The following is a 72,089-nucleotide window of genomic DNA, read 5'->3' on the forward strand; positions in this document are numbered from 1 at the left end:
CGCCAGGAGTGTGGCTGCATGATGCCTAATCACTCTGTTATGGGGAAACTTCGGCAGTGGGATTGGCTAGGGAGGGGCATTCAAAACATCCCAGCTACAGATCTGTTTTCTCCCTTGTACAGAGTAGAGTGGCCATGTGTCCAACTTTACAGAGGACAGTCCTCTATTTGAAGGCATCCTCCACTATTTGAAGGGCTGTCCAGGGCAACTCTGGTTTAAACCTAAAGAACTGTGAGAAGAGAGAGCCAACAGGGACCTTGAAAGTTGCCCATCAACACAACAGACTGAGCACGCACACAGGTCATCTGATCCAGTCTTCCCCACTATGGTGAGATGGATTGTATTTTTATTTGAATTATAGTCATTCTTTCTAAATTTGCATCTATACATATAAATTAGCATATGCTAGTTCTGTTCTCTCTCTGTCTCTCTCTCTCTCTCTCTCTCTCTCTCTCTCTCTCTGATTTCTTCTTTTTCCGAGATGCATAAGGGGCTACCCCATTGCAGAGTGATGCAGCCATGCACAAGATTACAAAACTGAATTGATATATTTGTTAAGAAGGGAAATCTGTCTTAGGTTAAATTCCCTGCCTGCTGGAAAACAAGTACCTCAGGGAGAAAGCTAGTCTAGAACTCTTCTGCTGATACTCTGGCTTCCACAAGGAGGGGCATTCTTGGGAAATTAAGAAGCCCAGCACTTCTCTTTAGAGTGCTGAGTGCTAAAAAAAAAAAAAAAATTAAAACAAAAGCAAATGGTGGCCAGCATCAGCAGCAGTGGGCTCTCTGAGACCTATACGGTCCATTTCCCCAAGGTCCAGGCTTGCTAAACCTGCTAACATTAGATTTTTGCCAGTAGTGGGTAACATTCTTGAATTTTTCTATCACAATGTATCCCTTTCTGTTATAGCAGAAAGGTAAGAAACCTGTAAATTCAGAACCAAATTCAAAAATACTTGGATAACTCATTGTGAACAGAAAATGTCAAAATGTTACATTAACCATCAAAACCTAGAACCAGAACAACATTTGGGCCAGGCCAAATAAAAACTTTAACAGAGCTAAACTAAGAGAACATTTTTCTAATCAAGAGAAAGAAACAATTTGCTTTTCTGTGCTTCCTCCGTATCTTCATTTCATCAAAACAGAGCACCTTGAAAGCTATTTTCATAATCAAATATCTTTTGCCCTGTGGAAGGCCTTTTTCAGACTGAGAATCTAAACCATGCCGACAGTATCTTGAGGGACAATATCAGATGGTCCCCCTCATACGAATAACTTAATATCCATGGAGCTCACATGACTGAGAGCATTTGTCCTTATTTTGCTTCTTTGCGATCTATATACTGAGCCCAGGAGGAAATTCATTAAGCCATCATTGGATGGTTTGGTCCAAACTGATGATTGAGTTAAAATAATTTACTGTCAAACCGAGAGAATTTTTTTTACATTTAGAGTTGCAAGCTTCTCTGCCATCATGCAACAACTGAGAACATTTATTGCAACAGATGTTGTAGATCGTAAAAAAAGTGCCTATGCATGATGATGAAGACAATATGCTTTTAGACATATGGAATGCCTACATTCACTCTGTTTGGTTTTGGGAAGGAGGTGTAGCTTTATCTCACCCTTTATTTTTTATTTAACTGCAGCGATGATGAAGGCTTGTGATAACATAATTCTTTAACAGACCCTAAACAGGTCCACCGCGATAAGACAGGGTTCTGGGGAACCCCTGGCTCATCAAGCTCAAACAGCATGATGGTGCATGTGGCCTTATTACTCCCACTTGGATTCTCCTACCTCTCCGCACAGTGCATAGTTAAACTCAGCAGTGGCTGGTAACTCTGGTTCCAGAGGGGTGGTAATTCCATTCTGGGTTTTAGTTACCACCAGCCAAAGCTCTAAAGGTGCTGTCTAAGGTGCTGAACCCATTTTGGGGATAGGGTTCAGCGCCTTGGATAGCACCTTAAGAGTTTTGGCTGGTGGTAACTAAAGCCCAAAATGGTATCACCTCCCTTCCGGAACTGGAGTGACCAGCCACCACTGGTTAAAACTATGGAATTTGTTACCACAAGTGTAGCAATGGCCACCAAGTTGGATAGCTTTAAAGGGGGATTAGACACATTCACGGAGGAGAAGGCTATCAACGGCTATTAGTCCTGATAGCTCTATGTTGCCTCCAGTATCAGAGGCAGTGTGCCTACGTACACCAATTACTGGGAAATACAGGCAGGAGGGTGCTGTTGCACTCAAGTCCTGTTTGTAGGTTTCCCAGAGACAGCTGGTTGGCCACTGTGTGAACAGAATGCTGTACTGGAAGGACCCTTGGTCTGATCCAGCAGGGCTCTTCTTGTGTTCTTATGTTCTTGCCAGCAGCTAAACAAACCAGGAAATGTAAAGTAAATTTGTGTCCTGTTTTGTCCTTTTTGGTGATACATTCCCTCTTTATGGAGGATTCTTACATGGCCACCCTAGCGTTTTGAGACCCATGGGATGCTGAGAATCAGTTTTCAGCAAAGATACTGTCAGACTATGGAAGTGTCTCCCGAGTCGTCTGAAGGATTGCATGGGGGCAATTTTAAAATTTTATCTGGAGACAAACACACACAGCTGTGAAGAGCCCTGCATGTTGACTCCCTAACCCAGAGGAGCATTTCCATCTCGGCTCTCTGTGATTTGCCTTTGACAGATCGCTGGCTGCAGAATGGACTCCGACCCATTGGCGGCCGTTCCCCTCCAGTGGCTGAGGGGAGCACGTGGCTGTGCTGGAAAGCTGTTTCCTAGCTCTAAGAAATTGGATTAAGGGTCAGAGAGGATCCTGGATGTTATTTACCTTTTGATTAAAACTAGCCTGCCTGCCTCTTGAGCAAAAGGAGGAGGACAATGTTGTCGTTATTTACTCTACTGCCAAGCCTGGAGTTCAGTTGCTGGCCTGCAAGCGCTCAGCACTAGCCAAATGTGGAGAGGCGGAGGGAGGAGTAGGAAACAAAGGATTTGGGCAGGCCTTTGTCTCCTGTTTGCTTTCTATTCAGGATCTCTGTGCCAACTGTTAACAGTTGGGTCAAGAATGGCTGCCCTGGTGGCTGCAACCCTGAGGACACAGGCAGGGCACTGCCCCAAGGCCAGGCAATAATCTCATTCACACAACTGCTGGCACTCTGCGGTTCTCTGCACTGTGCCCTCAAAATAAATACACAGTCACTACTAAGGACTGAGAAGCTTGGGAGGTTACGTTCAGCATTTCCAGGATGGAAGGACAAGTAGGGTGTTCATTTTGTTTGTTTGTTGGGGCGAAGATTTCATTTATTACATTGGAATACCTCCCAATAGCCAAAGCTCTCTGGGCAGTTTACAAAGATTAAAACCCTTAAGAATACAGTATTATGCATAACATAAAAACAGTTTAGCTACAGACATATAAACAGAGCAGTCACACATACACACACAACTCCAAACAATATCCCATGGCCTGATTAAAAACCTATCATATGTTGTCAAATACCTAGGAGTAGAGGAAAGTCTTAACCTGGCACCAAAAAGATATCAATGTTGGTACCAGGTGAGCCTTGCTGGGGAGTTCATTCCATAATTGGGGGCCACCACTGAGTTGCCAGCTTCTGAGCCTCCTTCGGAGAAAGCACCTGGAAGAGGGCCTTAGATGATGAGCATAGTGTAGGGAGAAATTCATGCCAGCGTTAAGATGGGATTAATTAGCAACAATATTCTATAAAGCCTCATTTACTCAAGCTTTTCACTTTGTGAATAGGGGCTAGATAGGCTTTTGGTCTGATCCAGCACAGCTCTTCTTATGTTCTTAAGAGTGGCCACATTTGCATTGGCAAAAAAAAAAAAGACAAAGAGAAAATGCATCACCAAAAAAGAGGATGCAGATTTGCATAAAAATTGCACATGCTAATTTATATGTCTAGATGCACATTTTAAAAGAACTACTATAATTAAAATAGAAATACTATTCATCTCGCCATAGTAGGGAAGACTCTGACCAGGTGACCTGTATGCCTGCTCAGTCTGCTGCCCAGATGCTATCTATTTATTAATATATTTTAAATATTTCTGGGCCGCCTTTCAGAAGCCTTCCCAAGGTTCAACAATAAAACACATAAAAACCATATTAAGAGTTTTGGGCAACTTCAATTTCTCCCTTCTTATGGTTCATTATCTTTAAACCGGCATTAGATGAGATAGCCCTTCAAATAGAGGACTGTTCTCTGACAGCCCTTCAAGTAGGGGCTGTCTTCTATAAAGTGGGACATGTGACCCCTGTGTGATCTGCCAAACTATGTTGCTCATTGATGACTCCATGCAGTTCCTGTTTTGCTGTCTGCCTGGGACTGCAGAAATATAAGCACCTAGCAAGCCACAATCAGGGCTGGTCGTTTGCACTGTATTTTGTGGTTCACAAATTGTGCAGACCTCTTCAGTGTGACTGGAAGAGTGCATTTTCTGTTGGTATGTGTTTCAAAATAGGCTTTGTTTTGCTTTTATTGCAAGCCCTCCTGAATAGTTTCAGGGAAATTAGCCACAGTAGAATGTTGAACATTAATTAGTCAGTCATCAATACATAAAAGCCCTTGACTCCTGGAATGGCCTTGGCACTTTGTTGGCATTTTTGTCAACAAGCTGGTGACTATTTGCTGGAAAGCTATTTGGGTGGAGAGGAAATTCAGGCTCAGCCCAAGGCCTGCCTGGAAACTGCAGCTGATGAAAAATGCTTCAGCCAGATTGCTTTCTGCTGCACATTTTATAAACCATGTTACACATAGGCATGTATGAGAAATTCATTCCAGTTCATTTTTTTATCAGAATTTACCCAATTTGGAGGTCCCAACCCACACACTCAAACACAATCTGTGGTCGAAATTTGTACATTTCTGAGCTTGCAGTGTGATTCGCAGACCAAAACAAGATGAGTTAGACACCATGTATACCTTTGAAAAATGTGCATGAAAAATGTATATTTTTGAAAAATGTGTAGAAACACATTTTAATCAATGGGAGAAGAAAGCTTGCATTTCAAAAATGTGCACAACTGACACATACATTTGTAAACATGTGTACAAAAACACCCATCCATTTTCATTCAAAATAAAACTAAACCCCCTAAAGATTAGAATCTGAAAAACCTTACCATGTCATTCATGAAAGCATGGGGGTTGATGGTCACATGAAGCCATCAACCATGTTCAGGTGTGAGCAGAAGTTAGATCTCCAGATATTTTGGATGTCAACTCCCTGAAGCCCCTGCCAGAATGGCAAATGCTGGGAAATGAAGTCTAAAACATTTCTACCCACCCTTATGTAAGTAAATCAAAAATGGAAAATCTTCCACTACAGCTAATTATGGAACTGCGGTAACACTGGGTAAGCACAGAAGCTACAGACAACTTCCTCACCACAGTTTCAGATAACATGGGATACCCTTTTATGCAACCACCACATGGGTCTTGGTCATCCCAGTCTTCTGTACCTGCCCCATCCTCAGCAAGTGGTTTACTCAGAGACGTAAGCTCCACTAAGGTCAATGGAGCTTCCTTCTTGAGAAATAGAAAGCCTAGGGCAGCCTTCCTCAACTTGGTGGCCTCCAGATGTGTCAAGCTACAACTCCTGTCATCCCCAGCCAACATGGCCAATGGGAGTTGGGAGTGTCAGAGGGACTAGGGCCATGAGTCACTTAACCTGAACTTGAAGGGTTAATACGTACCTGAGTAAGGTGGAAGGGGATCTCTGAGAGGTTGTTCTGCCTTTTCCTTGTCTCCTCCCTCTACTCTCTTATTCTTCTACCTGCAAGTGATGCTGACCATGGGGCTGACCCCGAGATGTAAGTTTGTTATATCTCCAGTAAAGTCTGTTCTTAGCCCACCACTTGAGTGTGTTTTGTCTACATCTGTGGCTACTGACAGGGGGGGCTGATTCAGACTTCAGACTCATCTGTTAGGTCCTGATTTTCAGAATCATGCTGCTCCTCCATATAGAACAGGATACACATTACTTCCAGTGGATGCCACAAAAGCTCTCTGTCCATTGCTCTTCCCCAACACAACACACATGCATGCATGCATGCATGCATAAATATATATATACACACACACACACACAGTCCATTCCTTTTAGCTCCTGTTTTCTTTCTCCTCTAGTCCTCCTCTCCCCTCTTAATATCAGGTTGGATCCAGACTTAGTCATACTTAGAGTAGACCCATTGAAATCAATGTCACAAGTAACTTAAGTCCCATTGATTTCAGTGGGCCTACTCTAAGCATGGCTAAGTCTGGATCTAATCCATTATTTCCAATTCTTTCTTTTTCTATTATCCATCTTCACCACCACCGTTGATTCTGTCTCTGTCACTTCTGTTCTTCTTCCACCTTCCTCTCTTCCCCCTCCTTTTCTCCTTATGTGCTCTCTCACTTCCTCATTCTCCTCCTCCCCCAGCTGCTACTCCAGGACAATAGAGCAGATGGCGAGTGGTTTGCTTTATAAGTCCCTTCAGAAAGTCAGTTCAGCACTGGAATCTGCTGCTGTTTCTAAAAACAGACAAAATTCTAACGTTAAACTGAGCATTAAGACAAATGGGGAAGAGGTTCCGACTCCACGCTACAAACCTGCTCAGGGTTGGAGGTCTCCTTTCCTCCCTTCCCCCCTTTCTCCAGATAAATTGTCCACTTCAGCTTCTAAAATGCTTTAAAGGCTAGGACATAACTTCTACCTAGGGTTACCAAATGGCCAGGCTGCTGCTGTCCCTTTAATAGCCAGACTGATATGCAAAAGTCAGCAGGTGAAGCTTTTCATGGCATGGCGTTAACTATTATCACCGCCTCATTGTTGCAGACCAAATTGCTGATGCAAGTGATTAGCTTTCTCCAACCCAGTGCCCTCTGTGCCCTGCTTGTTGGGGATGATGGGGATTGTACTCCAACACATCTGGAGGATACTAGGTGGGGAAGGCTAGTACAGAGATGGGAAAGTTACATAGCAGCAGCCTCCCGTCTTTGATTATCAGTCTCAGTGGTACTTGGGGAACTGGTGCTATAACAGAAGCAAATGTTAAAAATTCAAATCCAAATGCAAAATCCAAGATGCTCATATCAAAGCTCAAAGTTCAAACACTAGAATCAGACACTCCAATTTTTTATTTTAAAATTCACATGTGTTATTTTTAGAGTCTTGGTGGGTTATGTTTGTGGTGAATTTTTGCTTTTAGATGTAATGATGGCATGTGTGAAAGATTGTTCCATTTCAGCAACAAAACTCATTTTGTCACCAAAATCTTACATGAGAGAAATTCACAAGAAATTGGAAAATTTTCATTTGTGTGGTGTGTTTTTTTACTTGATCCATTCAAAATGGGATTTAGAATTTGGATTTTGAATTCTGAAAAAAAAAAATGCTTGCGTTTGTGTCTGGTACTAGATTCCACACAGAAGTCTGTAGCTCCAAGGCAGAGCACATGCTTTGCGGGCAGGAACTCCTAGGTTCCATGTGGACAATACTGGGCTAAATGGACCAACAGTCTAACTTGGTACAAGGCAGCTTCCTATGTCCATGTCATGCTCCCTTCCCAAAGTATAAAGTGACTCTCTCATGGTCTCAAGCTATGCTATTAAAAACCCTGCTTGGTAGAAACTCAGCTGTAGAATGTAGATTTGTACTTGAACAAATCCCAGTTCAGTAGTTCAGCCTTCCCCAACCTGGTGCCCTCCCAGTGTCTTGGAATGCAACTCTCAGACTTCCCATCCAGCATGGCCACTGGCCCTGTTGGCTGGGGATTATGAGAGTTGTAGTCCAACACATCTGGAAAATACCAGGTTGGGGAAGGCTGCAGTAGGTAATTGGATCCATTCTCAGCCCTGCCACTATTTTGCACCTAGCTCCAGTTGATGGATCTTGAGGTTCTTGTAAAAAACAAAGAAGATTCCATATGCCTGAATCTTCTGACATGAGCCTAAAACCTGAGCCCTTCCGGATCTACTGAAAATCACCTAGAGATCTACCAGTGTATCCTGAGCTACCTTCTGCCCACCCTTGGTCTAAAAGCACCATTGTATTTAACAGCTCGCCTGATCACTATAGGTGATGAGGAGAATTATATGCAGAGGGAGCAGGCAGAAGAGAGATGGATCTGTGCTAGCTGCAGAGGAAGGGTATCCTTTTCCTCTGCAAGCAGCACAGAAATGTGCTGGAGCTGGTGGAGGATGGATGGATCACTCTGTCCCTGCTCCACCACTATGCTTGGTAAAAGGCAATATTGAAGGTTTTTTTACTAGTCTGCTAAAAGGATATGTAAATTTTGTGGGTTATTTACACAACTAGCCTAGAGTGAGGGATACTTATTTATGCTAAAGCTAACAGAAGCAATCCATCAAAGAAATGGTGGCTCAGAAAGAGGGGTTAGTCTTTCAGAGATGTAGGGGGGCATCAATCTATGACAACCATACTTGTAAAAAAAGTGGAGACTGGTGGCTCCAATATTGTTGTTGTTCAGTCGTTCAGTCGTGTCCGACTCTTCGTGACCCCATGGACCATAGCACGCCAGGCCTTCCTGTCCTGCGCTCTCTCCCGGAGTGTGCTCGAGTTCATATTCATTGCATCCGTGATGCTATCTAGCCATCTCATCCTCTGCCGTCCCCTTCTCCTTTTGCCTTCAGTCTTTCCCAGCATCAGGGTCTTTTCCAGGGAGTTTTCTCTTCGCATTAGGTGGCCAAAATATTGGAGCTTCAGCTTCATTATCTGTCCTTCCAATGAGCAGTCAGGGTTGATTTCCTTTAGGATGGACTGATTTGACCTCCTTGCAGTCCAGGGGACTCGTAAGAGTCTTCTCCAGCACCACAGTTCGAAAGCATCAATTCTTCGGCGCACAGCCTTCCTTATAGTCCAGCTCTCACAGCCATACATTACTACTGGGAAAACCATAGCTTTGATTAGACGGACCTTTGTCGGCAAGGTGATGTCTCTGCTTCTTACTATGCTGTCTAGGTTTGCCATAGCTTTCCTCCCAAGGAGCAAGCGTCTTTTAATTTCATGGCTACAGTCACCATCTGCCGTGATCTTGGAGCCCAAGAAAGTAAAATCTGTCACTGCTTCCATTTCTTCCCCTTCTATATGCCAGGAAGTGATAGGGCCAGATGACATGATCTTAGTTTTTTTAATGTTGAGTTTCAAACCAGCTTTTGCACTCTCCTCTTTCACCCTCAACAAGAGGCTCTTGAGATCCTCTTCGCTTTCTGCCATTAGGGTGGTATCGTCTGCATATCGGAGGTTGTTGATAATTCTCCCGGCAATCTTAATTCCGACCTCTGATTCATCCAATCCGGCATTTCTCATGATGTACTCTGCATATAAGTTAAATAAGCAGGGTGACAATATGCAGCCTTGTCGTACTCCTTTCCCAATTTTGAACCAATCGGTTGTTCCATGTCTGGTTCTTACTGTTGCTTCTTGACCCTCGTACAGGTTTCTCAGGAGACAGGTAAGGTGGTCTGGTACTCCCATCACTTTAAGAATTTGCCACAGTTTGTTGTGATCCACACAATCAAAGGCTTTAGCGTAGTCAATGAAGCAGAAATAGACGTTTTTCTGGAATTCTCTTGCTTTCTCCATGATGCAGCGAATGTTGGCGATTTGATCTCTAGTTCCTCTGCCTCTTCGAAACCCAGCTTGTACTTCCGGTAGTTCTCGGTTCGCATACTGCTGAAGCCTAGCTTGTAGGATTTTGAGCATCACCTTGCTGGCATGTGAAATGAGCGCAATTGTGCGGTAGTTTGAACACTCTTTGGCGTTGCCCTTCTTTGGAATTGGAATGTAAACTGACCTTTTCCAGTCTTGTGGCCACTGTTGAGTGTTCCAGATTTGTTGGCATATTGAATGCAGCACTTTAACAGCATCATCTTTTAGGATTTTAAATAGCTCAGCTGGGAGACTGTCATCTTCGCTAGCTTTGTTGTTACTAATGCTTCCTAAGGCCCACTTGACTTCACTCTCGAGGATGTCCGGCTCAAGTTCAGTGACCGCACTATCATGGCCATCAGGGACATTCAGATCTTTCCTGTATAGTTCTTCTGTGTATTCTTGCCACCTCTTCTTAATCTCATCTGCTTCTGTTAGGTCCCTGCCTTCTTTGTCCTTTATCATGCCCGTCTTTGCACAAAACGTACCCTTGAGATCTCCAATTTTCTTGAAGAGATCTCTAGTCTTTCCCATTCTGTTGTTTTCCTCGATTTCTTTGCATTGTTCATTTAAGAAGGCCTTCTTGTCTCTCCTTGCTATTCTCTGGAACTCTGCATTCAGTTGGGTATATCTTCCCCTTTCTCCCTTGCTTTTCGCTTCCCTTCTTTCGTGAGCTACTTGTAAAGCCTCATCAGACAGCCACTTGGCTTTCTTGCATTTCTTTTTCTTTGGGACGGATTTTGTTGCTGCCTCCTGAACAATGTTACGGACCTCCGTCCATAGTTCCTCAGGCACTCTGTCTATCAGGTCTAATCCCTGAAATCTATTCCTCACCTCCACTGTATATTCATCAGGGATATGATTTAGGTCATACCTGAACGGTTTAGTGGTTTTCCCTACATTCTTCAATTTAAGCCGAAATTTTGCAAGAAGCAGCTCATGATCTGAGCCACAGTCAGCTCCAGGTCTTGTTTTTACTGACTGTATGGAGCTTCTCCATCTTTGGCTGCAAAGGACATAATCAATCTGATTTCGATATTGACCATCTGGTGACGTCCATGTGTAGAGTCGCCTCTTGTGCTGTTGGAAAAGAGTGTTTGCTATGATCAGCATGTTCTCTTGGCAAAACTCTATTAGCTTTTGTCCTGCTTCATTTTGTACACCAAGGCCATGCCTGCCTGTTATCCCGGTGATTTCTTGACTTCCTACTTTAGCATTCCAATCCCCTATGATGAAGAGGACATCTTTTTTTGGTGTTAGTTCTAGAAGGTGTTGTAGGTCTTCATAGAACCGATCAACCTCAGCTTCTTCGGCCTCAGTGGTTGGGGCATAGACTTGAATTACTGTGATGTTGAATGGTTTGCCTTGGATTCGTACTGAGATCATTCTATCATTTTTAAGATTGTACCCCAGTACTGCTTTTCCCACCCTTTTGTTGACTATGAGTGCTACTCCATTTCTTCTAAGGGATTCTTGCCCACAATAGTAGATATGATGGTCACCTGAATTAAATTCGCCCATGCCTGTCCATTTTAGTTCGCTGATTCCCAAGATGTCGATGTTCAATCTTGCCATCTCATGTTTGACCACCTCCAGCTTACCTTGATTCATTGATCTGACATTCCAGGTTCCTAAACAATATTGTTCTTTACAGCATCGGATTTTCTTTTCACCGCCAGACACATCCACAGCTGAGTGTCCTTTCGGGTTTGGCCCAGCCGCTTCACTCTTTCTGGCACTACTTGGAAATACCCTCTGCTCTTCCCCAGTAGCATATTGGACACCTTCCGACCTGAGGGGCTCATCTTCCGGCGTCATCTCTTTTAGCCTTGTGATACGTTCCATGGGGTTTTCTTGGCAAGAATACTGGAGTGGGTTGCCATTTCCTTCTCCAGTGGACCACATTTTGTCAGAACTCTCTGCCATGACCTGTCCATCTTGGGTGGCCCTGCACGGCATAGCTTATGGCTTCACTGAGTTACGCAAGCCCCTTCGCCACAACAAGGCAGTGATCCATGAAGGGCTCCAATATTAGTGGGGCTGCAAATCCATTCCGGCTTTTAGTCAGAACCCGCCAGAACTCTAAAGGAGCTAACCAAGGGTTCAAGCCTTGGATAGATCTTTTAGCATTCTGGCTGGTTCTGGCTGAAACCCAGAACAGATTCACTGCCCCACTAAATCAGGAGTCACTAGCCTCCGTTGCTTGTAACTCGGGATAATGCTCTATGCAGCTGATGATGTACACTGTAGACCACAAAAGCTTATGCCAATGGTGCAAACTTGCCTGCCTAGACACCACCAAGAGCCACAGCTCTGCCACACACCATCCCACCAACATTCAGTGGGTTGAACATGGCCTGGCCTTTTGTGGCAGCAAGGAAAAATTGCCTACTTTAAAAGCAAAAAGAATTTGCCATCAAATTTGGCAGGATGGCAGAAGTAAATGGGTGGCAATTCAGTTTTTTGCACAACTGCCAAATTTCAGTACAATTTTTCCTTTCTGTCGATGCACCACCAAATTCATCAGCAGTGATGTGGGGACTGCAAAAAAAAAAAAGTCCAGGCCAAATGTAACATGTTGCTTTCCCCTGACTTCTGCCATACTGAAGGTGTTAGGGTAAAATCCAACATATGTCCTACTAGAGTAGACCCATTGAAATGAATGGAACTAAAATTACCCATGACTAACATGAGTCCCATTCATTTCAATGGGTCTGTTCTAAGGAGGACTTACGTTGGATTTTACCCATAGTCTTTAAGGTGCCAGGAAATTCTTTGCTGTGTTTTTCTGTAACAGAATGACATGGCTATGCCTCTGAAACTGGCTACTTCAAATGGTTGTTATATGGCTAAAATGGGACACACTTCATCATATATTCCACCCTGAGCAGCTTGGGGGAAAGGGTGAGATGTCAATGTGTGCAAGAGAGAGAAATATCACCAATGGAAAACAAAGCCTTTAAACTTGGGGTGGGAGTTTCCAGCTGGAAAGATGGAACTGATGGGCCATGGAGAGACATTATGGGTAATGGCCCCTATCAGGTCTCTTCTGCCTGAATGGAACCCCTACCCTTCCATCTGAACCAAATCTCAAGGATTTCAGCTTTGAGCCACTGCTCAGCTTGCTGTGGGACTGAGCAATCCATCTTTGTGCACAGTGGTTATGGCACTTCTCACAGGAGCCGTGGCAATAACTGGACTAAGCTGATGGGTGTCGATACAGCACAAGGGTGTACGTGCTTTATTGAGCACAGCCGGGCCTTCCCTGCTGTGAGGCGTGCAGCCATCGCTGAGAAGGGGAGTGTAAATAATGGCAGCTCCAGCATGCGCAATTGCTCCCCAGAGCAAGAGAAACACCTCGTAAATCAGGCAAAGTACAGGCATGCTAGTGAGTAACCCAGTCCACGAGGAACAGGAGACTCAAACGCCATGTGCCAAATGAGGGTGGAACATGGAACCATATGGTGTATTCCGGCCATGCCTGGCAGGGCTTCTGTCTTCTTCACACCCCTCATCGTCTTCCCTGGGCTGGCCCAAAACTTTGCAAAGGGCAAGATAATGCCACCCCCATTCATGTACATAATTCTATTACAGAAGTCTAGTTTAGGCAGGCAAGACAGCATATACAGCTCTGTCCTCCAAGAGGGGGGAATGACTCAGAAGGAATTATGCTGCCTACAGCATCTACCACCTGAGGCAGTTGCCTCATTCTGTCTAAGGGTAGGGCCAGCCCTGTGTGTTCCTCATACTGGAGAGATTTTCAGCTGGTGAAAATGGGCCTACATTTATTAATTAAGCTAATGAATAAGCTAGCTAGTCAACATTGACAGGCAAAGGTGCTATACCCATGTCCATCTTTCATAGCCATCCCTTTCCTCTGTAGGGTTGCCAGGTCCAGAACCTGAGAGGCTTCCTTGCCTTGAAGAGTTACAAAGAGGTCCACCAAGTGTGAGATGTCCCCTTCCACTGAGATGAAAATATTTGCAAAATGTTTCTGGTCCCATGCAAATCCAGTTGCTGCAATCAGACAAAACAGTGTGCATCTATACAAATTTCCACTTTATCATCTGAGGACAGCATTTGGCCTTAGTACAAATTCATATGAGAGAGAGAGAGAGAGAGTTAGTTGAGTCATGCTATGCTATGTGCATCTTAGAGACACTTGACAGAAATTGCAAGATTCCCAATCTCATGCTTTCATACATGCAATGCTGCAATGAGGGGGTCATTCATAGGGGGAAAGCAACAGGAGGGAGGAGTGCTTCACCCATACATTGCCCACCACTTTTCCTCTGCAGTCCCTCCCATCTTATTTTCACCACCCAACAAACAAACCAGGGGGAAGTGGCAGTGGGAGCCATTGAAGAGGGAAAGCGGTAGAGTGGGGGGGGAGCAACCACTTCCTGCCTGCCACTTCTCCTGTGCAAATGAGACCTGCATTGCACAGCCAGCTTTGCAGACAAATATTAGCAACCCTGTTTTTATGGTAGATGACTGAGGATCCTTTTGTTAGACAGGTTCCTGATTAATAGCAGATTGTTTGGCTGATAGGAGCTGATGCTTGGGATATAGTTGAAAATTTCTCTCTGTGTTTGAAGAAGATAGCCATCAGAGCTTGGGAAAGGTGGGGTGACGACCCCTTCCCAAGCTAAGGGGAGGGAGCTGATATAAAATGTGTATGTAAAGGAACTTTGCAGTGTGGGGACAGAGTGAAGTGGAGAAGAAGAGGGACTTGTGAGTTAGCTGCCGTGGAAGCTGGTGGCTCCAATTCTGGGGAGCAGAATGAGTTCAGCACCTTGGATAGCACATTTAGAGCTCTGGCTGGTTCTAACTAAAACCCAGAACGGAATCACTGCCCCTCCGAAACTGGAGCCACTAGCCTCCACTGGTTAGCTGGGAACTGGGAACACCTTGGAGATGTGGGGCCCCTCTCCAGGGATGTGATGTGGGGTAGTGGATCTACTGCCTTGTATGTAAATAAAGCAAATATTACACCATAGGTCTCCAGCACTCTTTCTTGGAAAGGAAAGGAAAGGAAAGGAAAGGAAAGGAAAGGAAAGGAAAGGAAAGGAAAGGAAAGGAAAGGAAAGGAAAGGAAAGGAAAGGAAAGGAAAGACCAGGGAAGTGCAGAGCTCACTACGTTACTACAATGTTTGCCACCAAATGTGCTGTGCTGATCTATGCTTCAGAATATTATTCCTCACCCAACCCGTTCCAGCCCACTCACTCATCTGCCTGGAATTACTAGACATCTATGCTACTGTAAGGAGAGAAAATAAAACAATGGCCAGGCTGGCTGGGGGTAATGCCTTCATCTTGAAAGCGCCAGGTTGGGGAAGGCTGCTCTAAGAGAACTTCCACTGCTTTTAGAGTTGCACTGGGGGCGGGGAGATGTTTTCCCCATCATGGTGCTGCTATGATAAAAGAAGCCACACCTGGTGGAATTTGTCATTCAGTGCAAATCTTAGAAGTGTGCTTAGAGTCTGAATCATGGAACCCATATCTAATTCATGCGCGTGTGCACACACACACACCTGAACCCTGCTGGTTATATGCAAAGCTAGCTTTGCTGCAAGGGAACCTAGGGGGCTGTCTAGGACAGCATTTGTCCAGGGAGGAGTATCCTAGCACATGTTTTGCTTGGCAAGGGGACAAAGGGTCAGGTGTGAGATCTGGGTGTGTGAGTGCCAGCAGCTTATTGAAATCTGAGGTCTCAAGCTCACTGGCAGTTGCAGAGAGGGGGACTGGGCTAGCAGAAGCCCCATTGGGCCTGACAAAGTGAGATAGCTTTTTTTAAAAAATGGCTGCCCAACTCAAACAGGACAGCATCTGGTGTGTCGATAATGTTTTACTACATTAAGAAAATGTGAAGACTGGGCCTTGGATATATAAGGGTTAACTCAGAAGCATACTTCCCCCTCCTCAAGATCCATTGCCATAGAGATGTCAGTGTTCCAGCAGAAATAGAGGTGAGTTGGAAGAAGACATGAAAGAGATGTTCCACTTAATTTGTCCAGAGAGTTGGTTAAATAACTGGCATCTAGTTGAAGCATCACACAATGATGTTTTACTGTGTTCGTTCTCAATATTTGACTAACTTGCTTGACCTTGTTAAATCCTGGAAAGCAATTTAAACATCAGAGATCAGCAAATCTCAGCCCAGATCATGGGCCAGTAATTAAAACACACTATTTCAAACACTGAAATAAATTAGGGTGGCTTTTTTTTCTTTTTCCTTTTTTTGTAGGAGGTTCTCCCAAACTCCACCCACCTAGTCCTTTAGGTAAAGGTTCAGGTTCAGGTGGAATGGGGCTTGCTTATTTATAATCATGTTCCAGTTTTGAGAATGTAAATTTAGTGTAAAGGGACCTGAAAAGGGAACCTGAAAGTGAAGAAGGGGAAAAGTGAAGATCTTTTTCCCTAGATCAGCCTTACCCAACCTACAGCCCTCCAGATGTTTTGGACATCAACTCCTATCAGCCCCAGCCAGCATGGCCAGGAATACTGGGAGTTGTAGTCCAATATCTGGAGGGCACCAGGTTGGGGAAGACAGACCTAGACCAAGACTGGTGCCAGCACCTGAGCAAGCCAAGCAATAGCCCAGGGCTACTTAGAGGAGCCACCAAGCCATATGCCTGTCCAGACATTCTGGCACTCCTAGCCCACTCTGCCTACTGGCCTTTCAGTGCTGAAGAGACCAATGGGGCGGGTGGATCATGGCACTCTCTTACTAGCAGATCACCTAACTGCCTAGATGCGATGTTGCATCTAGGAAATGGCAACACCACCACCATCCCAATGATATTACCCTGTCCCAAATCCTCTGCTGTCTGTTGAAAAAGGACTTTATTAACCAAAAGCCAGGCACAAGGTTCATGGGGCAAAGTCAGAGATTATTGATTAGTGGGAAGCTGTTTGGTCTTGGCCAGCCAAAGCTCAGAGGACAAGGTACAGTGTTTGGGGACTGACTGGAGCTACACAGAGGCCAAGCGAAGGCAACATGCTGAAGTGACTTGAGGTCTTGAAGCCAGAGAACCCATCCAGGCTAAACCTCATGGAGGTGTGACTGTGACATAAGGCAAAGAGCACATCAACCAGATGCAAGTTCTGCAGCATAAGGGACAGCTCCCAGGCAGAGAACTTATCCCAACATCCTCTACAGCAGCCTTCTCTAACCTGATGCTCTCCAGATGTGTTGGACTATGGCCAATGGTTAGGAGTACTGGGACTTGAGGTCCAAAATATCTAGTGGGCTCTCCCACACTGGAGGCATTCAAGATGAAGCTAGACAGCCATATGTCAGGGATGTTTTGACTGCATTCCTGCATTGAGCAGGGGGTTGGACTCGATGGTCTTATAGGCCCCTTCCAACGCTACTGTTCTATGATTCTATGATCTGGAGGGCACAAGTTTGGGGTAGGTTGCTCCAGACCAAAACTGCCCCCTGAAGACTTCCTCAAGCCTCGTCCTTTTACTGAGGGGATCTCTTACCTTCCCAAACCAAGGGTTCCAGATGTGTTGGACTACAACTCCCATCATCCTCTAGCCAGCATGATCAATGACTGGAAAATGATGGGAGCTGCAGTCCAACACATCTGGAGGCAGCCAGGTTGGGGGAGACTGTCTTAAAGGAACCTGGCCTGGAGTCTAGCCTGTCTTTAGCATTCTTTCTTCTGCTGGAGGACCCATTTGGCATCTCTTGTGAAAAATAAGCCTTGGGCAAATGGCAGGGTGACCCCTCAGTGGACTTGGGTCCATTTGGGTGGTCTGGGATGCTGATGCTTCGTTCACCATCTGACAAGGGAGCTGCTTCTACATAAGTCATCTGCTCATCCTCGGTCAGATGAGCTCACTAGGCTACAACTCTCAAGTCAGTGCCTTGGATCCTAAGTTGCTCTTCCACTTTCCTAAAGGTTTTTTTTCTCTAACTTCCCCCTCCATCTGCAGCCCCCTGCACCATATCCCATGCTTTCCAAGCCCCAAGCCCAGCCCCTGGGAGCAGGTTTTCAGGAGGATGAAGAGACTGAAAAGAAAGCCATAGTCCATAATTCTTCACAGAAAGGACAGTAGGATGCAGCATCTAGAGCCAGGGATGTAAAAAAAACAAAGAACAACCCACTTCTGGTCATTGCCTCAGGCCATAACAAAACCTTTTGGCCTCTTCCATAGCCCATAGTGAGCACACACACATCTCTCTCTCTCTCTCTCTCTCTCTCTCTCTCTCTCATTTCCTCCCTCCTTATGATTACTGCAGAAACTGCCACTAACTCACCCTTTATCTTCATAGCTCTACCCATCTCTTGGCTACGCTGAAAAATGACCATGGGATGATACATATGTAGCAAAGGTGAGGCACTTAGGATTCTGCACAGACTACCATATTCTGCAGCAAATTCTATATGCACATAATAACTGGAGCCATCCAGTCTGGTCTGTGGTGCTGCTACTTACAACTAATTTGATCTTATCCTTCCCACATTGGAGCTTGGGTGTTCTACATCACCTTTATGGCAGCAATTTAAAACCTGGCAAATGCTAGATTTCCCCCATTTAATTTCTTTTTTTTGAGGCCAAGTAATTTTCTAGGCCCAGACTTTTTTCTGTTGTACCTCATAGATTACATGAATTTTTATACCTTCTTCTCAGGCCCTTGCTACAATCAAATAGAACAGTCATCATTACTTCCTCTGTTTAAAGCATTCCAAAAATGGCTTGGGCCTCTTTCACTGCAACATCAGATGTCTAAATCTTATTCTGCTTATGATCTGCAATAATATCCCCCAAATCCTTCTTAGCAGCACTAAGCCAAGCCATTTATCCCCAGTTCAGCTTTCTGGGTGATCTGGAAGTACCTTAACCATTTTGGGGTACATTTTGAAAACAGAAATGTTCCATGTCCAAAAAAAACCCCAACCCTGCAGTAATCATAGTGTCTTAGGGCACAATTCTATGCATGTTTAGGCAGAAAAAAGTCCTATAGCTACGAGCATTCCCCAGCTATCCATGCTGGCTAGGGAATCCTGGGAGTTGTAGGGCCTTTTTCTGTCTAAACATGCATAAGATGGTGCTTTTAGACTACATGTATGCCACCTTCTTTATTCCTTCTTCAGATTAAACAGCTAGGAGCCAAAAACATTCAATGTACCAAAGACAAGAATGTAATCCAAAGTGGATTACAAATACAAGAAATCATCCGTTAAAATGTTTAACAGCACAATCCTATGCATGTTTAGACAGAAAAAAAGTCATGTAACTCCCAGCATGGCAATTCCCAGGTAAAAGCACAACCATTAATAAGCAGACTAACAGGACAGCACAACCATTCAGGAAGGGTTTAGATGAAGAGATGGGTCTTCAATAGGGGCCTAAAATATGCCACAGCTGGCACCTTTTGAATACCAAGGGGGAGGGCATTCCAGAAGACCAACTTCCAGGTTGCTGCCAGGTGGGAATGTGGAGGTCACAGAACAACCAGCAAGGTCTCGTCTGATGATCTTAGCAATTGCACAGGTCCATATCAGAGAAGATGACCTGCCAGCTAACCTGGTCCCAAGCTGTTCAAGGCTTTCTAGCTCAACAGCAAGACTTTGAACTTAGCTATTGGAGCCATGCCAACTGCTTCTTCTGGCTGTGTGGCTCTCCAGAGAGCTGACATGGCAATGGTGGTAAAGGGAAGGGCGCAATTAAGTAAGGGGAAGGGGTGTGGATGCACATGATGAGGGAAGGGGGGCATGTGATGAGGGAAGAGGTGGGCACAACATGGTAAAAAGGAGGGGGGCACAATGCAGCAGCAGCAGCACATATGCTCAGTAGCTAATAAGTAGCCAGTGCAATTGCTTCAACACCAGTGTAATATCTGACAGGAAGTGAGTCTGACTTATCTCCATTTCCTGTACATTTGGGCCATATGATCAGTTCAGGGACTGAGAACACCACCTCTGGGACTGGAAAGAAATTCTTTTCCTCCTCCTACCACTTCTTCTTCCAATCACACTGGAGATCAAGTGAGGAGCAGGAAGCAACAGTAGGGGGGGAAATGGGCCCATTCACATAGCATCCAACTCCCCAAGCATGCGAGACCTACAGCTGGAGAAGTAAATGCATGTGTCTCAGGCTTGCATATACACACACATGTAGACCATCACATGTGACCCAGAGCATCAGTGTGTACCCATCATTAAAAGGGAGGGATGGCATAGGCAAAGTGGATGCACCAAATCATACATGAAAGGGGAGATGTGCTTTCACATGGACATGGTGTGAACTGGCCCAAGGACAGCCACATTTATGGCCTCCCATCTCATTTGGCATAACTTGAAGAACAGCTCTCAGTCCGTCCTCTTGCCCCTAACTTTAACTTGTCATCTCCTCTCTTCCCTTGTCAATCATCAATAAACACAGTCCTCATTAGGTCTGCAGATAGCTACTGTGTTCTCCACGGAACAGGGATTGGGGAAAATTGTGGGCTTGCCCTGGTTTAGAGGGTTCTCCACCCAATCAACCTATGATGAGAGCTTCTTAGCAGTGAAGAACATAAGAACATAGGAAGAGCCCTGCTTGATCAGACCAAGGGTCCATCTAGTCCAGGATTCTGTTCACAAAGTGGCTGACAAGCTGTCGGCGGGACACCCACACACAAGACATGAGGGCAACAATATCTTCCTGCCCAGCAACAGTTCCCCAGCAACTGGTGCACATAGATATAGGCACTTGTCACTGGATGGTTGACTGTGGGCACCAGGAAGTGTCTGGATAAATGAGGCAATGAAGTGATCGGAACCTGGAAAAGAGAGAGAGAAGGCATGTAAAGACAGAATTCTTGCTGCAGAGGGGGAAAGGGTTGCGTAGGAGGAGCGCATGTTCCCCAATGCCCCATCCAACACCAGATGCTCTCACACTGCACTGCAGCGAAACGCCTAGAGACAGACGCTTCCAGCCCTTTAATCCTGTGTAGATTGAACAGGAGCCTCAGCCAAAGTACAATCTGCCCAGCCCCTTGGGTCTGAACAACCTTGAATGTTTGGCTTCAGTTCGAGCCACTGCAATAAAGGCTCAGCTTAAAGGATGATAAAAGATAGCAAACCATGAACAGCAGAAATGAAGCCAACATTGCTCCAGCCATACAGTTTTCCTGATTGCAGGCCTTCGTTCTTCCCCTGCATGATCTCTATCTGAAGCTCTGTTGATGACCCCAGTTGGCTCTGAGGATGGCGGAGAAATTCGATCAGTTCACATTTTAATGCAAGCTTACCCAATTTCACACTTTCAAATCAATATGCAAACCAAAACTCAGTTATCCTTCAAAATTTGCACTTCTCTAAATTTTGCAATAGAGTTCTCCAATCAAAAACTGTGCATATGAGGGGAAAGTGTACAAAAATGTATATATTTGTTCAAAAAATCCATTATACCTCTAATTAGGAATTACAAGACATGTGCACAAAGATGCATATGAATTGTCATGAGAATGTCTTCTTTTAAAAAATTTCAAATGTTCAGAATGAACCAAATTTAAGATTAGGAAAATGAAAAATGGAGAGAACCCAACATTTACAGATTTGTCCATCCCTTCTTGTCTGCATTCATGCTCCTTACCCTCATCCTTCAGCCCTCCTAGCATTGCCAACATTGCGGTGGGGAAACAAAACTGTTGTCTTATGACACACCTGGAAGGATCATCTTGCTGGGAGAAAGGACCAGCCAGCTTGATAGTATTGAGCTTCTTCTCAAAAATGCCATAGCTGAGAGTGACCTACAATTAAATAATAGCAAGAAAGAGTTGGCTGGGGAACATGTTTGCCCTTTTACTCCTTATATGCATCACAGGAAGAGAGACTGTTGCTTCTGAGCAGCATTTGTCTCATGCCAACCCCTCCCAAGATTTCACACCTGAGGACCACTCCACTAAACTTCCTACTTTGTCTCTCAAACTGATATATAGGACCAGATGATAATACCCAAGCTGTTTCAACCAGGTCTCCAACCCAAGTTCCCAGGTTCTTCACATCCTGTCTTCTTCCTTTGAGCAATTGCCGCAGAAGGGTGGGGTGAGACTAAGGACTGAGCTACACAACCAGCAGAATCATATGGGGCAGCTGATGCCAGGATGTACCATTTCAGACCGAAAGCAGGTGAAGGATCACATGTTTGAAACCCCACGCTCACACACACATTTTTAAAAACCAACACTCCTCCTCCCCAACACACACCCCACATAGAAAGCTAGCACGTCCAGGAGGCATGTTCTAACCTAGATTTCTTGTTAGCTGCTAAGTGTTTTGAGGGAGGTATTTTGATAGGGGAGAATTCAAGTATGCAATCTACCACCTGCATTCTCAAATGGTAGAGTCCAGCAAGATTTCCACCATGTGACTCTGCTGTGTGGTTTGCTCTGCCCTCAAGAGAGAGGTCGGCAATTTCTTGGCACCTGCACTTCTGTTCCAGGGAGGGGGAGGAAGAGGCACTTCTCCTGCTTTGACTGGCAGAAGTTTTTACTGGCTACTTAATTGCCTTTTCATCCTCTTGCCTATTATTGCCAAAAAGTGTCTGGGGATGCATTTGTCAGGGAAAGCCTCGTCTAAATAATGCATGATTGATTCAATCAGTGTCACAGTTACTGAGGAGAAGATGTGAATGACTGCCTTCCTGCCTGATCTTCTCTCTCTCCTTCTCCTGACCCTCCTTCTCCCTCCCTTCTCCAGACAACTCCAGCTGCATTTTGATAGTCCTGCAAAATTCAAAGACAATAGCAGGCTATCTGGTCACATATAATGGATGGGGAGATATCATGCCTCAGGCAGCAGCAAAAAGAGTAAGGCTGGCCTGAGCAATCTCAGCAGCAATGAATGAGTTCATCTGGGAAAAGGATTGCATTACCCCCAGGTACAAAATATAACACATCCCAATTGAACTGAGAAAATGCTATATCAGTGGGACAGATGTGCAACTTCAAGGGAAGATGATTGGATTCTGGACAACAAATAAGTAACACAGGTGCAATTTTATGTGCTACAAAAACTGTTCATTTGGAAAGTCCCAATTCACTCCAACATGGGCACAGCTATCCTCTGTCATCTTTTCTCTTCGTGCACCATCTCACCTGCTTGGTGAGCTGGGGATTCTGGATTTGCTGCAGGTTCTCCAGATGAGAGTGAAAGAGAGCACTAGGGACCAGGTGACCCGCTAACTTGCACTCAATGATGTAACCCACGGTGCAGTCATCTGGGAGATGGATGAGCTCTGAGGTGATCAGGAAGCTGCTGCCACTGGAAAAAGAACAGGCCCAGACACATTGAGCAAGGAATAGAAGAACAGTGTTTCCCCCACTGGCCTTGAAATTAGGGAGATTAAATTTTCAGGCAGGGGAGTAGAGCTAAAGGGTTTACTGTCCTGGCCTCCATAAATGTGGGCTCATGGTGTATGGCAACAAAGTAAAAAATGAAAAGAAAAATGTTTTCAGTCATGACCAGTTTTTAAAGATTGGCATTATGTTTTAATTATCATCACACAAAGTTTGGTAGATTGACACCCTCCTTGCTTTTTTGTTGTAATTTTGTACAATTCCAGCAGGCTATCTGGATTTGCAGATGTCATTCCATGGCATCATCATCACTCTTAGACGCTGATCCCCCCAAAAAATTACATTGCAGTTGAAGTGTACATTCATGCTTCAATGTCCCTTCAAATTTCCAGCCTATAACTAAATGATGTCTTTTCCCAACTAGAAAATGAAACCACCAACTGTGACTACTGATCACAGGAGTTGGAGGTTAGAGAATTCCAGGGGGTATACGGGATTCCCTGATGAAGTCTGCCTGGAGACTCAGGCAGCAGTGGGGCCACTGCTCAGTCAAAGAGCAAGCACACGCTTTGCGTGCAGCAGTTACCATGTTCCGCCCTTGGCCTCACCAGTTAAAAGGATCTTAAAAGTGTGGGCTGGCAAGACCTCTGCCTGAGACCTCGGAGGTGTTGTCTGGCTCAGAATATATGTTCAGTAAGGTTCTGACTGAGCAAATGTGTTGTTTAGGAATCATCTCCTGCTGCATTCTAGCCCTTCAGAAGCCTTGTTCAGACATCCAGAGCCTCACACGATGAGGGTGAGGGGACTAGCTAACCCTGCCCCTCCATCACATCTCTGCTGCATGGGTCCAATCTCCATGTTTTGGAGAGCAAAGGTCTGCAGTGGAGAGCCTGTGTGTAGGCTCCCCACACAATTTAGAACCCTGATGTACCATGTCGGGCCATGGGTCCTATTGAGTGCAGGGGCTGGCCCAGTTGAGGGAACTGCTGCCCCCAGGTTCTCAGGCATACACTCAACAACCAAGGGGTCAGCTCCAAAAGGCAAGATCAGGCACAGCAAGGATCCAGTTCCAGGATGGTACACAGGGAGGAGTCCAGAAGCAAGATCAGACAAAGCCAAGGTCAGATACCAGTTAGAGAAACCAAGGAGTGGATAGCACCATGGAGAGTTCAAGCATGCCTGAGCTGGAAGCCAGACAAACTCGGCTTGTTCTTGGCTCCAAGTGGCAGACTGAGCCTTAAATAGAACTTGGGCTCCTAGAGGCTGCTAGCTCCTCTCACTGCACGAGGCCTTCTCATTTAATGGGGCCAAGCTTGCTTTTGAAGCTTTTGGCTGGAATGAGATGGAGGCAACTGAGGTGTGGTGGCAGCTTCAGAACTGGAGTCCTTGGAATCTGAGGTGGCAATGTGACCTCCTCTGGGAGCAAGGGGGCTGGTCCAGGGGCTCTTCTGGGGCCAAGGGCCCTGAGGCAAGAGGGGCATTGATGGGTGCTTCCATGGCCACAGCCTCTTCTGGGTCTCAGAGGTCTATAGCAGAGGCTTCTCCTCCTGAGGAGTGGGAATCAGAACCCTGGGTCATGACACCTGATCATGCAGGGTTCCACATACAGGAGGCTCAGCTCACCTTTTCACCCTCCGACGCATGGAGGCCGGGAGCAGGCAACAGGGATGTGACTGAACTGGTTGGCCTAAGTAGAGCAGGGCTGGGCAACCTGAGGTCCTCAATCTAATTTTATGCAGCTCTTGGCCTAAAAAGCCCTCTGCAAGTGGTCAGTTCAGCCCTCTGGCAAGAGTGATCTGTTCCTTCCCTGACAGCCCACTCAGTGGGAAAGAAAAGGAAAAGAGGGAGGGAGAGAAAAGGAAGCAGACCAACCCACTTTTTGTTCTGGTCCCTGAGGGAATATAGACCTTGACAGAAAAAGGTTGCTCATCCTGAACAAGGTTCTCAGACTTCTGTTAATCTAAGGATTGTTAAGACCAGAAGCAACCCCTGAGATAATTTAATCAGACATTCTATGTAGTACTGCTCTCAGTTGAATGACCTCAATCTATTACTTGCTGTGGGGTAGTTGCATTAGTCTGATGCAGCAAAAATAATGAAGATTCTTGTCTTAATTATTACTACATCAAATCCATGACACTGCTTCAGGGTGGCCATGTGTCCTACTAACAGAGGACGATCCTCTGTGTGAAGGGCTGTCAGAAGACAGTCCTCTTTCTGAAGGTGTCATCTTCTACCTGAAGGGCTGTCCAGCCCAAGTCTGGTTTAAAGAGAAGGAAGCATATTAAGGAGAGCCAGCAGGGGCCTTGAAGTTGCCCAGCCACAGTGTGTACCTGGACAGCAGACTGAGCAAGGCACACAGGTCACTCGGTCACATTCTTTGCCGCTATGGCAAGAGGTATTGTATTTCTATTGAAATTATAGGAATGCTATCTACATTTGCATCTAGAAATATAAATTAGCATGTGCAAATTTCATGCAGATCTCCACCTGTTTTGTCCTCTTTGGGGGCAATGCATCTCTTCGAGGGAGATGTGTAAGTGGCCAACCTATACTACTTTTTGGCTATAGCTTCTTTATATCCATTCCCAATATGGTTCCATGTTGCAGCCCAGGAAATGTAGAGGGTGTCTCCACAACAATGGGAGGAGTGGTTTACCCGCATTTTTCAAGGAGTCGGTTTTGGTCCAGGCAGGGCTCCATGAGCGAGTGCATCACACCATTCTAAGTTGCTTCACAGAACATACTTTGGGGGGGGGGGTGGAGTGAATGTCATCTGACTGGCAGGGGCTGCTCAACCAATAAGAGAGATTTTCCCCCTCCAGGCTCTCCCTTCCCTTCTTCTTCTTAATTACAAGCCTCATTGAGCACAATGGGAGTTACTTCTGAGTAGACAGTAGTTGGTTTGTGCTGGGAAAGACATGCCGCCTTTCTAACCCGATGGTGTGCAGGATCACTGTAACAAAGGTGTGAATTAGTCACTTCTGATGTGCGCATTCAGGGGACAAGCCTCATTGACCAGAAGGGGAGTTACTTCTGAGTAGACAAACAGAAAAGGGGAAACAAAGGTGTGAATTAGTTACTTCCAAAGGCAATAAACCAAACAATGGAGAATTGCAGCTTGGTAAACTGCTTTACAGCCTTTAGGGAATTAGTGCTTTAAAATGTGCTATTTTGATTGAGGGGGGAACTCTCTAAATTCTGAAGTGCACTTTCAGGGGACAAGCCTCACTGAGCACAATAGGAGTTACTTCTGAGTAGACACTACTTAGTCTGTGCTAGGAAACACAGGGATAGGAAACACCCTTTGACTTGGGGCACAGTGAAAAGCACACCCCTGGGCAGAGCTAGCATACCCCAGGTAGATGCCGGGGCTGGAGCACACAACAACTATACCACAGAGAACCCAACTTAAGGAAAAGAATCAAACTTTAAGCAGTCTCAGGAAATGCGGTTTTTCCCTGATAAGCTCCGGGGTGGCTGCTGGATGGACATGATGTCATGTATCCCTAACGACCTCCAAATGCAGCCAGCTCAGAGTAAATCGCTGGTGGAGACACCCCCATAGATGTAACCATATCACCAGAAATCTGGCTTGTTACAGCAGGCTGACAATAGGACTGTGGGAGGAAAGAGTAGAAGAAGCCATGGCTACCTCTTCCCCCACTACTCTGAGGAATTTAAAACTACCTTGTTTTAAGGTAGTTTTACCCAAAGTCCTGCTTTGGCTCAGTCTTTCCTACTTTGGCTCAGTCTTCTCCCAAAAGAGGGTCTATGAGCCCCCTGGCAAAGGCAAAGTACAGGCTGAAGGGGCAGGATTGCAGCTTGAGATCGACAGGCATATGGTCAAGGAACACCTAATTACTTTGAATGAGTTCAAATCTCCAGGGCCAGATGAACTGCATCCTAGAGTAATAAAGGAACTGGCAGAAGAACTCTCAGAACCGCTGTCTATTCTCTTTGAGAAATCATGGAGGACGGGGGAAGTGCCAGATGACTGGAGGAGGGCTAATGTTGTCCCTGCCTTCAAAAAGTGTAAAAAAAAGGAACCTGGGAACTACAGACCAGTCAATCTGACATCAGTTCCTGGGAAAATTCTGGAGCAGATGATAAAGCAATCCATCTGGAAGCACCTTGACAACAATGCTGTGATTACTCAAAGCCAACATGGATTTGTCAAAAACAAGTCCTGCCAGATGAAACTGATCTCATTTTTTGATCAAGTAACCTCCCTTGTAGACCGTGGGAACGCTGTAGACATTAGATATACCTCGACTTCAGCAAAGCTTTTGACAAAGTGCCCCATGATCTCCTGATGAGCAAACTAGCTCAAAGTGGGCTAGATGAAACAACTATCAGGTGAATCCACAGTTGGCTACAGAACTGGACTCAAAGAGTCCTTATCAATGGGACCTTCTCAAACTGGGGAGAGGTAATGAGTGGGGTACCGCTGGGCTCAGTCCTGGGCCCAGTGCTCTTCAATGTTTTTATTAACGACTTGAAGGAGGAGGTGCAGGGAATGCTGATCAAATTTGCAGATGACACAAAATTGGGTGGGATAGCTAATACTTTGGAAGACAGAAACAGAATTCAAAGTGATCTTGATAGACTGGAGTGCTGGGCAGAAAACAACAGAATGACATTTAATAGGGATAAATGCCCAGTTCCGCACCTAGGAAAAAGAAACCAAATGCACAGTTACAAGATGCGGGATACGTGGCTCAACAACACAACAAGCGAGAAGGAATTGTTGTCGATCACAATGTCAAGGGCTACTTGGAGGCCTCTCTCAGTCTAATCCAGTAGCCAAGTCCAGACACAGACAAAGGGATTCTTTTCAAAGCTTTATTCCTCTTTTACAACTTAACAACTCTACTGTTAGCAACTAGATATGAGCAGCAGAGTACCTATGCCCTAAGTTGGAACAGTTGGTCCCCATTTGAAAGGGAATCACTGGCAGACCCTGAACTTAAGGGCTAGGGAGAGTCCCTCCCCTTTTCCCTTGGATCCTCTGGGCGCAGCCATTGTTTGCGCGCCAACTGGGTACTACGCCTCCTTTCTGCACCCTCCATTCGGCACCCCTCTCTGCGTCGGCATCACACGTCCACCAAGTCTGCTTCCCATGCTCTGTCACTCCCAGGACTGCTATCTAAGCTAGGAATGCTGGTGGGAGGAATCTCTGTCAGTTGTTGGCCCTGGGAAGAATGAGCGTGCTCCTCTCCCAGGAGTGACTCCTCTTCCTCAGAATTAGAACTACTCTGGGATTCTATGGGCTCAGTGTCCACCCTGACACACAAGCTGAATATGAGCCAACAATGTGATGTGGCTGCAAAAGAGGCAAATGCTATTTTGGGCTGCATTAATAGAAGCATAGCTTCTAAATCCCAGGAAGTACTAGTTCTCCTCTACTCAGCACTGGTTAGGCCTCATCTGGAGTACTCTGTCCAGTTCTGAGCACCACACTTTAAGAAGGATGCAGGCAAACTGGAGAGGGTTCAGAGGAGGGCAACAAAGATGATCAGGGGACTGGAAACAAAGCCCTATGAAGAGAGACTGAAAGAACTGGGCATGTTTAGCCTTGAGAAGAGAAGACTGAGGGGAGATACGATAGCGCTCTTCAAGTACTTGAAAGGTTGTCACAGAGAGGAAGGCCAGCATCTCTTCTCGATCATCCCAGAGTGCAGGACACGAAATAATGGGTTCAAGTTACAGGAAGCCAGATTCCGGCTGAACATCAGGAAAAAGGTCCTGACTGTTAGAGCAATATGACAGTGGAACCAATTACCTAGGGAGGTGGTGGGCTCTCCCACACTGGAGGCATTGAAGACGAGGCTGGACAGCCATCTGTCAGGGATGCTCTGACCTGGATTCCTGCATTGAGCAGGGGGTTGGACTCGATGGCCTTGTAGGCCCCTTCCAACCCTACTATTCTATGATTCTATGATTCTGTACCAGACAAATACTCACGTAGTATATAGTAATTTTGTAGCCATCTTGAATGCACCTGGTTCCCTAGACTCAACTATCTTTTGCTCCCTGGAATGTTTACAGAAAGATTTTACCCTGTTCCCTTTGAACTCTTGTTTGCCTATACATTAGACATCTGAATCAATACTCCCTAAAAAGGAGATAAACGTGCTAATATGTTCCTCAAGAGGCAGCTTCCTCTTCCTAGCCCACTTCCTGTGTAATATGAAAATTAATGACTTCATTATTCAGTTTAGACTTCAAAAAAGAAAAGTGAAACTGCAGATTTTTTTATTTCTGCAAGAAACCCATATTGAAAAGGGGGAAAGAACAGTAACTCAGAACACAATCCTATGCATGTTTAGACTGGAAAAAGTCCTACAATTCCCAGCATTCCCCAGTAGTACTCCTGGCTGGGGAATGCTGGGAATTGTAGGACTTTTTTCTGTCTAAACATGCATAGGATTGCACCGTACATGTCATTTTAAAAGATGTAGGTAGCCCATTAGAAGAAAATCTAATGTTAGTCCATTATGGAAAAAGCCAACTGTCACAATAGGGTAATAACCTTTATTAGGACTAACTAAAATATTGCTATGAACTTGAGCACACTCCGGGAGAGAGCGGAGGACAGGAAGGCCTGGCGTGCTATGGTCCATGGGGTCACGAAGAGTTGGACACGACTGAATGACTGAACAACAACAAAAATATTGCAAAAATAGTAAGCAAGCTTTTGAGTTCTCCAGTATTCTTCAGGCTGGATGTTAAGCAAAACAGGTGGGGGCAGTAGAGAGAAAAGTTTGGCATGATGTTTGGAGCCCAAGGGGTTCATCACACCTAAAAGCTTTTATCGTGCTTTTATTGGAAGTTTGCAGGCTCTTTAGTAATGACACCATTACCCTCCAGGGTGTCTCCTGCCATTTCCCCCAGCCTATCTCATGTTTTCCCCAAACGCAAAAAATGTGGTATTTTTCCCAGCCCACAGAACAAGAGCGCCATGACCTCCCCATCAAATGCTCCAATAGCGGGAGAAACCGCTCTGTCTGCCTGCTGTGGGTGTTTGTTTTCAGTTGCTGGGGGTGCACAAAGTCAGGATGGTGGAGGCATTGAGGATGGGAGTGGGGCATGCAGGAGCAGATTTGACAGGCGTGAGGGCAAGAATTGCCCACCAATTGCAACTCCTGCCTCCTCTCAAGTCTTGCTAAGGAAGGACTTTCCTCAATTCCCAGGTGTCTGCCATGTAAATGCTTGAGGACATTTCTCAGTTGGAGGGAGAAGAGGGTAAAATGCCTCCCTGCAATGAAGGGAGACACATCTGATCCCCTACCCCACCAAGCTCAGCAGCAACGTCCTCTGTTGTTTCAGAGCACCCTATTAAGTTCAATAGGGCTTACTCCCAAGTAAGTGTGCCGAGGGTTGCAGACTTACAGGGTGATCTTATGTCTACTCAGAAGTAAGTCCCATTAAGTTCAATGGGGTCTACTCCCACGTAAGTGTGCCAATGGTTGCAGACTTATAGCACAATTTTACATTTTATGTCTACTCAGAAGCAAGTCAGAGGTTTCCTGGGGGCTGCAAGAAAAGTGTACAGCAGAAGTTAAGCTATGAGAACATGAACACCCCCACCACCACTCCTTGGCACTCATACCAGGGAGGGAGGAAGGCACTCCCTCAGTTCAAACCATGTGTCTGCTGCGTAAAGGAGCCCTTCCTAATCCCACAAAGAAACTGAAAGCAGGAAGTTCCGGAAAGAATGTGGATTTTTGCGGGGGTTCTGCTTAATGTAGAGACACCCCAAACGTCTGCCATTTCTAGCAGTCTTAAAGCATAATCCTATTCATGCCTACTCAGGGAAGCTCCATTGAGTTCAGTGGGACTTACTCTCACGAAAGTGAGCATTGGATTGTCACCATACAGTATAATCCTATGCACGTTTACCTAGGAGTAAGTCCCACTTCTGAGCAAATATGCATAATTTTGCACTCTTAAGATGAGATGCAAGAAGGGATATCACTTTAGGATGCCAGCGTTAATTAGGTTTCCTGCTAGATGCAAAACAGTTTTCAGGTTGCACTGAGGGCTGCTGTGACAGGAAAACAATAATGGCTGTTCCCCCATATTTTGAACATATACAATCTAGCAGTTGCTCAGATCTCTCTCCAGCGCCGATCAGAACACATTGGTGTATTAATGTTAGGAGCAGCTTTTGTGCCCAGATTAATAAAAGGGAGGACTGCAACAATTATTAAAAATGATACTTATCAAATGGGGGGGTGTTCAAGATACTGTTATAGATGCGAATAAACTCTTTGGAAAAGGCACATACATAGATAAAAACATCACCTTAGGATGTATTTATGTCCCTAATCATGGGCACACACAAAAATCCTTCTTGTTGTGTTTCAATGTAATTTTGTTGAGGTTGAGATGACTTTACTAGAGGATTTCAATGGTATAATACAGCCTAGTTTGGATAAATCGAAATGTGGCCTCTCTCTGGCTGTTGTGTTTCCGAAAGTATTTTTGAAGAATGTCAAGCTTTTTTAGCTTATTGATTTGTGGAGATATTATTATCCATTGACTGTAGACTGCATCTTTTATTCCTCTCTGCATGACTCATATTCACATATTGACTACCTTTTTTCCCCTTTACACCAGGTATTTTAGCAGAAATAGTAGATGTTAAGATAGTGAGTTGGTCCACACAATCGCAGGGTGGTTAATATACCATGGTGGCTTATTAATCATCCTGCGTGTGCCAGTCATGTGCCAGCCAATTCAAATAACTACCCTCACCGAGCACGGCTTGTCGTGACATCCAAAGCAGGCGAGGGTGGGTGGTTGGGGTGGTTAACAAACCACCCCAGAACCCCACAATATCCCATCAATTCTGCATAGTTTGTTAACACCTCAACCTCGCCAGGCCCAGATGTCACAACAAGCCACACCCAGTGAGGGTATTTATGTAAATTGGGCAGTACGCAAAGTGTAAACGCTACCGTGGTTTAATAACCACCCTGCAACCCTGCAAATCAGGTCAGTGCCTCAGGCAGATCTTCTGCCGGTAGCAATATAATGGAATGCTGGGGGTACCACTCAGTTTCAGCCTTGGAGATTGATAATGGAACATAGGAAGCTGCCTTATACTGAGTCAGGCCATTAGTTCATCTAGCCCAGTATTGTCAGCACTGACTGGCAGCAGCTCTCCAGGGTTTCAGGCAGGGTTCTTTCCTGGCCCTACCAAGAGATGCTGGGGATTGAACCTGAGACCTTCTGCATGCAAAGCAGATGCTCTACCACTGAACTATGGCCCTCTCCCCCAATGCAAACCTATGTATGTCTATTCATAAGTCAGTCCCACTGAATGCAATGGGACTTACTCCCTGGTAAGTGTGTATGGCATTCCTGACTATGCTGACTGAGGCTGATATGAGTTGAAGTCCAACACATCTGGAAGCAACTCCTTGGGGAAGGCTGGTGTATAGAATCACCACCAAAATACCCTATTGCTCTATTGTTAAGAATATTAGCAAAGACAAAATGCAATGGTATTTTAGAGTTAACTACATACAATGGATGAATCAAATTATTATCTGGGATGCAGAGAAGGCAATGTTGATAAGAACATTTATTAAACTTTCATCTTATTTAAGTGAAAAAAGAAATCAGGAAGCAGAGGTGTTTGTGTTTTTTGTTCATTTTTGAGAGAGAGAGAGAGAGAGAGAGAGAGAGAGAAATAAGGGATTTAGAAAAATTGCACAAGTTTATAAGAGGTATACAAGACATTTCCCTCTTAACATAACCTTAACAACATAACATAACCTTACCATTGGAAAAGTTTGAAACAAAAGACCTTATGGGCCATTCTCCTCCACACGACTATAATCACATGGCAGGTTGAGTGGGGTGGCAGGTTGAGTGGGGGCATGCCTACTGGCTCACCCCAGGCATTGTTCCCACACACCCCATCTGTGCACTTGGGGGGAACATCTATAAAGAAGAACCTGCTGTGTGCACTTATGCTTATCCTGTGATTTGAAACCCTTGATCATGCAGGTTTCCACATCATGGGGAAAAGGGCTAAAGAGGTTTGAGAAGGGGAACAAAGCTGATAAAATCTTAGCAAACAGAGCAGCAAAAAGGAGAGCGGGGAGAGATTGACCTCATTATTTAAAAATGGAGAGGTTGACTATTGAACATACATAAAGAGCCTGTCGATTTTATAATCATCTGTACAAACTGTATTATTTTTGAGGTAAAATAGTATATTCCTAAAAGTACAAGTGGAGTACATTGGAGAACCAGGAGCACTATTTACCAGAGAAGAAGTGAGAAAAGCTGGTATTGAGCTAAAAATAATAATAAATGCCCTGGATGGAATGGACTCCCTGGAGGGTCCTAAAAAACTTTTTTGATTGTTTCACTAATCCTTTTGGACAGCTAAAATGAATCATGTTATGATTAAGGGGAAATATCATTCTTGGGAAGAAACAATCCCAAATACTTTATGGAATGGACTCATACATGGTCTTCAAGACTGCTGGGATGAACAGTTTGACAAAGTCCAGTAGAGAAGTGGCACATGTGCTTTATCAAATTTGCAGCATAATTCTATATGTATTTACTCTGCAGAAAGAGCCATTGTGTTCAGGAAGGCTTATGCCCTAGCACCGAGGTGTTGAACCTCAGGCCTGTGGGCCAAATCCTGCTCTTCAGGGTTCCCTAGAGGACCACGTCCATTTCCCCTGGCTCCACCCGCTTTCCCCTGTCTACTACATTTGGTGGTTTCCTGGCTTTTGTGCTACTTTTTCCCCCATTCGAAAAGGCTGAAATGCCTCTCCTAAAGCTTAGTTACTGGCAGGAAGAGCTTTAAGCTAAAGCATGCTGGTATTTTGGGCCCTGTCCTTTTTCCCTTTGGCCCCAACCACCACTTGAATGTGGCCCCCAAGGGCTCTTCTGAAATTGAATTCAGCCCTTAGGTGGAAAGAGGTTCAATGCCCATGCCTTAGTCAATATCAATACCATTTATTCTGTACTGAAATTCTTTTGATAAAGATTGGCAAGATATTGATTTTGAAGGTTTGTTTTGTTAAATGAAGAAACACTATTTTTAAAAAAAATAGTTCCAAAGGGGTAGCGGTGGGGGGCAACCACTTAGTAATGCCTTGGTCTTATCACTCATTTTTTAACATTAAGATCTGAATAACAGTGTTGTCTGCAAGATTGAGGTTGCAATCCTAATCACACTTCCCAGGGTGTCAGCTCCACTGAAAACCACTTCCAAGTAAATATGAACTAAATACATTAATAGGTAGTTTCATTAATATGGACCAAACAAGATTCATAGCAAATAGAAAACATTGCTACTATAAGCAATTAGTAAACATTATACATTAAAAACTCTTTTTTTTTGCCTCTTTTTGGATGCAGAAAAGGTGAATGAGTACTTGGAGTGGTCATCTTTGTTGATAGGTATTGGGAAATGTAGACTGCCCTCTATGTACATTTAACTAGGAGTAAGTCCGACTGAACTCAGTGCAACTTACTTCTCAGGTAGACATTCACAGGACTGCACTGTCAATCTAGCAGGAAAATGTGGTAGTTATGTTTATGCAATAAACTGCACTGTAAGATCTGAGTAAAAAGATCCCTCTCAGAAGCACTTCTTTAACAAAGACGAACTAGGCAGGGGTGGCCTAGTCTGTTCTTCACAACAGCCTTCAAGTCAACATTGGCTAAAGCAAACTTTGAGAATTAAAGGTATTTTATTTAAGGATCAAATAGATAAAATAAATCTCTACCCTGATCTATTACTTCATATTTTCAGTGAAGGGTCTTGTTATGAGACCAATTCTTAAAAACACACACACACACACACACACTAAAATTCTGGCACTAAATTTGGAAAGACAAATGATGAAGTTTTCTACTTACTGAAATTCCTTGCGAAGCTTATTTATTTATTTAGAATTCTTATACCCTACCCTTCCTCCAAGAGGAGCACAGAGTGGATTCCAATATTAATAAGTACCAATTAAATAACCATAAAATCATACTATCACACTAAGACAATTAAAACACAACAAAAACAATCTATCTTAAAAACACCAAAACCAACAAGTCAGGCACCAAATGCTCATGTAAAGAAAAAGGCCTTTAAGGGCACAACCCTATGCATGTTTAGACCAAAAAAAGACAGCAGGACTGGCTGGAGAATGCTGGGAGTTGTAGGCCTTTTTTCAATCTAAACATGCATAGGACTGTGCTCTTACATTTTAAAATGGTCATAGTGGGGGTTAATCACAGGTCTCCTGGGAGGGCCACCATTGAGGAAGCCCTCTCTCAACTCCTCACTCCCCTCACCTTGTTTAGGGGGGGCGGGTCACAAGTAGATTATCTTCTGCAGATTGGACAGCCCTAGTTGGCTGCCATTAAATCTCTAGAAATACATACTTCTGATTCTCTGAGTAGGATGTTTGAGGATAATTATGTTAAAGTTATTAAGGAAATTCAGAACAAGATTCTGTTCTGGACTAATTTAACAGTTTGGAAGAATCTGTACAGAAAAGATAGTTGTTCCGCCAAATATATATTTTTTCTTATTTATGGTTCTTCCTATCTATACTGATCATTGTAAACTGACAACCTGGCAACAATATATTACCGAGTTCATTTGGGCTAGGAGGGGAAAAAAGGCAAGCAGAACTGGCATCTTTACAAAATACAGTCAAGAGCAGGCGATTAACTGTACAAAATTGTGTACTTTACTACCTTTCATCACACTTAGCAGCAGCAAGGGAATGCTGGTTACTGATAAAAGCACAGAACTGGGACACTAGGTTGTAAAAAAAAAAACTCCTTTCCTCTGAATTATTTATTATGGTACCATAAGATAGAGTTGACCTTAAAGAAAGTAGGCAATCCTTTAGTATTAGCCATCTAGAAGTCATGGAGGATTTATAATCCTAAACACAGCCCAAAAATCTCACCTTTAGTGTCTGCTCAATATTTATAAGGAGACACCTTAAGACTGATAGGAACTTAAAATTACTGGAGTGCTGTAATTTAATTATGTGGGAAAATGTTATGGGTAATGGATATGCACTGTCGTTGAAAGATAAGGAAAGCCCTCGTGGGTGGGGGGATGTCCAATATTTTCAGATATGATAGTTGTTAAATACACAGCAGTTTGGAGGGATAAGGATAAGCCATCAAACCAGCTGACTGTGGGAAGATGAGAACACTGTGGCGAGAGAAACTCTGACTCCCTGAAAGGGACACTGTTATCTGCTCTGCTCCTGGATTGGTCTAGAGCAGCTTTCTCCAACCTGGCGCCCTGCAGATGTCTTGGACTTCAACTCACATCAGCCCCAGCCAGCATGGCCAATGGTCAGGAATGCTGGGAGTGGTCATCCATAACATCTGGAGAACACCAAGTTGGGAAAGGCTGGTTTGGTGGACGAGTGCTTCCTGGGAGGATTCACTCTTAAGCCTGCTGCTGGTGTCGGCGTTGCATGCCAGCTGGCGATAGCAGAGGGCCAGCCCTAACATGAGGTACAGTGAAGTAGCTGCCTCAGATGTTGGATGGGGGTGGGGTGGGGGGTGAGGTGTTGGAGGACAGAGTTGTGTGTGCCATGGACCCTCTAACAGATGAAGGATAAAAACAGGTACTTATTGTAAAGAAACCAACAGATGCACGCAAATGATTGCCAAATGTGTTCCGAGTCGGCGGCAGCCTTCTTCATTGGCACATTTAAGGATGAGGCAGTTGATGGGTATCTGGATTAGACTGTGCATGTTGTTTTCTTTACAATAAGTAGCCTTTTTTGTCTTTTACCTTTTATAGACTGCAATCATCAACTTGGAAATTTATTTTGTTTTATTTATTACATTTCTATACCCGCCTCCTGCAATAGCCAAGTCTCTCTTTATTGCAATGTTTTGACGTTATATATTGGTGTATTATGTTGTGAATTTTACATACATATTTTATTGTATTAATTTGTGCATAAATTTTTCCTTCTTATTTTAGCAACATTTCTAGTTTTCAACCATTTTATACTGGAGTTTGAGTTTGAGTAGTCAGGGTACTATCCCTCTTTGTTTGCCGCACAACCTCCTAGCCTGCCGCTTTCGGGTGTGCTGAAGGACACCGTTCCACAACTAGTGTGGAAGCACGATCACCTGCCATTCCAAATGAGACAATGTACCCTCAAGCTTACTCTCGGTGAACATACAAGAAAATGTCTATCAAATTTTATATCTGTGGTACCTGACACCTTTTAAGCTACTGTTCCGTTTTTTAATTGATTCAGCTAATTGCTAGAGGTCTGGCTCCTTCCTGGCTGACGTTATTCACACTCGGTGGCATTGCCCCCAAATACAAATATACCGGCAGGCAAGCAATAATCTAGTTTATTAAAGATATTGCAGACTACCAGTTGTTACCACTGGATCCACAAATGATTCCGTTTTGCAACTTACGTGGAGAGGTTGAGACATGGCATCTCAAATTTGTTATTAACCTTCTATGTGCAACCAGAATTAATTTGGCAGCTAACTGGAAAAAGGTGACAGAACCCAAGATTAACGGCTATGTGGAAAAGATTTGGCAAATAGCCAAAATGACTAAACTGACAGATTATATAAGGGTTTGGGAAGGATGCCAGTTAGATAATAAGTCTGTAGAACACTGGGCATTGTTTATTCATTACTGGAATGAACATTTTAATGATAATGTTCAACCATATGTTTTGTTTTTGTAATTGTAGAAATAACTTCTTTATTGTCAAAGTAACTTTTACAATTTGTCTTTGGTCTATCTCAGGCCTGGGGAACCTGTGGCCCTCCAGATATTGTTGGACTTCACTTCCCATCAGCCTCAGCCAGCAGGGCCAGCCCTCCTGTGAGGCAGGGTAAAGCCCCCACCTTAGGCTGCAGAGCAGGAAAAGTGGTGAGTTGTGTCACTCCCCACCCCCACCCCAGCAGGTGCTCAGAAAGCCCCGTTAGCCGCTCTCCCAACATGGCATTTGCCACAGCAAGAATGCGGCCAATGGGACTCCCCGGAGCAGCCGCCTGGCCTCTGTTTTGCTCTGAGGAATGAAACAAAAGATGGGCAGCTGCTCTCAGCAACCCACCTTCTGGCTCACGCTGAGAATCCTCTCAGCGAGAGCCAGAAGACAGGCGGGGTGGGTGAGTGGGCTCTTGTGAGAGCCAAGCCAACTTCTTCTGCCTGCACAGCTCTCCTGAGAGCCGACATGGCATTGGTGGTAAAGGGGAGGGTGCAATGAAGGAAGGGAAAGGGGTGGGGATGCACATGGGAAAGGGAAGGGGGGCATTTGATGAGGGAAGGGGTGGGGGCAAGATGTGGTAAAGAAGAGGGGGTGAGGGCACAATGCAGTGGCAGCACGCATGCTCTCACGCCTCAGGCGGGAGGAGAGCTTGCTCCAGAACTGACAGTCAGTTTGGCCAATGGTAAGAGAAGATGGGAATAGTAGTTCATCAATATCTGGAGGGCCACAAGTTCTCCAACCTGGGTATATTCTCTTTGGTATATTCCTTATGCTCATCTCATGTATATTTTTGAATATTTTGCTTCGTCTTATGTTATTTGAAGCAATATACAAAACATTTGATGAAAACAGATAATATTTCAAAGATATTGACCAAAGACACTTTGACTGTAATCCTATGCCCACTTACCTGGGAGTAAGATCCAATGAGCTCAATGGGACTTACCTTTGAGTAGACCTATACAGGAATGCATTTTAAGAGAAACAAAAATTACCAATAATTTTGCACCTGGTGAACCTCAGGTTGGTAGACCTCAGGGTTCTAGTCTCAAAGCAGGTCCCACAAGCCAAAAATCTGTCAACCCCCAAGCCACATTAAAGGACTTGATCCCTAGATAAAGACACAAGGTTTTGTAAGAGAGGTTGCCATCACCTAGGCTACTCAACTTTATGCATGCATGCCCATTTGACATTGAGAAATGCTTCCCCTGCTTTCAAAGCTTTCCTTCCTTCCTTCCTAACTTCCGCTGAAGAGTTATAAGATCTTTCCAAGTGCTACACACACTTACCTAGGAGCAAGTTCTATTGAACTCAGTGGGACTTAGGTCTGAGTAGACATGTATAGAATTGTATTGTAAGATACCCAGCTCAGTCTCTGGAATATAACAGAGTACCTTGGCAGAGAGAGGTAGCTCTAATCCAGCATTACTGAGAGTACTGGATTAGCAACAGAAGGAAAGGTTAGCTTATGTATTTATTTATTTATTTAAACATTTTATTTATTGGCTTGCACTAAATGACCACCCAGTGTGACTGATAATCAAATAAGCATCAAATAATTCAAATAATAAAACAAAATATGAATAAAAATAGAAGACAGAGAGATAAGAGGTAAAACCAATTAAACAGCAAAAAAGTAGAAAAGTTTTATCTGTGTACCTAAAGGCTAATATTAATAAGGTGGTTTGGCTGGCAGGCTCTCCCTCAAAAGCATGTTCTGAAATTAGGGTCCACCACAGACAAGGCCCTGTTCCAGGCCGTACTATATTTTATTACAGTTGTGAAAGGAACCTGAAACCAGCCCTCTTTGGAAGATCTTAAAGAGCAGGGAAGTGCATATGCAAATTTCTGTCTTAGTTTAACTACCTTTGCATTTACACACTCATTCTCATTTACACAAACACATACACATCCTTGGCTGGGTATACCCTACATCAGTCTTCCCTAGCCTAACACCCTCCAGATGTGTTGGACTACAATTCCCATCAGCACCAAAGGCCATGCTGGCTGAGGATGATGGGGGTTGTAGTCCTACACATCTGGTTGGGGGAGGCTGCCCTACAGATTCATTCACATTTCTACAATTTAGACATACAGATGCCTTCCTCAAGATGCAGTGGAGACTAAGGCCAGATGTACACCCCGTGTCATATCATTACGATTCCTTTACGGTAATGCTATATCCCTCTTGTGCATTTATAACTTGTAGGACACACAGTGACATTTGTTGCAGTATATTGGATAATGTGGAATTTAAAAAGCAGGAAATAACACTACAGAAGCAGCACATTGAATATATAATGTGTCCCAACAGTTATTAGTGCACCTCAATACCGCTATAAAGCAGTAGTGTAGATCTAGCCAGAGACACATGCTTGTTTAGCACATGAACTCCCCCATTCACACCTATTAACCTCAGACCTGATTCACAAGTGCTCACAGTAGCATGATCATTGCTTTCCCCATGGTCCAGGCCAACTTGGCTGCAGTCATGTTTAATTTGGCCATCAGGGTGGCAAACTGTCGGGGTGGCACTTCCGACATGGGAGACCGATTCAGACTTAGCATTTGGGAATTTGATCTCACAACTGCCTAGAAACCCAACCACATGGAAGCACTGCAGGAAGCTATGAAATCAACCCTCAGACACATTCATATAGGATCTTCTGGTGATCAGACAAAGGTCTAATACCTACCAGCTTCATTGCTCACCTTGCCCAGGGAGCCATCTTGGTGGCCAGCTTCCTGCTGATACAGAATCCAGCTCCTCCAGTGGCAAACCAAAAATACACCGACTTCTGACAGGAGAAAAAGTGCGTATGGGTTATCTGATATTCCTGCCCCGAGTTACGCCTTCTTCAGCTTTCACCTGTTGAAACTGAAAAACCCCTGAGTAAACCCCTGAGTACGTCTGCCTCCATTTGGGTCAGTCGCCTCACAGACACACAAAGCTTCTTCCCCTTTTGCTCTCTGGGTGAAAGAGACACCCAGGATGCCTAATCGGTTCTTTCTACCCAACACAGGAGAAGTAACGAGGACATAGGTTTTCCAATGGTAGCACAATAAGCCAAACACATGGAATTCCGTATTAAGAACAAATACAATTTATTAAACACAAGAAGAGCTATATATACTATTATTAATAAATCTATGCTTGGTCCTAACCTATCTACTCTACCTCCTCTAAATCCTGGTTCCAGAACAAGATGTGGCCTCTTCAGTCCCTAAGGCCTTATCTGACTAACTAACCGGCAGCCCTCTTCTTTTAAAACCACACACAAGCCCCTCCCACCTTTCACTTACTCCCAAACATTCTTTGAACCCTAACTTACCTGGGTTACACTTAACAATGCAAGCATATACATAAATATAATAGGTGTCAGGGTGGACACTGAGCCCATAGAATCCCAGAGTAGTTCTGATTCTGAGGAAGAGCAGTCGCTCCTGGGAGAGGAGCGCGCTCCTCTTTCCCAGGGCCAACAGCTGACGGAAATTCCTCCCACCAGCATTCCTAGCTTAGATAGCAGTCCTGGGAGTGACAGAGCGCAGGAAGCAGACTTGGTGGACGCGCGACGCCGACGCAGAGAGCTGCGCCAAATGGAGGGCGCAGAAAGGAGGCATAGCGCCCAGTTGGCGCGCAAACAACAGCTGCGCCCAGAGGATCCAAGGGAAAAGGGGAGGGACTCTCCCTAGCCCTTAAGTTCAGGGGTCTGCCAGTAATTCCCTTTCAAACAGGGACCAACTGTTCCAACTTAGGGCATAGGTACTCTGCTGCTCATATCTAGTTGCTAACGGTAGAGTTGTTAAGTTGTAAAAGAAGAATAAAGCTTTGAAAGGAATCCCTTTGTTTGCGTCTGGACTTGGCTACTGGATTAGACTGAGAGAGGCCTCCAAGGAGCCCTTGACAATAAGCAATAGAACAAGCATATGTTACAGGTTACAATAAGACAGGATGATCAGAAGGTAGATCAGGATCTACTGATCCCCAGGGGCATTGCAGCAGAGCTGCAGCAGATCAGTAAAGGGATCCAACTCCTAATGGTTGAACAACAGAGAAACAAAAGACCTTTCCCTGCCCCCCTAAATCAGGAAACTAAGAAAGCTTGGAGGCAAACAGGAGTAGACGTGCGTGCAAACGCCAGTTCTGGTACTGACAATGAATTCCAGAGGCACTTTGTTCCTCAGCTCTATGTCCCTCTACCTGAGCCACAATTTTGCACTTGGCTCTGGCTAGTGGACCTCAGGTTGCTGGTGGAAAACAAAGTAGATCTAAACTCTACCCATCTCTGCAACAAGACACTGGCTTCTGAAGAGAGAAAGAGGGCCATAAGCTACACATGAGAATAGTGCATGTCACTCTATATGTAGGAAGGTGGTTTGGTTTTTGAAAAAAAAAAAAAAAGTACAGGCAGGCAGGGCAGGGGTGGGGAGAACCTGACATTGTACTGACCTGGTCTGCATGATCAAAACAGCCCACCATGGGCTGCAGCACATGCTGGTGTGTGCTGGGCAGGTTTTGAATATTCAAGGCCCAGCCATGGCTTGTTGTCCAAACCCAGGGACCACGAACAAGAGATCATGGGTTGTTTAACCCTTGCATAACACGTGGTCCCCAGGCTCCGACTACACCACAAACCGTGGCCAGGGCTTGAATATTGAAAATGGCCACCAGCACATGCCACGATGGGCTGTTTGATCATGCGAACTGGCCCATTATTTATTTCTAGGTGCTTCTTTGCTTCACAACTACATCCTGTTTCTAACTCAACCATCAAGTGCCTGTGAAGTGCCCAACTAGGGTTGCCAGACCCAGGCCCCAAGAGAGCTCTTACATCTTCAAGAGTCACATAGAGAGAATTCCACCAGACGCCGCTACTCCTGTCATTGTGAAAGGGGAAAGCTACATTTGGTATAAGTTTCTCGTCTATGCAGCTCTGAAAAAGTGCAAGAGGTCCATCAGAGTCCAGCTGTGGCAATCCTGTGCCCAATTTATTTAATTAATTAATTAATGTGTTTATCTGCCTCCTCCCAGTTGCCACAGAACTACCCTCTGCTCCATCTATGTCTCTTCACTCTGATGCAATGGGACCACTTTGGAAACACCAATAAATTAACTTCTTTTTTAAGAAAAAAACAACTCCTCACTGCCTTTAGAATTCCCAGCCTGCCAGCCTGCTGCTTAGTCCTACCTGGGTAAAAAAAGGATTGGACTTACTGTCTGGTTGTTAGGCAAGTTTTCTGAGGCATGAATTGGCTTATCCAAGCTGGGCTTCCCAATGTAAACATCGTGGTCTGGAGAATAAGAAGACAAGAGCTTCAGCAGAGCCTGTGGGTTTAGGTAATTATCATCATCAAGGTGGCAAAACCAGCTGGAGAAAAATAAGGAGAGATACACAACCAGTAAGTGCAAGAAGGGATATGATTTCCATCGTACTGTTGTTGCCAGCTGTTGAACAATCTTTGGTCTCCATCCCACCAGCTAAATCTAGGCTTCACTTAATCCATGCATGCTAGAAATGCATTGCTGCTCTCACTGAGGGCCAAAGCAGATGCTCTGTAAATACGTAACATGCAGCTACATATCTGGTTTTGCTTTAGTTAATTTAGTCATCAGTCCTGGGATGTTTTATTGTCAGTTATTAAAATTGTTTAGGTGTGTGCATGTTGTCCGTTTATATGTTTCTATGTAAATAGCTTTTATATTATGTACACTATTGTATTCTTAAGGTTTTTAATCTTTGTAAACTGCCCAGTGAGCTTTGGCTATTGGGTGGTATAGAAATGAAATGAAATTACAAGCACGCACCGGGGGCGGGGGGTGATTCTTATCAGAAATAACGCACAAGAAGCAGGGAGGTTTACGTCTTTACTCCCCAGTGCAATTGGAATGAAATCACACACACACACACACACAGAGAGAGAGAGAGAGAGCGCGCTAGAATGCAGAGAAAAACATTCTCATTGTCTTTCAGAAATCTAACCCTGGTATTCACAACGCCAGTGCACCACCTGGAACAAACTGAAGATTCCTCCAGAGTCCATGTTCATCAGGTGGAGTTGTCTCCCCAAACTGTCTGTGTAAGTGCTGTTTGCATGACCCCAAATCGCCCCAATTAGTGGAGCCCTCCTAAGCCATTTTGCAGAGGCAGTTTGAATATTAAGTTTTGGACAATTAGTCTACGGGAACCCTACTATGGAGCAAGTATTCATATTTATTGACAACATTCATACGCCAATAAATAACTGTCAAGTTCCCATGAAGCTCAGTGGTAAACTGACTCCCTCCCTCATTACATCTCCCAACTTAAGTGAGTGTTTGCTCACCTCAAGCCGCTAGCTAAAAATGCATCAAACTCAGACGCCATTTTGCAGGAAAGTGCTGGGTGGCTGTGCTCCGCAGAGCAGTTTGTGAATATCACATGATCGCCTAATAGGAAAAGAAGCAGAGCTCTAGTTATGGTGGACATGTGCCCTACATTACAGAGGACAGTCCTCTATTTGCAGAGCTGTCAATCTTCTATTGAAAGGCATTCTTTATTTGAAGGACTGCCCAGTCCAACTCTGGCTTAAAAAAGGCTGTGACCAGGTGACCTGTGTGCCTGCTCACCTGTGTGCCTGCTCAGCCAGGTGCTAACTGCAGATGGGCAGTACAAGGCCCCTGTTCTCCCATCATATAGTTCTTTAAGAAGGGAAAGCAGGGGCCTTGAAATTGCCCATCCACAGTTAGCACCTGGCTGAGCAGGTACATGGGTTATCCCACTATGGTGAGATGTACTGGATTTCTATTTAAATTATAGTAATTATTTCTAAATTTGCATCTCTATATATTTTTATTTATTTATTTATTAAATTTCTTAATCACCCATCTGGCTCGTCACCTGGCCAATCTGGGTGATGTACAGCAGTACAAACAGTCTAAAACAGTAAAATAAACATTAAAACATATTCTAAAAATATCCTAACCCACCCCAAATCCCTGCCTGAACTACCAAGTTTTCAATGCGTGGTGGAAGCTCATTAAAGAGGGGACATGGCGGAGTTCCCTAGGGAGGGAGTTCCAAAGAGTGGGGGCCACCACAGAGAAGGCGCTCTCCCTCATCCTCACCAGCCTAGCTGTCCTGGCTGATGGGACAGAGAGAAGGCCATCTGAGGCTGATCTTGTTGAGTGGCCTGTCTCGTGTTGCTGGAGGCGCTCCTTGAGATAGGCTGGGCCAGAACCATATAGGGGTTTAAAGGTCAATACCAACACCTTGAATTTGGCCTGGAAAACAACCGGTAGCCAGCGCAACTCCTTCAGCACTGGAGTGATGTGATGATGCTGGCAGCTGCCTTTAATCAGGTGAGCCACTGACTAACCAGCTGCAGCTTCTGAACCATCTTCAAGGGTAACCCCACGTAGAGCACATTACAGTAGTCTAGACAAGAGGAGACCATTTATATATCAATTAGCATATGCTAATTCTATTCAGCCCCTTCATGGATCACTGCCTTGTTGTGGCAAAGGGGCTTGTGTAACTCAGTGAAGCCATAAGCTATGCTATGCAGGGCCACCCAAGACGGACAGGTCATGGCGGAGAGTTCTGATAAAATGTGGTCCACAGGAGAAGAAAATGGCAACCCACTCCAGTGTTCTTGCCAAGAAAACCCCATGGAACATATCACAAGGCTAAAAGATATGACACCAGAAGATGAGCCAGAAGGTGTCCAATATACTACTGGGGAAGAGCAGAGGGAATTTCCAAGTAGTGCCAGAAAGAATGAAGCGGCTGGGCCAAAGCCGAAGGGACACTCGGCTGTGGATGTGTCTGGTGGTGAAAAGAAAATCCAATGCTGTAAAGAACAATATTGTTTAGGAACCTGGAATGTCAGATCAATGAATCAAGGTAAGCTGGAGGTGGTCAAACATGAGATGGCAAGATTGAACACGGACATCTTGGGAATCAGCGAACTAAAATGGACAAGCATGGGCGAATTTAATTCAGGTGACCATCATATCTACTACTGTGGGCAAGAATCCCTTAGAAGAAATGGAGTAGCACTCATAGTCAACAAAAGGGTGGGAAAAGCAGTACTGGGGTACAATCTCAAAAACGATAGAATGATCTCAGTACGAATCCAAGGCAAACCATTCAACATCACAGTAATTCAAGTCTATGCCCCAACCACTGAGGCCGAAGAAGCTGAGGTTGATCGGTTCTATGAAGACCTACAACACCTTCTAGAACTAACACCAGAAAAAGATGTCCTTTTCATCATAGGGGATTGGAATGCTAAAGTAGGAAGTCAAGAACTCACCGGGATAACAGGCAGGCATGGCCTTGGTGTACAAAATGAAGCAGGACAAAAGCTAATAGAGTTTTGCCAAGAGAACACGCTGATCATAGCAAACACGCTTTTCCAACAGCACAAGAGGCGACTCTACACATAGACATCACCAGATGGTCAATATCGAAATCAGATTGATGATGTCCTTTGCAGCCAAAGATGGAGAAGCTCCATACAGTCAGTACAAACAAGACCTGGAACTGACTGTGGCTCAGATCATGAGCTTCTTATTGCAAAATTTTGGTTGAAATTAAAGAACATAGGGAAAGCCACTAAACCATTCAGGTATGACCTAAATCATATCCCTTATGAATATACAGTAGAGGTGAGGAATAGATTTCAGGGATTAGACCTGATAGACACAGTGCCTCAGGAACTATGGACGGAGGTCCGTAACATTGCTCAGGAGGCAGCAACTAAATCCATCCCCAAAAAAAAGAAATGCAAGAAAGCAAAGTGGCTGTCTGATGAGGCTTTACAAGTAGCTGAGGAAAGAAGGGAAGGGAAAGCAAGGGAGAAAGGGGAAGATATACCCAACTGAATGCAGATTTCCAGAGAATAGCAAGGAGAGACTAGAAGGCCTTCTTAAATGAACAATGCAAAGAAATCAAGGGAAAAAATAGAATGGGAAAGACTAGAGATCTTTTCAAGAAAATCGGAGATCTCAAGGGAACGATTTGTGCAGAGACAGCCATGATAAAGGACAAAGAAGGCAGGGACCTAACAGAAGCAGATGAGATTAAGAAGAGGTGGCAAGAATACACAGAAGAACTATACAGGAAAGATCTGAATGTCCCTGATAGCCATCATAGTGCGGTCACAGAACTTGAGCCGGACATCCTAGAGGGTGAAGTCAAGTGGGCCTTAGGAAGAATTACTAACAACAAAGCTAGCAGAGATGACAGTCTTCCAGCTGAGCAATTTAAAATCCTAAAAGATGATGCTGTTAAAGTGCTGTACTCAATATGCCAACACATTTGGAACACTCAACAGTGGCCACAAGACTGGAAAAGGTCAGTTTACATTCCAATTCCAAAGAAGGGCAACGCCAAAGAGTGTTCAAACTACCGTACAACTGCGCTCATTTCACATGCCAGCAAGGTTATGCTCAAAATCCTACAAGCTAGGCTTCAGCAGCATGTGAACCGAGAACTACCAGAAGTACAAGCGGGGTTTCGAAGAGGCAGAGGAACTTGAGATCAAATAGCCAACATTCGCTGCATCATGGAGAAAGCAAGAGAATTCCAGAAAAATGTCTATTTCTGCTTCATTGACTACACTAAAGCCTTTGATTGTGTGCATCACAACACACTGTGGCAAATTCTTAAAGAGATGGGAGTACCAGACCACCTTACCTGTCTCCTGAGAAACCTGTATGAGGGTCAAGAAGCAACAGTAAGAACCGGACATGGAACAACCGATTGGTTCAAAATTGGGAAAGGAGTATGACAAGGCTGCATATCACCCTGTTTATTTAATTTATATGCAGAGTACATCATGAGAAATGCCAGGTTGGATGAATCAGAGGTCAGAATTAAGATTGCCGGGAGAATTATCATCCACCTTAGATACGCAGACGATACCACCCTAATGGCAGAAAGCGGAGAGGATCTAAAGAGCCTCTTGTTGAGGGTGAAAGTGGAGAGTGCAAAAGCTGGTTTGAAACTCAACATTAAAAAAACGAAGATCATGGCATGTGGCCCCATCACTTCCTGGCATATGGAAGGGGAAGAAATGGAAGCAGTGACAGATTGTATTTTCTTGGGCTCCAAGATCACCGCAGATGGCGACTGTAGCCATGAAATTAAAAGACGCTTGCTCCTTGGGAGGAAAGCTATGGCAAACCCAGACAGCATAGTAAGAAGCAGAGACATCACCTTGCCGACAAAGGTTCTTATAATCAAAGCTATGGTTTTCCCAGTAGTGATGTATGGCTGTGAGAGCTGGACTATAAGGAAGGCTGAATGCCGAAGAATTGATGCATTCCAATTGTGGTGCTGGAGAAGACTCTTACGAGTCCCCTGGACTGCAAGGAGGTCAAATCAGTCCATCCTAAAAGAAATCAACCCTGAGTGCTCATGGGAAGGACAGATACTGAATCTGAAGCTCAAATATTTTGGCCGCCTAATGCAAAGGGAAAAGTCACTGGAAAAAACCCTGATGCTGGGAAAGACTGAAGGCAAAAGGAGAAGGGGACGGCAGAGGATGAGATGGCTAGATAGCATCACCGATGCAATGAATATGAACTTGAGCACACTCCAGGAGAGAGCAGAGGATAGGAAGGCCTGGTGTGCTATGGTCCATGGGGTCACGAAGAGTTGGACATGACTTAACGACTCAGATCTATTCAGATCTTTGTCCTCTTCTGTAGTATTGCATTTTCTGTTCTTTAGCAATGTCTAAGTGGCCAACCTACCGTGGATAAGCACTGATGCCTATCCTGACGTACGAAAAACATCTTGAACATAAAGACTTTTTCTCTCAACATGACGAGGAAAGGAGAAACGTGGGGTTTCCCCAGATGGTCAACCAATGCAACCTTAAAGGTCATTTTAGTGCCATATGTCTCCAAGTCTCCCGTAACACAATATCAATGACAACTAGTGTGGCATACCAGTTAGGGCAGGGATGGGGAACCACTTTTGGCCCGAGGACTGAACTGGCCCCAGGCCGGAACACCAAGAACCACATGCCAGCAGTGGTTCCACCCCGAAGTGAGTGGAGTCACTGCTGACATGCCCTCCGCCACACATCTCCACACAGAGAGAGAGAGAGACATTCATACACAGAGACATATTCACACAGGCATACACATACCCCATTCACACATAGGCACACCCTATCCACACACATCCCATTCTCTCTCTCTCTCTCTTTCTCTCTCACTCACACACACACACACACACACACACTCACTCACATACACACCATATCTCCTGTACCACACACATCTACAGTTCTAACAGTCTGAGTGTTTGGCTAGGACTGAGGTGGCCCTCTTTCTAAAACAAGGGTGGGCAACTTGTGGCCCTCGAAATGTTTTGGCGTACAACTCCCATCAGCCCTAGCCAGCATAGTCAATGATGAGGGATGATGGGAGTTTCAGGCCAAAACCTCTGGAGAGCCATGTCAGGGTGGACACTGAGCCCATAGAATCCCAGAGTAGTTCTGATTCAGAGGAAGAGCAGTCGCTCCTGGGAGAGGAGCGTGCCCCTTTTTCCCAGGGCCCACAGCTGACAGAGATTCCTCCCACCAACATTCCTAGATTAGAAAGCAGTCCAGGGAGTGACCCAACACCGATAGCAGACTGGTTGGATGCGCAGCGCAGACGCAGAGAGCGACGCCAAATGGAGAGCGTGGAAAGGAGGCATAGCGCCCGGTTGGCGCTCAAAGAACGGTTGCGCCCAGAGGATCCAAGGGAAAAGGGGAGGGATTCTCCCTAGTCCTTATATTCAGGGGTCTGCTAGTAATTGCCTTTCAAACGGGGACAAACTGTTCCAACTTAGGGCATAGGGATGCTGCTGCTCAGATCTAGTTGCTACCTGTAGAGTTGTAAGTTGTGAAAGAAGAATAAAGCTTTGAAAAGAATCCCTTTGTCTGTGTCTGGACATGGCTACTGGATTAGACTGAGAGAGCCCTCCAAGGAGCCCTTGACAGGCCACAAGTTGCCCACGCCTGTTCTAAACCTTCCTCAGCCATGAAGCTTGCTGGATGACCTTGGCCCAGTCACTCTCTCTTAGCCTAACCTACCTCAGAGCGTTATTGTGAGAATGAAATGGTGGGAGCCAAGTACACTACCTTGAGCTCCCTGGAGAAAAGCTGAGATATAAATGTAATAAATAAACCAGTTGGTGCCAGTGGAGGCTGGTGGCTCCCATGTCAGTGGGGCAGTTCTGACTGGTTCTGACTGAAACCTAGAGTGAATTACTGTGCCACTGACATAAAAGCCATGAGCCTCCACTCACTCGTATATGGGGAGGGTGGGAAAAGCCACGTTGCGGTTCATGGTTTAAAATAAGCAATAGGACTATAGTAGAGTGCATAGCTACAGAAACAAGCAGGAGCAAATATTGCCACAATGGCTACCTACCAAGCTCGAGTAAGCCTAGTTTCCAAAAGGTCACCATGTTGAAGAAGGGACATGTCCTACTTTACAGAATACTGTCTGAACAGCTATCCAGTCCAATTCCAGTTTAAAGATAAAGAACCATCAGAAGGGAGAGCCAGCAGGGGCCTTGAAGATGCCCATCAACACAACAGACTGAGCAGGCACATGGGTCACCTGGTCACAGCCTGCCCCGCTGTGGTGAGATGTGTTGTATTTCTATTTAAATTATAGCAATTATTTCTCTACTTGGCATCTATACATACACATTTGCATGTGCCGTTTTATGCAAATCTGTGTCCTCTTTTGTCCTCTTTTTTGGTGATACTTAAGTGTTCAGATTAAACAGCTCATAGGCATTAGATGGGCACTCCTGAGCTGGAGTTGTAAAGTGGGGGGGAAATCTCTTTCTTTCTCCTTTCTTGATTTCACAACAGGCTAGGATGCATAAAGGGGGATTGAACCAATAGTTCAGAACTGTAGTCCAATGTTTATGCAATGTGCAACATTGATTTTTTTAAAAAAAAAATTGTTGTTGAATACTCCATAAAAATATTGATTGCAAAAACAGGCAGGAGAGGGTTCACTCAGCACTGTGTGTTTTTTTAAGAAATCAGATAATGGCATGGTGGGCGGGGGGGGGGGGGAGTTTACTGCTGGTCATCATTCTTCTCCCAGGCACGACTTGAGGGGTGCTGATGACACTTGCCCAATTACCTTATGCACAGTAATTACATTAGTAATGATAGCACTAGCCAGGAGAAGAATCTCATTTTCTCAGCAACAAGATACTGAGGTTCTGAGTGCTGGGAAAATGAGATATATCCTCAACAGAAGCACTATCTAGCAACTCCTGCAACAAATGAGGAGCATATGAAGAGCCCTGCTAGATCACGCAAAAGGCCTATCTAGTCCAGCATTCTGTTCACACAGTGGCCAGCCAGATACCTGTGGGAGGCCCACAAGTAGGACATGAGTGCAACAGCACCCTCCCACCCATGTTCCCCAGCAACTGGTCATCAGAGGCATACTGTCTCTGAATCTGAAGGTAATATATAGTCACCAAGACTAGTAGCTATTGATAGCCTTATCTTCTATGAATTTGTCTAATCCCCTTTTAAATCTGTCCTAAGAGCATCTCTACACCAGCCTAAAATCCTGCATTTAAAACTGGGCTTTCTGCTTCTGTTTTAAATGGAGGATCATAACAGACTCCCTTTACTCATGCTTCCTTTTCCCCCTCCCCTTGCCTCCTTCTTCTCCCCCTTATCTGAGTCTTCCATATATTTCATTGATCTAGCTCTTCTTGCGGCTTTTCCTTTTTCACGGAGGGAACTCAAGCGGTACACAAGTGGGGCAATTTGATAGCTCATTATCGCCGATCTATTTAAAAACGGAGTAAGGGTCATTTAGTGCAGGAGACACCCTGGAGGTTAACGGCATCATCTCAAGGGCCCACAAACTTCCGTGAGTGAGCAATCTCAATAGCAGGATAAAAGCTCCGTGTGAAGAAGCCCTGAATCTCATGGTAGCTAATTTCATCATTTTGTGCTGTGTGAAGAAGTACTTCCTTTTATCTGTCCTGAGTCTCCTGCAAATCAGCTTCATGGGATGATCCAGTGTTCTAGTATTAAAATAGACACAAAAATCTCTCTATATCCACTTTCTCCACACCATGCATAGTTTTGTACACCTCTGTCATGTCTCACCTTATTCACTGTTTTTTTTCTAAGCTAAAGAGCCCCAAACCTTGTAGCCTTTCCTCCCAGAGGAGTTGCTCAGGTTCCCTCATCATTTTGGTTGCCCTTTTGTGCACTTTTCCCAACCCTATGATGCATTTTTAAATGCTCCCAAGATTACCTACCAATTTAAAATCATTCTTTTTAAACTCAGTGCAGTACTTAATACCATTTAGATAGGACTTCTATTTATCAAACACAAGTTCTTTGTTTAATAAATGCAGATTTCCTTCATTCTTGGAGGTGGGGGAGGTTGCCCATTAGTTCAAAGTTTCTGGAGAACTATACAAGCTATGATAAATGAAATTACTGATTATTTGAAACCTGAAGATCCAAAAATAGTTTTGTTATGTTACCTTAAGGGCTTTGTCAATGAAACAGATTTGGATTGAAACTGGTGATAAATCTTTCTGCAGCCACGCCATGTATAGCAGCTAATTGGGGTGGGGGGAGCTGTAACTCCCTCAGTTTCTGAATGGTATCATAAGATCTGCACCATTGTACTCATGTCTAAATTAACTCATTACAAAAGGACTCGAGAGGGCGTTCAGCCAGATACTGTTACTGAAAGATGGTTATTGTTTAGGTTTTCATGATAGAATAAAATTTACTTAATTTGAAGGTGAGCAGCTCACAACAAATTGGGCTGATTCTGTAAGGACTTTCCAGATTCAGTCAAGGTTTGGATGTTTCATTTATTTATTTGTTTGTTTGTTTTTGTTGTTGTTGTTGTTGTTGCAAATTTATTTAAAATACAAAGAAAGATATAATGATAAAGAAAAGGAATAACAGACTATATTTTCATTATATCATAGGAAAGAAAATGAAAATGAAAACATATTCTGTGTTATTCCTTTTCTTTATCATTATAACTTTCTTTGTATTTCATATTTTTAAATAAATTAACAACAACAGATAGATAGATAGATAGATAGATAGATAGATAGATAGATAGATAGATAGATAGATCAGCCAAACCTTGACTGAATCTGGAAAGTCCTTACAGAACCAGCCCAATTTGTTGTGAGCTGCTCGCCTTCAAATTAAGTAAATCTGCATAGATTTGCTTCTATAATTTTTTCTGCTTCTGCACATTATTAGGAATGAAAAAGTGCTGTGCTGGAAACTGAAGTCTACTTCCTCATCACTGGAAATCTTGCTAAGCACCCTACCCTTACCCATCCTGCCTACTGAGATTTCACCGAACATTGCTCCTATGCTTTAGTCAGACCTTATCTTTATAGCCTTAAGGGCTAGAAACTTGCTTTTCTATATAAAGCATCATCTGCAATTTTCAGGATGTTGAATTCTGTGCCCAATATCAAATTTCACCCTTGTTCAGAATACTGTTATGTTTCTCCTAGCAGTGAGAAGTGGCAGGGTGCAACGCGTACCCACGTTTGGTTTTCTTTTGGAAGGAGGTCACTGGAGGCCTAAAGACATTTTGTAATATTTGACTTTATTTACAAATCTACTGAGCATAGGTGAAGGCTAGCTAGGTGAGCACTTATGCATTATGAAATAAACCATGAAATGCATATCCAACCAAGAGGACAAAAGAGGACACAGTTCTGCATAAAATTTGCATGTGCTAATTTACACGTATAGATGCACATTTAGAAAGAATTGCTATAATTAAGTAGAAATACATCTCAGCGTCGTAGGGGGGCAGGGACCAGGTGAGCTGTGCTCCTGCTCAGTGTGCTGCCCAGGTGCTCCCTGAGGATGGGCAACTGCAGGGCGCCTGCTCTCCCTTCTTACAGCTCTTTATCTTTAAACTGGACTTGGACCACATAGCCCTTCAAATAGAGGACTTTTCTCGGACAGCCCTTCAAACAGAGGATTGAATATCCTGGGCTATTAACACTGCATTGTTAATAGCCCAGTCAAGTCCATGACCCTAGCCAGGTATTGCCTTAAGACAAACCCACGTTGATACTCCTATGCAGAGAAATCAGATAGCAAAATCCACAACAATACATACAGGGCCCACTTTTCAATCCACTCTGTATGGCAAATGAGAAAGGCCCCTTGGTCAGGAACGTAGGAAGCTGCTTTATATTAAGTCAGACAACTGGTCCACCTAGCTCAATATTATCTACACCAGGGCTGGGCAGAAGGTAGATATCTAGATGTTTGGGACTTCAATTCCCAGAAGCCCCTGCCAGCATGGCCAATGGTCAGGAATGCTGGGAGTTGACGTCCAGAACATCTGGAAATCTACTTCCTGCCCACCCGTGATCTATACTGACTGGCAGCGTTTCTCCAGGGTTTCAGACACTGGTCTTTCCCAGCCCAAATTGGAGATGCTGGGGATCGAACCTGGGGCCTTCTGCATACAAAGCATGTGCTCTGCCCTTCCCCAATGTCAGCCATGTAAGGATGCTATTAAGCAAGGAGGGATTCCGATACTCAGCACACAGAAGTCAGTTAGCCAGTGTTGTGCAATGCCAAAGGCCGGATTACCCAGTTTTTCCTGCAGCTTGTCATCTTCTTTATCTGTGAAGACATATGTCTGTCAAAAAGAAGAGAGAGGGATTATTCCAGTGCCTAAAAGTTGCTGATTTCCAAACATGCCATCCAATGACAAGTGACATAACCCTCTCTGCTATGGGTGTGCATCATCTGAGATGCATTATTACTAAAGTAAAGTACAGCATGAAGTGCTTTTGATGCTCAGAAAGTGTTTCCATCTGTACAAATGGAATAATAATGCCCCCATCTCACAGGGATTCTGTGAAATAAAAGTTGTAACGAGTTTGGATATTTTTAAAGTGCTATATGATTACTGAAAATGAGCATCTGCCCCAGCTTTTTTGCAAAGATTGAGAGAGAGACTTCTCTTTACAGATTAATAGATAGCCCATTTTTTATTATTTTTAAATCTGGTCCTTTGGCAGCTTGTATGTTCAAATTTCAACTCTTTTGAAACTGGTTTTTAATTAACATGACTTTTCCCAAAGAACTATTGTGGCTTTGAGAGGGAGCTGGTTATTCTCTGCAGCAGATCCCTAATATCTTCATGGAACAACAAGGGTGGGGGGAGGGGGTTGAGCTGGGTGCCTTGCTCATTCAGTAGGTTTGAAACTGGTTTACAAATATATCATGTAGATCAGGGCTAGCTCCAGGTCTGAATACAGCCAAGCACCCACTACTGGGTCCTCAGCCATAGATTTATGTGGTAGCAGCAGTAGGCAGCCATTTTAAATTTCCCATAAGGCCCCAGGGCAGGCATCAGCACCAATGGGCTCTGCCCAGACACCAGCCCCATCAAATGGCTAGGACTGCTTTATGCTGATTCTGTTGGGCTTGGTGTAAGATATGGGGCACTGTTGTAGAACAGATGCATTTATATATAATGATATTGAGCTTCTTGGACTGAAGAGTTTGGTCTGATCCAGTGTCCCTAAATAACTTATGAGCCCAAGGGGTGACCATCAAATAGAGTGTTTGTCCCCTGAGAATCCAGCCTTGATGTTCGTAAGGTATCCAACAGCAGAATGAACAGAAGCTTTGTGGTAAAAGGAAACTTGAGTTTAGAAAAGAACATCTGTTTGTGTGTAAAAGATGTATAAGTTCCCTGCTGTTTCCCAACCCTCCTCCTCTCCCCCCCCCCAGTCCTTCCCAGCTCCTCTTCATTGCATTATGTGGCATTTTCTCCCATCCCAAGGGCAAGAGTGGGGATCACGTCCAGCAAAGAATAGCTCCTCTCAAGCGGAAAATGGGCTTTCAAGAAGCCAAGGGGACTGAAAGAGAGCAGGACAAGCCTTAAACAATCTCCCCACCAGCTGCCTGCGGGCTGGTTAAACACTGTACTTGCATCAGGGATTGAATGAAGAGCAAAGTCATTCAGACAGTGGCCAAGGCATGTGGCCCTTCCCTTTGGCCTGGCTGTGGCAAGGCCTTTTTACGTATCCAGCTTGGCTATTATTGTGATTCTCTTGTTTCCAGAAGACTGAAGGAGGTGAGGGACAATGATCAAGGTGAGGAAGCAGGAAAAAGCAACAAAAATATGAAGCAGGACAACACACTTTTGCTGGGAATGTAACAGGGCTGATTGAGTGAATATGGTGAATTTGTAAGTTGCTGACTGGAGATGTGAATTTCTAACCATATGTCAGTCAGAGCTGTGTCCACCTCTGAAGGAGCATTAAGTGCTGATATCCTGGCATACTATCTGTGTGCACATATGAATTCCTAAGCCTGTTTCACACATTACTACAGGCAATCCTGAGTCTGCCAAAGAGCCAGCAAATTCCATCTCCCTTATGAGTGTATCCGTATAAAAATATGTCTTTGCGAATGTGTCTTGTCATGTCTACACTTTACTTTTTTAATGTGCACACCTAAATGTAATATGTACATAAAGAATAAGTGTTTAGGAAAGCCAGCGTTTCTCTCACCTCTGTCTTCAATAACCATCTGGGGTCATTGCTACATACACACACACACGTGTGTGTGTGTGTGTGTGTGTGTGTATCACATAACTAGTGTGGCCACTTACACATCACCTAAAAAAGAGGAAATGCATTGAGGAAAAAGGTAGCGCAGATTTGCATAATATTTGCATATGCTAATTCATCCATATAGATGCATATTTAGAAATCATTCCTATAATTTAAATAGAAATATAATACATCTCACCATAGTGGAGAAGAGTGACTAAGGGCACAATACTATGTGTGTTTAGATAGGAATAAGTCCTACAACTCCCAGCATGCCCTCCCAGCCAGTCATGCTGTCTGGGGCATGCTGGTGGTTGTAGGACTTTTTTTCTATCTAAGGACACATAGGATTGTGTCCTAAGTGGCCTGTGTGTCTACTCAGTCCACTGTCCAAGTGCTGCTACTGTAGACAGGCAACTTCAAGGCCCTGCTGACTCTTCCTCATTAGGGTTCTTTGACTTCAAACCAGACCTGGTCTGGGCAGCCCATCAAGTAGGGGACACCTTCAAATAGAGGGCTGTTCTCTGACAGGTCTCTAAAATAGAGGACTATCCTCTGTAAAGTAGGACATTTTCAACCAGCCTTGTTGAGTCACGACAGACACCATTCGTTCAACCCACCTGTCTTGACCACATCCAGCCTGTCTCGGTAACCATTCCTGACTGATTACTCTCCACCCTGACTGGTAGCCTTTCTGGAGCAAAATGTCCCACTTTGGGAAAGTCTTTGACTGAAGCACCCATGACAGCATACTCTAACCAAAGGCACCATCTACAGCTAATCCGTCTTGTTTGAAAGTCTGGTGTGACTTACAGCAGAGTTGCCTTATATAGAGAAAATGTGGCAACACAGCATTTAGTATTAGAAGCAATAAACACAGGCTAGAGCCAGTTTAGAAGAAGTTCAAATCAGCTTACGTTATTAGTGCTTTTATATACATCGTCAGAGAAGGCAATCTAACACTGTTTAACTACAAGCACCCCCAAAAGCTGGGTGCATGAGTGAAAATAAGCAAAGGCATGAGATATGGTTGCTTGCTTCCTCTCTGGAGAGACCACATGGTGCTTGTTGCAGAGGCAAGAGGAGAAGAAGGAAAAGGAAGGGGAGGGAACAAGAAATAGGAACTGAACAAGCTGTAGGATATTCTCTATTACCCTAATGTCTGGAACCATGTGGAGTTGTTCCTGTTATCCAACAGTTCTATATAAGTAAATATGGTAAGGAGGACCTAAGAGAGCTCTGACTGAGGGACCAGCTTGACCAAGGAGAGGAAACACACTTAAAAACAGGGTACATCTTCACCAGGCACCCCCAAAAACACAAGCAGCATGAAGAGCTTGAGAATTTAAGCTTAGTGGTGAGGCAAAACGACCATCCTGCTCTGCGTTCCCGTCCCTCATGATCAATCTGCTTCAGATCTATGTGGTTTGCTCCCTCAGTTTGCTTTGAGGTTCACTGGGAAACATTGATGTTACTTTTCCTGGGCAAAATAAAATGATGGATGAGATAGATCAGCAGCAGAATAATGAACAGTAGAAGGGCTAGAATACCCAAGGAGCTGCAAGCAAGCGGATTCGTGGTGGCAGGGCATTTGCTCTGCATCTGCTTAACACAGGGGTGTGAACCTTAGGCCCAGGGGCCAAATCCTGCCCTCCTGGTTCCCACTCTAGTCCTCCTGGGTTCCCCAGATGGCCACACCCCCTTCCCATGATCCTGTGCCCTTTGCCCCAACCGCCAATCATTTGGGGGTTTCCTGGCTTTGGGTGGTTCCTTCCCCGTCCAAAAAGGTTGAAATGCCCCTCCTAAGACTTAGCTACTGGCAGTAACAGCTTTAAGCTAAACTATGCTGGTATTTTGTCCCCATCCATTTTGCCTTCAAGAATCTGCCCCCGAATAGCTTCTCCGAAATGGAATTTGGCCCTCGGGCTGAAAGGGGTTCTGCACTAGACTCTAGAGTAAGGCCCTAAGCCTTGGGCCAGTCATCGTCTCCTAGCTTCACCTACCTTGCAGGGTTGTTCTGAAGATAAAATGGGAACCATGAATGACACTCTGAGCTCTTTGGAGGAAGAGCAGGATGTAAAGGTAATTAATAAATAAATAAATAAATAAATCAGTGAGTGCATTTAAGATCCCCACAAAAACAACTCCATGCAGAATCATCTGTAGTAGAAAAATATCTCTATACTGTTCTTTGCAGAAATCATTAAATTCCTCCAGATACCCCTTGGCCTCTGGTTTCAAGGTTGAGGAAGACTGCAAAATTGTCCATTCAATCCTCCCTCTTGCCCTCATACCAACCTGCTCTTTGACCCGGGATATCCATGTATTCAGCAGCAATCCCATCCTGGTGTGGTGGAACTTCTGGGTTGTCTTTACAGCAATGAAGAGTTCAGCAAGCAACAGGCCTTTCCCAACAGTGGAATGCACTACGCGGGCCTTGCGTTTTTCATGCTCTGGCACCCTGCTGCTACTGCGGTCCACCACATCCACCAATGTCTTCTCCTGCTGCGCCCATTGACTGGATGACCCCCCTGCAAGCCTTTGGTTGCTGATTGCTTTCTCCTGGATGCCATAATGCTTCACAGAGAGGAGCACCGTGCTCACAAGAAGGAGAACAACTCCAGAGAAGGCCCGGATGAGATGGCGGTGCATCGCTCCCTGCTTTGATCCCAGGGTGAGGAGACCAAGAGGGTCCCCAAATCTCCCTTCTTGCTTCAGTGCCTGCAGTGCAAATGCTGTTCTACGCCTTCCCCTTGGAAGGGGAACGACACTGATATGAGCGAGCACACAGGCAGAGAAACCTGGGTAAGGAAGGAATACTCCCGGAATGCAAGAGGGGGGGACCCGGGTGGGACTTTGAGGCTCTTAAAGCTGAAACTACCAAAGAGCTCTGTCTCACTTTCCCACCCCCACCCACACCTAAGGGTATGGGGAAGCCTCCAGGGTAGAGACACCACAGCTAGGGAGACCTGATTTTCCAGATAGCAGAGGGCAAGTGACAGACACCTTGCTGGGTCCCCCCCTCTTGAAAGGACTCTTCAAGAGGACCGTGAAGCCTGAGAACCCAAAAAGACACAGCTCTGGGCTCCATCTGAAGTCACACAGGACCAGGACCACTCAAGGATCCATCATGGCAAACAAACAAAAAAGTCCGTCTCGACAGCAGGGCAGGGAGCACCCAGGCTTCTAGAAGTAAGACCCCAAGTGACTGCCTCTCTTTTCCAGCCAGACATGCAGAATGCCTAAAACTCAAGGCTCTTTGCCTGCCAGGCTATAGAGCAATGACAGGGTAAAAGAGAGGCAGGGCTGAAAGGGGAAATGCTTTTCTCCAGCCCCACCAGCTGTCTGATGCCCATCCCTCCCTCCTTGCTGCTGGTTCCACTTTGGCTGCAGGCAGCAGTCTCCACCCAGCTCCTTTTATGGGTACAACCAGGCTCGGCTAGTCCTTGTCTGTCTCAAGGGAAATCTCCCATCTAACAGCACTCTGCTCGCCTGCCTGCCTGCTTGCCCGCGCTCCCAGCTGCTCCCAGCTCTGGCCAGCTTTGTCAGACAGCAAAAAGTATCCCATTCATTCATTCATATATATATATATATATATATATATATGGTCATGACCTGTCATGTTACAGTTTGGAACATGATATTCTCAGAAATGGCAAAGATTACGCATCAGTCTATGTATCTTACATCAGCATTTGGCTCTATTAACAATATGGGAAGAACAAAACTCAAAAGTGACATCTAAATAATTAATTGTGTTCAAGCTGATGGCAGCTTGCAGGGTAAAAGCTGAAAAACTGCAGAACTTCCAACACTGACATCTTGGTCAGTGGCAGAAAATAGTCATGGCAGAAAAATTGACTTACCAACTGAAATTAGCAAAAGGCAAAATACCTGATCTTTATGAAATATGACATGATTTTATTTTATATACAAATCAGGGACATATGCAGTAGTATTTGTCAGAGCCTTTCCTCAGATTATGCAAAAGAGGCCATTATTATTATTACTATTATTATTAAGAACCAGAATGAAAACTTCCTAGCAGCCAATGTATTCCACCTCTATTTTTGTCTTTGAAGTAAAGGGCGGGGGGGGGGGGACATTAAATGTATTACCTTCTATCAATAATTAGATTTAAATTTGATGTGTCTGTTTGTCATTGTAATTTTTTTAAAAAAAATGAGAGGCTTCAAATTCTCATTAATGAAAATATTCCAGGGATATTGCAAAGATTGATTTCTCAGGCTGGACTCACTCCTAAGTAAGGATGCCTGCCTAAGCAAAGACGACCTAGTGCAAATTAGTTTCACTTAACCTGAAAACTATGACTGCACGCAGACAGAGTTAAGACACTTAACGGAACATTTCCTTTCCCTGTTCTTGCACAATATCTTGCACAATAGAGATAAACTGAGTTTGCCTGTGAGAACAGAACCAGGATATGGTAGCTTATCAGGAATAAGATCCATTTCACCTATTATCTGGCAGCAACCTGTGTTTGATAAAGTAGGCACCAAACAAATCCCAGTTCCCTGCTGGGTTTCTGCATGATGATGCTTGCAAGCAAGTCTTCATTGCATTTGTGTTTACATGAACATTTCAATCAGCCTTCCCCAAACTGGTGCCTTCCAGATGTGTTGGATTACAACTCCCATAATCCCCAGCCACCACACTGGCTGGCAATGATGGGGTTGACATCTGACACATCTGGAAGGTGCAAGTTTCGGATAGGCTGATTTAAGTCATCTTGGGACAGAGGTAAGGCCTAATTCTTACAAAGCGGAGTTGAGGTGGTAAACTTGTTTCTTGAACTGTACCACTTCAGATGGCAGGTAACTGAAATTCCCACTGTGATTTTTGTTCTTCTTGAAAAAGCAGTCATGGTTTCTTCTAATTCAGTGGGGCACACTGGTAGCAGAGGAGGCCATAACAAGATTCCTCCCCAGTGGCCACCATCTTGTCCCTAGAACCTAGGAAGGATACTACATGACGATGTAGGATTGTTCCCAGATGCCTTTGTGGCTGGGGAAGGGGCTGAAAATGGTGGCTGTCAGAAAGAGCTCTCATTGCTGCTGCTGCCACCGATAAGCCTCCACTGTGCTCTTGCCGCACTGCTGCTGTGAAACTGGCCACAGCAGTGAAAAAAGAGGGGGGAAGGGGGCAATTTTGCTCCGCTTTTCCCCTCCCTCACCCCCTTCAGTTTCAAGCCAAAATGTCTCACATGAGAACTTCCAGCTCAGCCAGTCTTGTATTTAACAACTCATCTGCTCGCTGTATACCAGCCATTGGCCATGCTGGCTGGGAATGATGGGAGTTGCAGTCCCAACACATCTGGAGGGCACCAGGTTGGGGAAGGCTACCAGAGTCATCTAGGAATTCCAAGCAGATGAGTGAGTGGGCTGGTGGAGGAGGGACAGACAGTTTGGTCCTGTGTCAGCCCATGCAGCTTCCGTGCTGTCCAGAGGAGGGGGACGTTCCTTCCTCTGTTGCTAGGATATGCCTGCTACTAGGTTCTTAAGAACATAAGAACCCTGTTGGACAGGGCCAGCACAAGGCATTTCGCTGCCTGAGTTGAAGGAGAAACTGGCACCAGCCTTGTCATGTACGAGCCTCGTGTGGCGCAGAGTGGTAGGCAGCAGGATTGCAACCGAAACTCTCCCCACGACCTGAGTTCGATCCCAGCGGAAGCCGGGTCTCGGGTAGCCGGCTCAGGTCGACTCAGCCCTCCATCCTTCCAAGGTCGGTAAAATGAGTACCCAGCTTGCTGGGGGAAAGGTAGTCACGACTGGGGAAGGCAATGGCAAACCACCCCGCTATAGTCTGCCATGAAAATGCCAGCGCAAGCGGCGTCCCTCTAGGGGTCAGCAATGACCCGGTGCTTGCACAGGAGGAACGTTTCCTTTCCTTGTCAAGTACGGAAACTGGTCAGGCTGGCAACTGAGCCTGATTTTGACACTAGCGATGAGACAATGCCCTCCTGAGGTCAGCAGGCCAGCTGAGGGAGCACAGGGCAAGCTGCGTGGCTCACACAGCTCTGTCCTCCAACAGCTTGCCACTACTCTCTGCACCCACACCATCTGCTGCCTAAGGTGGCCATCTCACTCTGCCGAATAGTAGGGCCGGCCCTGCTGCTGGAACAACCAACGGCCTATCTATCCAGTCCAACATCCTGTTATCTAGCCCAACATGTTGATATCTCCAATATCAGATCAGAGATAACAGCAGGGGTTCCCCTGTGCACCACTCTCCCTTCCATGGGAGATAATTGAGGGAATGTGGGCCAGCAGGGGACTCGGAGGGCGTTGGGAAGCCAGGGAATCAGCCAGCACTGGGAAGAGCAGCTGGTCCTCTCCATGCCAGTGGAATCACTTCCACTGCAACCCTTTCTCCCCACTGATGGGCAATGACAGGGGCTGTGTCCATGCGCACTGACGTCACCTGGCCCACAGAGAGCCTGGTGGGGACCACCCTACCCCACCCACCCATATATCGAACTGCCCCCCTAGTTGAAGGCACATTGCAATGGACTCTTCTCCAGCAAAGGTGAACAAGACAGAGAGGAAGCGTTGAGTCCATCCTGTTGCAGATGCAGAGCCCAGCCAGAGCAGCTTGCTCCTTTTAAGGGCGCACACAAGTAGTTTGAGCTGCTAAGGATTCTCAGCAATAGGTTGCCGGAGCAGGGTTTCCAAAGGAAGGCTCTGTGCTGTGTGGAGCTGTTGCAGTGTTTTGAAATAATGCTACAGGAACACTTCATTGATAGAGTTTTCTGTCACTGTGATGTTCTGCAATGAGGGACAATCCTCCAAAAGAAAGGGCAGCATCTGGCAATCCTAGATTAGCAAGGGAAGAGACTCATTCATGCATGCATGTGCACGCACCAGATGTACACTCCTGTCTTTTACACGTGCGCCTTACGGACTGATGGTTGCAAGCTGACCTCCTCCCAGATCGTGCTCCCCCTCCCCTGCTCTTCAAGACCTTTCCACGAGGGACAGTCATTCATTCCAAGTAGATTGCACAGCGCTGCATTTTATGCACATTCCCCTCTTTGTTACATGCTTTGATGAGCAGTGACCTAATTAAAACACATGGCCTTTTAGAATATTATCAATGGCATCTCAAAGGGAAGATATGCGCAGCATGACCTAGATTTTGATATTCCTTTTCAGCTTTTAACTCCCTTTTGGCTTCCCCAGCTGTGATAGTGCCCAACTGCGCAATCATACCATCCATCCTTTCTGGCCCATGGTTACCCACCCCACACCTGTTGGTAGGGTACATTAGTTCAAATCCTACAAGAGTTTTGTGCCTTAGCCACAACCTCACCAACAGCTCACAACTATGCTGATCTCAAGAGCATCCCAAGATACAGGAATTAATATCATATAACCATTGTACCCACCCTTAGATTTTTGCACACCCACAACCAATTGGGCAGAAGGGTGATGTTTAGTAAGCTGGTGGGAGCATGACTGCGATGGAAGATGGTGCATGGGGGGGAACATTCCTGCATGCTGCCCCCCCCAAAAAAAACTTTGCTACCCACAGCCTGCAAAACAGATGAGTGGCATGCTGGGGGAAGGTGGCAAAATGTGGTGGTGGTGGTAATGGTGGTAACTCAGCAGTAGAGGTTACAGTTTGGGGACCCACACAGGCCACATTGAAGGCCTCTGGGGACCACAGGCTGGTCATGCGTTGCCCACATGTGATCTAACCCGGTATTGTATACTTCGGGGTCTCCAGCAGAGTTTCTGCTATCACCTGCTACTTTTGATTGGAGATGCCAGGGACTGAACCTGGGATGTTCTGTATGCAAATTATGTGTTGTGCCACCAAATTATGGTTCCCCCCCCCACGCTTTAAACCCATGGATGGTCCTTGTCAAGAATGACAGTCTGTTTTCTACCATAAGATTAGGTCAGGCTGTCATGTCGGATATAACCACCTGGAACTGTGTGTTAGCTAAAGGCTCCTCAGCCCTCCGCTCAAGGCCAGGCGCAGTCCCTGCTAACTGGGGAGTGACAACAGCTGGAGTTGGTGGGGAGTTCCAGCCTCTCGGAGGCCAGGGCAGTCCACCCAGGGGCTGAGCCAGTACTTGGCTGAAGGAAAATCTGCCCTGGGTTGCCAGGGCTGGGCTTTAAAAGCAGGCTGAGGTAGAGGCATGGGATCTCCCTTCATCCTGGTGGTCCCGGACCTGCAGAGGGCTGGTTGCTATCTGGGGAGATCCATGCTTAGGTATGTAAGGATAGGCCAGGTAGGTTTATTATTTGGCTTGGGTGTGTGTTCATGAACCTCTCGGTATATAGTTATGTGATATGATTTTGTACCCTTTTGTGTAACTTGCTACTTCCATTCCTCCCTTTCCCGCTACCACTTTATTTTGATCTTAATAAACCTTTATCCAACCTTTAGTTGGTGTGATCTCTCTGCATAACCTCAGCGCTAATTTCAGTGCCTCTTGGCTTAGGCGGGTGGCTACTGGGTATTTGAGGGGACTGGAAGGCCAGATTTGGCCAGTCCTATTTTTGGAAGGAGAGCCGGGATCGGGTCCTGAGCGGTCCTACCTCGCAGGGAGGTTGGGGCTGGTCCTGGCAGCAGGATCCTCCCTCCTTCACAGTCCTCCTTCTAGTGTGGCTCTACGTCCAGCATAGATGGGCGGACAGTGAATCCCAGATTCTTCTGAGATGTTGCAAAGAGTCTGGGGCATGATCTCATCATCTCAGTTCATGCAGGCAAACAGCCATTGTGGAAGAAGGGCAAACATTGGAGCTATTGCACTGTTTCTGGCACAGCCAACTCCTTGCATGAGCTTGCCATCCTTTGCAAGGACATGCAGGGACCTGGAGCACCATCTTTGTTCATGCAGGGTTGACTTTGCTTTGTTCTCTCTTGTTGTTGTTGTTGTTCAGTCGTTCAGTCGTGTCCGACTCTTCGTGACCCCATGGACCATAGCACGCCAGGCCTTCCTGTCCTGCGCTCTCTCCCGGAGCGTGCTCAAGTTTGTTGGGCTTGTTAAGTGGTAGGTGGTTGTGGATCATTCCTAATACCCGCACTGGCTTACTTTCCATTTGTCATCTCTCCTGCCAAATTGAATATTCAGTGGCACAAAACTGGCCCTTTCAGATTGATCGTGTTTGGATGCAATGATAAGCCAGAATACCAGAGGACCTGGTGTTATTGTGTGTTGATGTACACCGCCCATTCGCTCCTACTTTGCTCCTTCCTGCTACCATGAGCCAAACCGCACACTCCCCATACTCAGGACTAACTAAGACAAAAACTAAAACCAAAGAAGAAAAAGCGACTCCCCACCGCCCCCACCCCCACCCTCCACACACAACACTGGATTTTTAAAAATATATAGATTGAGCAATCACCCAAACTGAGAAAACAGAATAATCACAATTGTGTCGTTCTTCTTTCAACTTGGTATGCAACCTCATGCTTCAGGGACTATGTGTGGTGGCCCCCGCTCTTTGGAACTCCCTGCCCCTGGCGGTCAGGCTGGCACCAGCACTGGGTTGTTTCCAGCGTCTCCTGAAAACAGCACTGTTCCAGGAGGTGTTCCTTAATTGACCGGTCACGGTTTCTATTGGCATTCTGTTTTTGGTTTTTTTAAGGCATAATTCTAATATGGTGTTTTAATCCTTTTATTCTTTTACTGTTTTATCTTTTTTGTTCACCGCTCCAAAATCTGTTTTAGATATGGAGCAGTATACAAACATTGTAAATATATAAATAAATAAATAAATAAATAAATAAATAAATAAATAAATAAATAATGATTCTATGTACCATGCTTGCCAGCCCCACCATGCTGACAAGAGTGGCCAGACATGCCAGAGAACCACCACAGAGAACATCCTGGACTCAGTGAACTGCTTCTCCTGTTGAGAACACACAAATCTGATCAGAGGCTGCAGTCAGCAGAAGAAAACTGGACTGGCCCACTAGCCGCATGCAGGATGAGACTGGGCCTGCCCCGCTCTCTGTCTTTGCACACTCACTATCCTGACCTGGATCCTTAGAGCCGTTACTCTTTTACCCCAGAAAGGACTTCCATGGCATACTGTATTCAAGTTGTTATGGTGTTGCCCCGCATTTCTGTGAAATGATACACACTGCTTCACTGCCTATCTTTTTGCTTGTGAATTCAATCTTTTGACTGGAGAATTCTATTGAATACAGCACCTCTTGTTTAAACACATCTTATTATATATTGCACACAGCAATACAGAATGTGCGATGTGATTCTAACTGAGGCTTTGACATTCTTCGTTGATAGACCACTTCAGTCAGCCTTTCCCCAATCTGGCACCCTCTAGATGTGTTTGACTGCAACCTCCATCATCCCCAGCCAGCATGCCCATTGGGCATGCTGGCTGGGGATGATGGGAGTTTTAGTTCAACCCATCTAGTGGGTACCAAGTTGGGGAAGGCTGGATGAGAGGAATCGACTTTTAATAGACTAAAAAGGTCCACTGGTTAATCAGGCAGCTTTTGGAGAAGAGGAGGAAGAGGAGAAGGAGGAAGAACAAGATGAAGAAGATGAAGAATGTTTAATGCAAGTGCTTATAATAGCTGAAGATGTCAATCACCACCTTAGGAGAGGCACTCTCCTTTCAGACAAAGGAAGAATGCCCTTTTTCCTAAGATGATGCCTTCTGGCACATATTTTCTGTTTCTGCAGAGGGCAGGACCTAAACCAACAGTTTCAAATTGCAAGAAAAGGGATTTGGACTAGACATTAGGAAGAACTTGTTGATGTTATGAGCTGTGCAGCGGTAGAACAGACTGGTTTGGAAGGTGGCGAGGGGCTTTTGTTTGTTAGAGGTTTTGACACAGAGGCTGGATGGCCACCTATCAGGGAGGCTGCGGTAGTGGGTTTTCTGCGTTGGAGGGGCTTGGACTAGATGACCTCTCAGGCCCTTTTCCAACTCATATGTACATCATTTAAAAGGAAGTATGCATTTTACTTTGGACATTTGTTTTTACCCATATGCAAATGTAATTGATAGACTGACCAATTAAAGGGGCTGAAACATGTGTGATTAATCAAATAACAGCTGCAGTCCTATGCATACTTATCTGGGAGTCTCACACTGAACTCAGTACATGTATTTGCAGTGCATTGGGGCTTGCTTCGCAAGTGACAGGATGCATCTCCTTCCTGCATGGAGATCATTGATGTGTAGGACAATTTAACATATGAAGGAGCCCACTGATGCAAACACACAAGCATGGCACCTATGGGGCAGGCCCTTCCTTCCTCCTTCCTGTACTCCACACGCTGAACCCTTGGAAAGCATTGCAGTAAAATAAAGCAAAGGCAGCTATTCCAGTTCTCATGATGGGCCAGCTCCAAGCATCAAGGAAGGAAGGAAGGAAGGAAGGAAGGAAGGAAGGAAGGAAGGAAGGAAGGAGGCAAGTGCACCAGGAAGGTAGCCTCTCATCTCACTGGCCAATATGGTCATGTGACCGGAGGCGGCACAAGATGCTCCACCAGCTGACGTGGGGGGATGTGCGCTGCTGCCGCCGCCCCCACTGGACACGAGATGGGGCAGGCAGCCCTTCTGGAGTGCCACCTAGAATAAAATGCTGTGCTCTGAGGGGTCCTTCCTTCCATTGTGAGGTGGCCCTGGAGACTGCCTGTCTCATTCCCAGGACTCTCCCAGCAGGAGAGATCGGACAGGCAAGCTCTCCAGAAGGGTGCAGTGGCCACTTTGTACAGCTGATGCGGCTCTTTGGAAAGGCCGTTCCCCTGTCCAATCTCTCGTGTGGGGGCCTCTCCCAAAGCGGGAGAGCGGGTGGGCAGGCAGGTGGGTGGGCGGGCGGCCACTCCTGAGAAATCACCTGCCTGATCTCTCACTCTGAGCCTGCTCCCAAAGCAAGAGATCGGGGGGGGGGGCTCTCCAAGGAGCTCACCTGCCTGATCTCTCACTTTGGGAGGGGGCTCAGAGCCAGAGATGGGGGGCAGCTGCTCCTCCAAGGAGCCCTGCTTGCCACCCTCCCACTGCGGCATCTGTCATAGCATGTGAGTGGGGTTTGTGAGACGATGGCAGCAGCAGTGCCCAAAGGGGCCCTCCCAGTGGGGGGGAAGGCGATCTACTGCCCCTCCCAATCTGCTGCTTAAGCAAGGGATTCACCCAGCTGATGGGAGGGCCAGCCCTGCATGTGACGCCTGTGGTTCGTCAGCTGCGCTGGCCTCCAGACCATTTCCAAGGCCAATTCAAAGTGTTGGTGTTGACCTTGAAAGCCCTAAATGGCTTGGGACCAGAGCATCTAAAGGAACATCCTCCTCCGTGTACCCCCACTAAAGGAAGCTAGACAGGTGGCTACTCCTCAGTTCTGTGGCACCATTTGTGGAATGCCCTCTCCAAAGAGGTTTGCCTGGTGCCTACATTGCCTGGCACTGAAAAGATAACAAAGATCTTTTCTCCAAGGCATTTTGGAGACCTCCTTCTAGATTTTTATGGTTGTTCTTACATATCTTTATCTATTCCTGTGCTATTCACTGTTTTGTATTGTATTCTTTTAAATATTTGTATTGTATGTTTGACTGTTGGTATTGCATTTTACCCAAAGTGCAGGGTTGTAAGGATGCTATGAGTCTATGAAAGCACGTTAAGAATTGCCAGCTCTGGTGGTGGGTGCCTTACACGTCTTCCTGAAAATTGTAGCTTTCATTTTTTAAAAATAAGTTTCTAGCCCTCATTGTTGCAAAGGTATATTTGAAAGTGTGTGCATACAAGTTCTTCTGAATTCTCAGAAGTTGGAGTGATGACTGAATACCATTTCCAGTGGTCGCAGGTGGACCTTCAGGGAGCCCTGCATATCTCTTTGCCTCTCCCCATGATTCGTTTAAAGAACAACATCAGAATAAATTATGCAAAGGAGCAAACATTGTAGAAAAAATATGCAAAACAAGATAAATCATGCAAATTTGCTCTATTTGCATAATTCATACAGGTTATAGAATTTAACATTTCTTGGCGCAGAGTTAAGAGTACCTAGATCAGAATTTTAATTTATTTTCAGGGAGTGGACTAGTTCTAGTTGAGGCAGGGGGGAGTATATACATCCCTGCCCATATTACTATTTTTCCCATCTTGTAGCCCATAATTTTTGCAGCAAGATATTTGCAGCCTTCCATTTTAGCCACGACTGAGCCCATCCTTTCCAGAAGGCACAGCATTCTAGCAGTCTCAGATCTCTCAGAGAACTCCGGCAGCTTCCCATCTCTTTGGTGCTCCCCTGATACTGATATATATTATTTTTAGATTCCCTTTGAACATCAGCATATTCTTTTGCTGACTTATTGGGAACACCGTGCTGGAGGGCCTGCGAGTCTCAGGTGATTGGCACATTAGAACCTCCGTGGTCTGATTAGCCTCATGCTCAGAAAGCAACAGCAACAGGCCTGTGTTAGCGAAGCCCGAGGAGGGCTGATGCTTGGGCATATGCTCCGCGGGCTCAAAGCAGCTAAGGAGCAAACCTCAACAGCTCCCTGGGGCTTCCCATCATGACAGGGGAACTCTCTGAGTGATGTAGAACAACCCAAATGTGAATGAACAGCACTCCTCAACCTTGCTGGAGGAATTTATTCCTGGGATCCAGAGAGCACTGGCTTGGGGCCAGCAGTCAGTTCAAGCCTGCTATCAACAGGTGCTAATTTAGCACATCTGCTGTGCCTTTGATTTACAGGTAGTCAGCCACTGGCAGGGCCATTTGTTGTATTGCCCTCTATTGATCGTACAGAGCCTGGTTGTTTGGGTGCTTAAGAAATTTTTATTATATTACTCTTCTGGCATAAAATCATCTGGACTCTTCATCCTCACTACTGCTGTTTAATAACCTCCCAGCCTGCCCACTAAGGCTCTGGCTCCCACCATCAACACCTTTGTATCCTCAAGGATTGACTGTCACCATAAGGAACAACCCTTGAAGACTGCCTGGAAGTGCAAATTGGGTAGGATGCCACAGACTGCCTCCCTGTGGGGTGGAAAGAAACACTTTGGCATCTGCAACCCAATCCAGAGCTTCTGCACAGGTTACCTATTGACATCCAGGTTCAATTCAATGTCTTGGTTTTTGACTGCAAGAGGCCCTACAGGACCTGGGCTGTACACACCTCCCCAAACAACTGTCCCTGTAAGTAGGGTGGCCATTTATGCACTGGCAAAAAACAGAGGAATTGCATCACCAAAAAAAGAGGCCAAAAGAGGGCACCAATCTGCAAAAATAACTATAATTTAAATAGAAATGCAGTACATCTCACCATAGTGGAGAAGACTGACCGAATCTGTGATGAATCTGTGTTTTGCCAGCAGAACATGTTGAGAATTGTAGCCAAGAGCTGCCCTGCCAGATGAGTCGAAAGAGCCACCTAGTTCAGCATTCTGTTTCTAAAAGTGGCCAGCGAGGCACCGCTGAGAAGCTCTCAAGCAGTACATGAACGGAATAGGCCTGCCTTGTTGTTTGCCCCGAGCAGTGGAGGCTGGTGGCTCCGATGTCAATGGGGCCGTGAATCGGCTCAGGGTTTCAGTCAGAATCAGTCAGAAGTCCAAAGGAGCTATCCAAAGTGCAGTTCTGGTTCTGACTGAAACCTGAAGTGGAATCACTGCCCCACTGTCATCAGAGCCAGTGACCTCCACTGGTTGAGAGAGAGATTCCCCCTAAACATGGAGGTTCCATTTAGCTATCATGGCTAGGGATGTGTGTATAAGGAAAACGTATGGCCTTGCTGGTCATTCCAAAACAAAAGGAATGTCGCCATGAAGAACCCCAATGGTAGGCCTTCTCTGTAGCAGCAGCCACCACCTGGAAAATCCTCCCCTGTGCAGTTGGGGAGGCAGAAAATGTGGCATCTTTCAAGTGTCTGCTGTCCAAATGTTTCAAGCATTGATGAGCAACTTCAAGGCCTTTGCTGGCTCTCCCTCCTTATGGTTCTTTGACTTTAAACCAGGCTTGCACTGTGTGGCCCATCAAATAGAGGACACCCTCCCATAGAGGATAGTCCTCTGTCAGCTCTCTAAGACAGAGGCTGACCTCTATGAAACGGGGCACGTGGCCACCCAGGTCCTGCTAGATTACTTTGGACCCTGGACTTAATTACCTCGCCCACACATACACCCAACTTCAGATAGCCATGTGTATTACTTCAGCTGTCAAGCACACAACATTTCTCTTCTCTACCCGCCCACCCCGACACACACGCACCACCACCACTCCATGCTTTGCAATCGCTTCTACATTCCTGACATGTTAGAGAGACGGGAGGGGAACTGCTTGTTAACCCTGCTGAAAGAAAGAAAGAAAGAAAGAAAGAAAGAAAGAAAGAAAGAAAGACAGACAGACAGACAGACCGACCCTGAGCATGTGCAGTTTCACACATGCAAGTTTCTCCCAGGCATTTGGCAGCATATGATAAGTTTTAATTGATCCAGAATGGCTAACAGTTATGGTTGTCCGCTTCGAGATTGTTTGTTTGAAGTTGTTTTAGATATATGTTCTTGTGTATATTGTTGGTTCATGTGTTTTTTATGGAATTGGCTTTAAAATCTGAGTACTGTATTTTTAAATGTTTGTAATCTTTGTAAACCGCCCAGAGCGCTTTGGCTATTGGGTGGTATAGAAATGTAATAAATTAATAAAAATCAATCAATCAAAGCACCACAAAGCAGAGTCATAAAATTGAGTTTATTTCTACTGCCCTAATACTAAACACATTTA

At 45.2% G+C, this 72,089-nt stretch overlaps 1 protein-coding gene across 2 annotated transcripts; it reads right to left on the reverse strand.

Moving 5' to 3' along the window:
- Window positions 1-20,089: 20,089 nt before the first annotated feature.
- MFNG (MFNG O-fucosylpeptide 3-beta-N-acetylglucosaminyltransferase) lies at window positions 20,090-59,018 on the reverse strand. Of its 2 annotated transcripts, XM_084811744.1 has the most exons (9): window positions 58,653-59,018; window positions 54,376-54,424; window positions 44,065-44,167; window positions 42,956-43,109; window positions 40,453-40,538; window positions 22,781-22,946; window positions 21,348-21,433; window positions 20,806-20,882; window positions 20,090-20,461 (listed from the first exon to the last, which is right to left on the reverse strand). In XM_084811744.1, the coding sequence occupies exons 1-8, from the start codon at window positions 59,004-59,006 to the stop codon at window positions 20,849-20,851; spliced, it is 1,032 nt and encodes a 343-aa protein (XP_084667870.1). In that variant the 5' UTR covers window positions 59,007-59,018; the 3' UTR covers window positions 20,090-20,461; window positions 20,806-20,848. The 2 variants fall into 2 exon arrangements, with proteins under 2 accessions (XP_084667870.1, XP_084667871.1); XM_084811745.1 differs by lacking the exon at window positions 20,806-20,882 and having other exon boundaries at window positions 20,395-20,461; window positions 58,653-59,006.
- Window positions 59,019-72,089: the final 13,071 nt, after the last annotated feature.

This window comes from Heloderma suspectum, chromosome 7, assembly GCF_057233095.1.
Source record: "Heloderma suspectum isolate Gila_16-S chromosome 7, 16-S_ref, whole genome shotgun sequence".
NCBI classification, from domain to species: domain Eukaryota; kingdom Metazoa; phylum Chordata; class Lepidosauria; order Squamata; family Helodermatidae; genus Heloderma; species Heloderma suspectum.

Bases quoted from the DNA above. Each gene is read 5' to 3' on its own strand.
- MFNG (XM_084811745.1), bottom strand. From the start codon at position 59,006: ATGCACCGCCATCTCATCCGGGCCTTCTCTGGAGTTGTTCTCCTTCTT. The intron at 54,425-58,652 runs GTTGGTATGAGG...TCTTTTTGACAG, and splicing joins TATCCCGGGTCAAAGAGCAG to ACATATGTCTTCACAGATAA. The intron at 22,947-40,452 runs GTGAGCAATGAA...TTCTTTTTCCAG, and splicing joins AAGATGGCTCCCTGGGCAAG to TGGCAGCAGCTTCCTGATCA.